Source organism: Anolis sagrei, chromosome 2 (genome assembly GCF_037176765.1).
Source record: "Anolis sagrei isolate rAnoSag1 chromosome 2, rAnoSag1.mat, whole genome shotgun sequence".
Taxonomy (NCBI): Eukaryota; Metazoa; Chordata; class Lepidosauria; order Squamata; family Dactyloidae; genus Anolis; species Anolis sagrei.
In genome coordinates this window covers 21,149,211-21,221,299 of record NC_090022.1, presented here as the reverse complement: position 1 = coordinate 21,221,299, position 72,089 = coordinate 21,149,211, and the positions used below count along the sequence as shown (strand labels likewise).

The window sequence follows — 72,089 nt, the reverse complement described above, 5'->3', positions numbered from 1 at the left end:
ACTTGAGCATCCAAGGAGTTTGGTATCCACTGAGGCCCCTGGAATCAAACCCCAGTGGATACCAAGAACCAATTGTGTTAAAATCCATAGTAATCGACTGATATTGAAAGGTAGCATAATTGTGTCAAACACAGCTGGCCCAAACGCCCAACAAATAGATAAAAAGGAGATAGATATGGCTGCTAAATTGAATGGCTTTAAGTGGGGATTTGAGACATTCATGAAGAGTCAGGATATCAAGGACTACTAGCAAGAATAGATAGGGATGCTTTGAGTCCCTATATAAGGAGAGAGGCAGAATAAAAATAAAGTGAATACAAAATGAATAATGATAGCTATGTAGCATCTACAACGCAACGTGTTTATCTGTTGCATTGTCCTGCAGACAGGCTTTACATGGGAGCAACTGGTTGTTTTCTGTGTGAACAGAATGCTGGACCATAGAATCATAGAATTGGAAAAGACCACAAAGAGCATCCAATCCAACCCCATTCTGTCTTGCCGGGACACAAAACCCAAACACTCCTGACAGATGGTCTTCCAGACTCTCTTTAAAAAATTCCATAGGAGACCCCCACACTCTGAGGCAGCCAAACAGCTCTTACAATCAGGAATATCTTCCTAATGTTTAGGTAGAATCTCTTTTCTTAAATCTCTTTCTCATCTACTGTTTTCAAGCCAAGTGTTACTCATTCAGTTTTGGCTCTGCCTTTTCCTCTCCTCTGCTTTGGTTCACCCTGTTTGTAGGTTTTCCCAATAGTGTAGATACCTTCCTTTGTAGTAGTTTTTGGGTGGAGCATAAAAACCCTCTAGAGGCCAGCCTTAGTTGGTCTATTCCATTTGCCTGTATAGAGCTCTTTTGCTGAACTCCTCCCTTTTTCTTCAGCAGAGCTACAGTTAACAGAGTCTTGGGCATTGTCTGGTAATCCTAGGCCCAAGCAATCCAAAACAGGCATCTTTGCAGTATTCTTATACCAACAGTCCCAGAGACAGCAGAAGCTTTTGACCAGCTTAAGCTTCACAAGAAAGAAGATTGAGACAGCTTATAAGCATCAGCTTGTAAAATCATCGCTTTGCTCCAGAGGCAGAAGACTCCAGAGAGATGACTGCAACCAGCAAAATCTCCTTTTGTAATGTATTGTTTTAAGTAACCTTATAATAGTTCCGGGTGGAGTTAACCCTTTCTTCATCTCATTTTCAGTAAAATCATTTGGTTATCTTTTCACCTTGCCTAAAGTGCCTCTGTGTGTTAAGGGTCTCAATCTTAGCAGAAGCTATACTGATAGCCCCCAAGTAAAGCCAGACACTATAGTTTTTTCCCAAAGGCTTGGCTGTGTCATCACAGATATGCTTTTGACTCAATCCACTTTGGCTCTTCCTATGTTGTTATTACCAAAAAGGAGCTTGACACACTAGGTCCCTATCTTCATTATTCACAAATCGTCCGGCTGCTGGCCTATATCACCAAACTAAATGCATGTAGGTCAGAACATCTGCAATGGGTCATGCCATCAATTAAAGAGCATCTCGACTCTGTTTCTTTCTCAGGCCTTTATTTCCCTGGGCGTGCTAAGTAGGCGTATAGGAGGCTGCCTGGTAATGAGTCAGACCATTGGTTCCCTTTGCCTATAGTATTTTCAACACAGATTGCCATGGCAGCATCTCTCAGTTGTTCGGAAAGATCGCAACCTTGTTTAGAGATGCCCAGCAGGCAAAGTGATTGCTTTCCCACTGAGTTGTGACCCTTTCCCAACATGTTTCCTTTTGGATGGAACTGTTGAACAATATTGGCATCGAGTACCAATTCCATCTTCACACTTGGATGCATCTCCACTGTAGAATTAATGCAGTTCAGCACCACTTTAACTCCCATGGTTCAATGCTATGGAATCCTGGGAGCTGTAGTGTTGTGAGGCACAGACCTCACAACCTCTGAAGATACCTGCCATAGATGCAGGCGAAACGTCAGGAGAGAATGCTTCTAGAACATGGCCATACAGCCCAAAAAACCTACAACAACCTAGTGATTCTGGCCATGAAAGCCTTCGACATTACATTGATGCACTATTATTACACTTTGACTGCCATAGAAATTTTCTTTGGAATTATGGGATTTGTAGTCTAGTGAGGCCTCAGAGGTTTCTGGCTGAGAATTCTAAAAGCTCTTCCCTAAACAACGAATCCATGTGATGTTGCCCTGGCAAATAATGTGGAATAATGGCACAATAACAGTGCAACGGGATAGGAATGCAGAGGAACTGGCTCCACAACTTAGCTGTGAGTCTCCATCATCTTCAAATTCTTATCAGTTTATTGTCCGAAGGCAAATTTCATCAGCTGCACGATTGATTTGCAAAGGTAATTGGGACGATGATTGGTAGCAACAACAATAACTGGTCTCAGGTTCAAAGTTTTGCAATATTATATTCCTGGCCCTTTGTGGGCTATTAGACACTGGAGGCACTAGAATTTGGAGGGGACAGCTTCAAGTATCTGGAAAGCCTTGTTTTGCAACATTTTCAGCTGAACATCTTGGATGTTCAAGTTTATACAGTAGGCCAGAACTTTCCAAACGTTTCATGTTGGTGACACGCTTTTTAGACGTGAATCCTTTCACAATACTGTAATTCAGTTTGACTAGCAAACCAGAGGTTAAACCAACCCTAGAAGAATTTCATGCAATAGATATTATATAATTGCATATACTATTTCACATAACCTTTCCTGTATACACGAGGTTTGGACATTTTTCCTTTAGACTTCTTAAGCACTACAGTTGATTCTTGTGTGGTTTCCTCTATAACCACTCCATGTGGTTCATCACAAATATTGGAGCTCCCATCATAGATGGCACAATGGGTTAAACCTTTGTGCTGGCGGGACTGAAGACTGACAGGTTAGAGGTTCGAATCCAGGGAGAATGTGGATGAGCTCCCTCTGTCAGCTCCAGCTCCTCATGCAGGGACATGAGAGAAGTCTCCCACAAGGATGCTAAAACATCAAAAACACCTGGGCATCCTCTGGGCAATGTTTTGCAAACAGCCAGTTCTCTCACACCAGAAGCAACTTGCAGTTTCTCTAGTCTCTCCTAACACGAAAAAAAAATCACAAACATTAGTCAACAATTCAGTCAACTGTGCAAATTACAAAAGTTATAACAGCACCTACACTTGAATAGTGGGAGCCCCCGGTGGCGCAGTGGGTTAAAGCACTGAGCTGCTAAGCTTGTTGATCGAAAGGTCACAGGTTCGATTCCGGGGAGCGGCGTGAGCTTCCACTGTCAGCCCTAGCTTCTGCCAACCTAGCAGTTCGAAAACATGCAATATGTGAGTAGATCAATAGGTACCGCTCCAGCAGTCATGCCGGCCACATGACCTTGGAGGTGTCTATGGACAACGCCGGCTCTTCGGCTTAGAAATGGAGATGAGCACCACACCCCAGAGTCAGACATGACTGGACTTAATGTCAGGGGACAACCTTTACCTTTACCTACACTTGAATAGTACCAATACCCCACTTCTGTTGTGATTAAACCTCTTCGGAAGTTTTTAATTGGAGGCTGGATGGCCATCTGTTGGGAGGGCTCTGACAGGGTCTTTCTTAATGGCAGAAGGAGGCTGGACTAAATGTCCTTTGGGGATCCCTTCCAACTCTAGTGAAATAATAAATACTAAAAACTTTATTTCTATTCTGCCCTATCTTCCTAAGAGGACTCAGGGCAGATTACAACAGTAAAAAAAACAAAGGGGCAAATATTCAGTGTCTCACCAGAAGTGCTAACATAAATACATTCACGACCCACCCAATCCCAAAACAACTCAACATCAAGCAATTAAATATTAAAATAACCCAGGATTACACAAACAGTTACATTATAAAATTATATCACATCATAAAAACATCGAATTATTTTGAACCTTACAAACATGAACCTCAGCTTGAAAAACACCCAAAGGTTCACTAAAATATTTTAAATTCCAAGTTAGCAATTGCTATAATATCCAATAGCACTGATCAGCCCACTAAGGCTAGAGAGCAATGATAATAATAGAAAATGAAATTGCTAAATGTCATTCCTAAATTCTCCTCCTCTCCATATGCTAAAGTGCACAATTAAGTTTTTAATTTTTTTGAAGGAGAGGAGGGGACCATCTTGAGAGTCCTTTGAATTTAGTTTTGCTGAAAGTCAAGAAAGCTAATGATGACTGGAGAAAGTGGGGAAGACGAAACAGAAACTGGGGTGTTTTGAAGCATCTGAAAAAGTAGGATAGATGATTAATTGGGACTGTCCCTGTCAAATGGGGACAACTGTAGGGTGTCTTGCCATTACACAACGGGAAACCCCATTGCACAACTGGACTCTGCATGAGATTACATAGCATTGAGCAGTGGCGGTTTAATGTAGTGTCAAACCACATTAGTTCTACAGTATGCAGATGCACCTGAAGAATCTCTTTTCTCCTCAAGAGGAGAGGAAGGAACGTCACTGCCTGCCGCAAAAATAAAATTCTCTGAAAAACATTAAGAAAGCTCAGCCTAGGGCTGATAAGAGAAGGTGGTATTTTATTTTACTTCATTGAAGTCACACATCCGGAGATCTGAGACCAAATCAAAATCATCTCTGTAGATTTCCAGTGTACCAGTATACCGCTATATATATATATATATATATATATATATATATATATATATATGCACACAGATGCACAATTATGGCCACCAACGCAGACATATTGACACATCCATCGGTGTTTATGAACCATACAATCTCCCTCCTACTCCATGCTGACGTCAACCTTCCCTTGCAGCTTTGCCATTGCTCATGCATACGTTGACAATGGCATGCAATTTTCCACACTCAATGATCCATAGCAGCGTTGGAACAAAGGGATGGAGATGGGACCGAGTATAAGGGAGTTCAGGCACTTTCTGTTTACACCGAGCAACATTTTAATGCAATAGCAGAAGGGTGAGGAAGGATGTGAGGTATGGGAACAACCCATATCTTAAGCAACCCAAGGAAGAGAGATATGGGTTTCCTAGTTCCAACAGACCTCACTACCTCTGAGGATGCTTGCCATAGATGCAGGCGAAACGTCAGGAGAGAATGCCACTAGACCATGGCCATATAGCCCAAAAAAACCCTACAACAACCCAGTGATTCCGGCCATGAAAGCCTACGACAATACATTGAAGAGAGATCTGCTTCAAAATCTCCATGTTTGGATTTCTACTTTCAAAATCGAGCACTGCAAAGCATTGTGTAAAGGTATCTGGGGAGTTGTGCTCAGCTTCAGACAGCCCCATTCAAAGTGGTATAAAACAAGGGGTTTTTTATTTTCCCATGCTATAGTGACGGGACAAGAATAGCAAAATATATATTTTATTTAGAGTTGCCACAGTAATAGCCCAGTATGCAGAATAATTTCAGCATCTGTTTCTTGCTCCTTGGTTGAACAGCCTTCAAACCTTTATCCTTTCCTAATAGACAATGACACCCCTATTAAAGCAGCTCTTGTTGATGGGAAGCTTCCCCACCGAAGTGGAAATCATCTATCGGACAGATGGAAAGCTATTTAAACTCAGCAGACTGAAAGCCAAAACCAAGGTTACAACAACATCTGTTACAGAACTCCAGTATGCTGATGACAACGTTGTCTGTGTGCATTCAGAACAAAATCTACAAGCCACTCTAAAAACTTTCGCAGAAGCATACACGAAGCTTGGCCTGTCATTGAACATCGAGAAAACCAAAGTGCTGTTCCAGCAGTCACCAGCCAACCCCTTTCCAATGCCAGAGATGCAGCTTAATGCTGTAACATTAGTAATGTTGACCATTTCCGCTACCTTGGCAGCCACCTCTCCACCAAAGTCAACATCGACACTGAAATACAACACTGCCTGAGCTCTGCGAGTGCAGCATTTTTCCGAATGAAGCAGAGAGTGTTTGAGGACCGGGACATCCATAGGGATACCAAGGTGCTTGTTTATAAAGCTATTGTCCTCCCAACCCTGCTAAATGTCTGCAAAACGGGACTGTCTACAGACATCACATGCAACACCTGGAACGATTCCATCAATGCTGCCTCCAGAAAATCCTGCAAATCTCCTGGGAAGACAAGCGGACAAATGTCAATATGCTGGAAGAAGCAAAAACCACAAGCATTGAAGTGATGGTCCTCCGCCATCAACTCCGCTGGACCAGCCACGTTGTCCGGATGCCCAACCACCGTCTCCCAAAGCAGTTGCTCTACTCCGAACTCAATAATGGAAAATCGAATGTTGGAGGGCAGGAAAAGAGATTTAAAGATGGGCTCAAAGCCAACCTCAAAATCTCTGGCATAGACACAGAGAACTGGGAAGCCCTGCCCCGTGAGTGCTCCAGCTGGAGGTCAGCTGTGACCAGCAGTGCTGCAGAATTTGAAGAGACACGAATGCAGGGCGAAAGAGAAAAACGTGCCAAGAGGAAGGCGCGTCAAGCCAACCCCGACTGGGACTGCCTTCCACCTGGAAACCAATGCCCTCACTGCTGGACACGATGCAGATCAAGAATAGGGCTCCACAGTCACCTATGGACCCACCCTGAAGGATTATCCTACTCGGACAAGGATGGATCGCCTAAGTAAGTAAGTACTGGCTGCCAATAAGTGTCCAGTCCCAATTCAAAGTGCAGGTTATGATCTATAAAGCCTTAAATGGTTCGGGTAACCCAGCAGCAGCGTAAACCAACACCAGTAGTCCAAAGTGATAAAAAGGACAAAGACACTCAGACCAATGTTATATCTTCCATAGGAGGCTTTTCTTCATAGCAAAATAATATGGTTGCACTATTTACAAGGACAAGGTTTCCATAGCACAAATAAAGTTCAACCTTCACACTGGAGGTTCACACACGAGGCCATCTCATAACGAGGCCTACCTCACACTCTGAGGCCTTTCTCCTATAGTGAGGCCTACTACCACTGAGACCTATTCTCCCACTGAGGTGTTCTCTCACACAGAGAGGCTTCTCTCAGACTGAGAGCTCTCTCAGACTGAGGCATTACTAAGCAACAGGCACACCTACTTATATAGAAGTATAGCTTTTGCTGAGTCATTGCATTCATTCAACCCTTTCAGTGCTTGGCTCACATTTTTGTAATTAAAAATACGAGGGGTATTTTTTAAGTAATGTCCGTTTTGTTGTAGACACTAGTAGTTCGCGCGCATACTGCAACGAGCGCGTGCATCGTGTACCGGCATGCCTCGGGAACAACTGTGCTCAGTTTCCGCTCTGTAGCTAACCTGTACGGTTCTGTTCTGTGCTTTTAAAATGTTTAAGACTATCAACTCACCCTCTGCATGTGAGGTTCGCTCAGTGATACGGTTTTTGTCAGCAAGGAACCTGCCTGCTGCAGAAATTTATTGACAGATTTGTGAAGTGTACGGTGATACCGTTATGAGTGAAAGCAAAGTGTGTAAGTGGGTATGACAATTCAAATTTTTTTATTATTGTTATTGTGAAGCGCCTATTCTCATGAATCCTCACTTCAACTGAAGCCACCAAATTATCTGTAATCAAAGAAGGGCGACCGGAGCGGTCCTCATCATGGACGTTGTCACGGCCATCTTTGAATTGTCGTACCCACTTACACACTTTGCTTTCACTCATAACAGTCTCACCGTACACTTCACAAATCTGTCGATGAATTTCTGCAGCAGGCAGGTTCCTTGCTGACAAAAAAACGTATCACTGAGCGAACCTCACATGCGGAGGGTGAGTTGATAGCCTTAAACATTTTTAAAGCACAGAACAGAACCGTACAGGTTAGCTACAGAGCAGAAACTGAGCATTTTTAATTTTTTGACAGCTTTATCTTCAACTGGTGAGATTTCTTGATTGGGGAACATTGGGTTATAGCTTCTTAGTCTCACCAGGCATGGATCCACAGTCGGCCTGCTGCCGGTACCTGTTACCCACTTAATGGATCTCGGTATCCACACACTGGGTTTCGCTATCTGCGATCCAGATCTCAATATCTGCCACCCCTTGAAATTGCTCAATTTCAAAACTGAATTCATTCTACAGTGCAGATGCACCTTTAGTCTACCTCCTCAGATGCTTACAAAAGCTTATGTTACCATTTGCTTTCTCAAAGTTCTGCAATATCCTTTTTACATACTGGCGTTCCACATCATAGTCATATTTCGGGATGCAAGAGATAAGGGCATTTCACGGCATCTATACATAAAACAAAGAGATAATTGCAGAGGGTGTCCATTCATTTAAATGCAGAAGGTGTCAACATTTTGGGGGATCTGAGCAATAGAATCAAGCTGGAGGACCTCAAGATTCCTATGTGGCTCTAATGTGTCAACTATCAGAGGATGCATTGGTGGATCCAAATGGCAGAGAGCCATTTTTGGCTTTCCTAAGGGAAATTCTCATTACACTTTTAGATCAGGCATGGGCAAACTTCGGCCCTCCAATGTGTTGGACTTCAACTCCCACAATTCTGGTAGGCTGTTAGGAATTGTAGAAGTTGAAGTCCAAAACACCTGGAGGGCCAGAGTTTGCCTATGCCTGATCTAAAGTGTAATGAGAATTTCCCTTAGGAAAGCCAAAAAATGGCTCTCTGCTGCCATCTGGTGCAGACAAGGAATTTTTTTAATGTTGGTTGTCCAAGGTTTTTTTACTCCCTCCATCCTTTTATTTTAATCAGGGGGATAAAAAAGCACCCTGGGATTTGTAGTTTGGTGAGGCACCAGTACTCATTGGAGAGAAGGAACTTGCAAAACCACAACTCCCACGACTCCATTGCATGGGGTCATGGGAGTTCAAGTGGAGTCGAACTGCAACAATGCTACAGTGTTGATAGTTACTTCTCTTGGAAAACTGCAACTCCATAGCATGGGGTCATGGCAGTTCAAGTGTGGTCAAACTGCATCAATCTATATAAATAAAAATGTAATGTTCGTTTGTGGGATTAGCATAACTCAAAAACCACTGAACGAATTGACACCAAATTTGGACACAAGACACCTAACAACCCAATGTATGTCCTTCACTCAAAAAAATTGATTTTGTCATTTGGGAGTTGTAGTTGCTGGGATTTATAGTTCACCTACAATCAAAGAGCATTCTGAACCCCACCAACGATGGAATTGAACCAAACTTGGCACACAGAACTCCCATGACAAAACAGCAAATACTGGAAGGGTTTGGTGGGCAGTGTCCTTTGGTTTTGGAGTTGCAGTTCACCTACATCCCGAGATCACTGTGGACTCAAGCAATAATGGATCTGGACCAAACTCTATACGAATACTCAATAGGACCAAACTCTATACGAATACTCAATATGTCCAAATGTGAACACTGGTAGAGTTTGGGGAAAATAGAATCTTGACATTTGGGAGTTGTAGTTGCTGGGATTTATAGTTCACCTACAATCACAGAGCATTCTGAATCCCACCAACAATAGAATTGGGCCAAATCTCCCACACAGAACCCCTATGTGGGCCACAGCAACGCGTGGCAGGGGACGGCTAGTGCTACAATATATATAGATACTTCTTTTGGAAAACTACAACTCCCACAACAATGCCATTGCTTTGAGTCATGGGAGTTCAAATGGGGTCAAACTGCATCCATGCTACAGTGTAGATAGACACGTGTCTTGGAAAACTACAACTCCCACAACTCCATTGCACTGAGTCATGGGAATTCAAGTGGGGTCAAACTGCATTAATGCCAAGTATACATCAATACTGTAGATAGATATTTTTTCTTGGGAAACTACAACTCCCACGACTCCACTGCACTGAGGCATGGCAGTTCAAATGGGGGGGGGGGGGAACCGCATCCATGCTACAGTTTAGAATAGATACTTCTCTTGGAAAGCTACAACTCCCACAACACCACTGTATTAACTCATGGGAGTTCAAGTGGGTTCAAACTGCATCCATGCTATAGTATAGACACGTGTCTTGGAAAACTACACCTCCCACAACTCCATTGCATTGAGTCATGGGAGTTCAAGTAGGGTCAAAGTGCATCCATGCTACAGTCTAGATAGACGCTTCTCTTGGAAAACTACAACTCACACCGCCCCATTGCATGGAGTCATGGCAGTTCAAGTGGGGTCAAACTGCATCCATGCTACAGTGAGTAGATACTGCTCTTGGAAAACTACAACTCCCACAGCCCCTTTGCATTGATTCATGGCAGTTCAAGTGGGGTCAAACTGCATCCATGCTACATATAGATAAACACTGCTCTTGGAAAACTACAACTCCCACAACTTCATTGCACTGAGTCATGGGAATTCAAGTGGGGTCAAAATGCATGAATGCTAAGTATACATCAATACTGTAGATAGATATTTTTTTTCTTGGGAAACTACAACTCCCACGACTCCATTGCACTGAGGCATGGCAGTGCAAGTGGAGTCGAAATGCATCCATGCTACAGTGTAGAATAGATACTTCTCTTGGAAAACTACAACTCCCACAACTCTATTGCATTGAGTCATGGGAATTCAAGTGGGGTCAAGCTGCATCCATGCTACAGTATAGATAGATACTTCTTTTGGAAAACTACAACTCCCACAACTCTATTGCATGAAGTCATGGGAGTTCAAGTGGGGTCAAACTGCATCAATGCTACAGTGAGTAGATACTGCTCTTGGAAAACTACAACTTCCCATTACACTGATTCAAGGCAGTTCAAGTGGGGTCCAACTGCATCCATGCAACAGTATAGATAATGCTCTTGGAAAACTACAACTCCCACAACTTCATTGCACTGAGTTATGGGAATTAATGTGGGGTCCAACTGCATCAATGCTACAGTGTAGATATATACTGCTCTTGGAAAACTTGCACTAAGTCATGGCAGTTCAAGCGGGGTCAAACCGCCTCAATGTTATAGTGTAGATAGATACTTCTCTTGGAAAACTACAACTCCCAGGGTTCCATACCATTGAGCCAAGGCATTCAAAGTGGCGTCAAATTGCATTCATTGTATAATGTAGATTCACCCCAAAGAAAAGTGAAGCCGCTTCCCTTTTAAATGCCGTGTTAATTAATCAGCCGGCCCCTTTAAGATATGGAACAATCAAGGGAAGAATTAGGCCGCGGCTCCTTTAAGAAGGCAGCCCGGTTCCCTTTCCTGCTTCACGCGAAGGCAGCGCTTCCGTTTGCTTCGTCTCCTGAGCGTTCGCAGAGGCTCTCACCGCGCATGCGCAGCCCGGGAAGTTCTTTCTGGTCCAGGGGCTTCGATCCACGCGGGTTCTGTGCGGCGGGAGTTGCCGGCGGCTGTTATGGTGAGTCTGTGACGTCACAGTGCTGGCCATTCCATCAAGCACCCTCTCCTCCCCCCGGGAAAGTAAAAGCATTAATTCAATGGGGTGAAACTCCTCCATTGTTGTGATTGTTGGTCTCTTGTCTTTGGGGTCTTCTCTTAAGCAGGCACAGGACTCGTTTGCAATTCAGGAAGGGGAACCTGCTTGCAGGGGTGTCCATGCACTCGTGTCTAATAGGGGTGCATCTATACTGTAGAAGGAGTGCAGCTTGACATCACTTTAATTGCCATTGCTCAATGCTATTGAATCATGGGAGTTGTAGTTTGGCGAGGAAATGTTGATCATTTCCGCTACCTTGGCAGCCACCTCTCCACCAAAGTCAACATCGACACCGAAATACAACACCGCCTGAGCTCTGCAAGCGCAGCATTTTTCCGAAATGAAGCAGGGAGTGTTTGAGGACCGGGACATCCGTAGGGAGACCAAGGTGCTTGTCTATAAAGCTATTGTCCTCCCAACCCTGCTATATGCCTGTGAGACGTGGACTGTCTACAGACGTCACATGCAACTCCTGGAACAATTCCATCAGCGCTGCCTCCGGAAAATCCTGCAAATCTCTTGGGAAGACAGCGGATAAACGTCAGCGTGCTGGAAGAAGCAAAGACCACCAGCATTGAAGCGATGGTCCTCCGCCACCAACTCCGCTGGACCGGCCACGTTGTCCGGATGCCCGACCACCGTCTCCCAAAGCAGTTGCTCTACTCCGAACTCAAGAACGGAAAACGAAATGTTGGAGGACAGGAAAAGAGATTTAAAGATGGGCTCAAACCCAACCTTAAAAACTCTGGCATAGACACTGAGAACTGGGAAGCCCTGGCCCTTGAGCGCTCCAGCTGGAGGTCAGCTGTGACCAGCAGTGCTGCAGAATTTGAGGAGGCACGAGTGGAGGGCGAAAAAGAGAAGCGTGCCAAGAGGAAGGCGCGTCAAGCCAACCCCGACCAAGACCGCCTTCCACCAGGAAACCAATGCCCTCACTGCGGAAGAAGATGCAGAGCAAGAATAGGGCTCCACAGCCACATATGGACCCACAAGAATATTGGAAGGCAATCATCCTCGGAAAGCGAGGGATCGCCTAAGAAGAAGAAGAAGTTTGGCGAGGCACCAGCTGTTATTTGGCAGAGAAGGATAAAGACCTTGCAAAACTATAACTCCCATGTATCATTTTTGCTGGTGTCAAAATGGCTACATATGCCTTTAGCTTAGATCAGTGGTTCTCAACCTTCCTAATGCCGCGCCCCCTTAATACGGTTCCTCATGTTGTGGTGACCCCCAACCATAACCCTAACATTATGAATCGCCATGTAAATAGTGATCTGCAGGATGTATTTTCATTCACTGGAGCAAATTTGGCACAAATACCTGATATGCCCAAATTTGAATACTGGTGGGGTTGGCGGGGGGATTGAGTTTGTCATTTGGGAGTTGTAGTTGCTGGGATTTATAGTTAACATGTAAACAAAGAGCATTCTGAACCCCACCAACAATGGAATTGAACCAAAGTTAGCACAGAGAACTCCCATGATCAACAGAAAATACTGGAAGGGTTTGGTGGGCATTGACCTTGAGTTTGGGAGTTCTAGTTCGCCTACATCCAGAGAGCACTGTGGGCTCAAACAATGATGGATCTGGACCAAACTTGGCACGGATACTCAATATGCCCAAATGTGAACACTGATGGGCTTTGGGGAAAATAGACTTTGACATTTGGGAGTTGTAGATACTGGAATTTATAGTTCACCTACAATCAAGGAGCGTTCTGAACCCCACCAATGATAGAATTGGGCCAAACTTTCCACACAGAACCCCCATGACCAACAGAAAATACTGTGTTTTTTGATGGTCTTTGGCGACCCCTCTGACACCCCTTCGCGACCCCTTCAGGGGTCCTAACCCCCAGGTTGAGAAACACTGGCTTAGATAGATGGAGCCCCTGGTGGCACAATGGTCAGGACTGCTGACCAAAAGGTTGGTGGTTCAAAGCCAGGGAGTGGGGTGAGCTCTCCTCTGTCAGCTCCAGCTTCCCATGTGGGGGCATGAGAGATGCCTTCCACCAGATGGTAACACGTCTGGGCGTCCCCTGGGCAATGTCCTTGCAGATGACCAATTCTTTCACACCAGAAGCGACTTGCAGTTTCTCAAGTCGCTCCTGACACACACACACACACACACACACAAAAGAAGCTCAGATAAGTGATAATGCTGAAATATAACATTTACTGTGACACAATATTCTGTTTAGAGAGAAGAATGAAAGCAACACCTGGGAACTGTACCTCCTACAAACAGGGACACGAGCCAGCTGTACACTGCAAAATCAATGTAGTTTGATGCCCCTTGACCATCCATGGATCAATGCTATGGAGTCCTGGGAGTTGCAGTTTGGTGAGGACCAGTTCTCTTTGGAAGAGAAGGCCAAAGACCTTAGAATAGTAGAGTTGGAAGAGACCACATGGGTCATCCAGTCCAGTCTCCTGCCATGCAGGAAAACCACAATCAAAACATCCTCAACAAATGACCATTCAGTATTTTTTTTAAAGCCTCCAAAAAAGGAACTTTCATCACACTCCAAGGCAGAGAGTTCCACTGCTGAACAGCTCTTACAGTCAGGAAGTTCTTCCTAATGTTCAGGTGGAATCTCCTTTCCTGTCATTTGAACCCATTGCTCCATTGAGTCCCAGTGTCCAGAGCAGCGGAAAACAAGCCTGCTCCTTCTTCCTTATGAGAGTCTTCCAGATATTTATACAAAGCAATCATGTCATTCTCTTCTTCAGACTGAACTTTTCCAGCTCCTGAAGCCACTCCTCATAGGGATCATTTTAGTGGCTTTGTGAAACTACAACTCTCACGACCCCATAGCATTAAGCCACAGTGATGTCAAATTACATTAATTCTACACCCAGTGCTGCAGACAAGCAACTTTTCCAAGCCCTGCGAAGCACGTGGTGTTTCCTGCTGGGCAGTGCAAGGAGACTATGAGGTTTTTACTTTGTCTTTGAGTGCATTATCTTTTTTACTTCTTTGTTTACATTGTCCCTTCTTCCTGGCTACAGCTCTTCTACTCCTTCTTCAAGTCCCTGGTAGGGAAGGACGTAGTGGTTGAACTGAAGAATGACTTGAGGTAGGTCTCTTATTTGCAAAGGAAGTTTTGCTTTTTTGGGGTGGGAGCAAGATAATGAACTGTCAGTTCCTAACCCATTTTCTCTGCCTTTTCCATCTTCAAAGAAGCCACAATTTGCCTCCAGTAAGCACTAACTGAGTCAGTTGCTTCACTTTGCCTAATGACAGAACTGGCCTTGATTTAGATCAAACTTAAAGAACCCATGTAATAATAATAATAATAATAATAATAATAATAATAATAATAATTTATTTGTACCCCACTACCATCTCCCCAAGGGACTCGGTGCGGCTTACATGAGGCCCAGCCCACAATACATCAGCAAAAACAACAACAGCAATACAAAACAATAAAATGAAACTCATAAACAAAAAACAAGCAGTAAACATTAACAATAGCACAACAACGCTTAAAAACCTATGTCTGGGCCAAATGTAATAATTAATTTTTTTTTAAATAATTCTGAGCATGACCAGGTGAAATATATAACAAGGATAGAATTTCGGAGAGGAAAGGGCATGCAAACAATCCTAGATCATTGATAAAGTGCATTTAGGGACATATTGCTCGGAGTTTCCTTATTCTGTATCCTTTCTAATGTTCAATAATGTCTTTGCTTTCTTTTTCCTCCCTTAAATACAGCATATGTGGGACCCTGCACTCCGTGGATCAGGTACGATTGAGCCAATTCTTCTTCCCTTCTGGAGAATGCATGTGGCTTTGTTGGGTTTACACATTTATTTTATTTATGATATTTATAGCCTGCCTTTCTCAGCCATACAGCAACTCAAGGCGGGATACAGATTGGCACAATTCAATGTCAGGCATTCATAAAAGTGCCATTAAAAACAAACAACATTACAATATAAAACACAAATAAAAACAGTTAAAACATATAATCATCTGTGTCATCTTGTTAAAAATGTAATCAAGTAACATCATCTGGTCATTCCATGTTTATCATTCATAGTTCCATGTTATCTATTCCGCTGCTTTGCCTGTTTTGAGTGTCAAGTGGTGGCTTGCATCTGTGAAAAAAACATTGCAGAAAGGGGTTTATTATGTCCTTATATACACTTCTCTTTCCTTTTCTTGAAATACAGTACCTGAATATCAAGCTCACAGACATCAGTGTAACAGATCCAGAAAAATACCCTCATATGGTGAGTCTTACACCTAGGCTGATGGGAGTTGTGGTTGCTTCTGAGGCTAACAGCGGGAGCTCACCCCACTCCCCAGATTTGAACCGCCGATTTTTTTTTGGTTAACAAGTTTAGCAGCTTGGTGGTTTAACCCGCTATACCACCGGGGTCTCCTTTTTTTAAAGTAACCTAGTGATTTTTCCTGGCTCTGGATATTTGAATCCTGTGGTACATCCAGGCATGGGCAAACTTGAGCCCTCCAGGTGTTTTGGACTTCAGCTCCCACAGTTCCAAACAGTGAGTAGGCTGTTAGGAATTGGAGGAGTTGAAGTCCAAAATACATAGAGGGCTCAAATTTGCTCATGCCTGATCTATACTGTAGAATGAATACAGTTTGATCCCACTTTGTTATGGCTGAATGCTATAGAATCATAGGATTTGTTGTTTTGTAAAATCTTTAGCCTTCTTTGTTAAAGAGTGCCGGCACCTCACCAAATTGCAGTTCCGATAGCATTGAACCATTGCAATTAAAGTGGGGTCAAGTTGCATTAATTCTACAGGGTAGCATCCTAATCTAGCACTCAAACCACTATGCAAGCTCATGTAGATCTCTGTGTGCTACCTTTCAGGGCAAGACATAAAAATGAAGACATTATTTAAAGGTAGTTTCACTGTTCTGAACAAACAAAAAATATCACAATAACAAACAAAATGCATCTTTTCTTCCTCCGACCAGCTGTCTGTCAAGAACTGCTTCATCCGTGGCTCTGTTGTTCGCTATGTTCAGCTTCCAGCTGATGAAGTCGACACCCAACTTCTGCAGGATGCCGCACGAAAGGAGGCCCTCCAGCAGAAGCAGTGACAGTTTCCTTCTTTTTACTCCCTTCCCACCCTAATTTCCACCCAGAAGTGCTGGAGGAAAGCTAGACCAGCTTCTTTATGGGAGGGAACCAGCAGTGTATGTGTATATGCGTGTGTATGTGGGTACATTCAAGTGTACTGTTGGGTGAGAAAATCCTTGTGAATATTTTCCATTTCTTTTGTCCCTCCCAGAGGCAACTCTAGTGGGGGAATATTGTTTTCTGTTTCCACTACATGGATGAGACCCATTACTGGGATAATACCAGTGCTTTTTGTTTTTCTAAGCTCCTATTGCCAGTAGCTCAATTTTTGTTTTTCTACCGAACTCTCCCTCCGTCCCATTCAGCATTTCATTTCTGTAGCACTGTTTGCTGCTGAAAAAGTATCTCCCAGCAAAGGTCTGTTTCCATATTAATATATAAAAGAAATGCATGCAGACATTTCTGGAATACATCCTCCCAGTTGTCCTCCAGGAATGTTGGGATACAATTGCAACACTCCTTTGAGCTAAAATGGAGAATGTTGTGAATGTTGTAGCTCAACACATCTGAAGGAGCCTTAGTTGGAGGAGATTGCTTTAGTCTTCCTCTTCTATACAATGGTCACAAAGGATGGCTAAAAGCTAGACTGTTTTTTGGCTACAAGCTCTTTCCAGCTTTCTCTTGTCTAACCTCAAAAAGGTAATTTTGGGAAGTGTTTGAAGTCATTAGAGATTTTGTCAGTGGATATACCACCCTTTTTGTTGATAATTTCAAAACGTGCTGAAGGACTCTTGCAGAACCTTTGGTGCCAACATCATTTCGGTCCCATAACCTTATTTTATTCCATCCAATGTACACCTGTAATCTCTTAATAAGAGTGATACATTCAAATATTTTTGTCTTTTGGGGCTCTAGAGGATACTAGAAACCTAGATCCACAATCTTTCTGAAGCAAGAGAAGTTTGCTTCTTCATTGGTTTTGTTCCTGCAAAAAGAGTGAAACAACCCATATTCATGCTTCTGAAGTTTTGTTATCCTAGTGATTTCCATCCAGGGGTGTGTGGGATGACTTTTTTGTATTTACAAGGGATGTTTTGAAAAAGAAATATGTAACATTTAAACTATGGAAGAATAAAATGTTGAATTTGAAAGACTAGTTGCTCTGAGTATCAAAGATAGGCACAATATCATATAAACAATGGATATAAATAGATGTTGCAGACACTTATTGTTTTCTGAGAGAATACTTCCTAGAAATGCCTAGGCCCTCTAATTGAATGATTAACGGTAAGACACGACTAATCAAATCTGCAAATGCTCACCTTCAAATATAGAGAATTATGGATATGTATAGAACACACATTTTTCCTTTGCTTATTTATTTACAGTATTTATATTCCACCTTTCTCATCCCAAAGGGGACACAGGGTGGATAAGAGAACACATATTCGGTAAATATTCAATGTCGATTATACAATGACAAGACAGGCAACAGATAGTAGTATTATATCAGCTTTTCCCTATCTTTTCGGCATCTTTGGAGGCTGTGCTCAGTTCCGGCCACAGGGGGATGTTGTCGCTCCATCTCCTTGCTGAAGAGCATTCTTCGTTGGTAAACTTTTTTCTTCTTTTTTCTCTGATTGAAAAACTGTGCTTAAAATACCTCCCTACTTTAATGCAGTTCCTGTTTATCTACTATTTGCTGTTTTTGATCTGCTCGTTGGGCGGGTAGTTGGGCTGAAGGTCAGGAGCTCACCCTGACCCAGCTTTGAACTGTCAACCTTTTGGTTGGCAACCAAGATTTATTGCAGCTATAGCTGGCGATTAACCTGCTGTGCTAAAGCCAGCTTATGTAGTTTGAGGCAGCTCTCCCTAGAAGCCAGGATGACAAAACAGAGAGTGCTGCACTTTCAGCATATCATATGGAGTCCCCGGTGGCGCAGTGGGTTAAACACCTGTGCCGGCAGGACTGAAAACCGACAGGTTGCAGGTTTGAATCTGGAGAGAGGCGTATGAGTTCCCTCTATCATCTCCAGCTCCTCATACGGGGACATGAGAGAAGCCTCCCACAAGGATGATAAAAGCATCAAATCATCTGGGCGTCCCCTGGGCAACGTCCTTGCAGACAGCCAATTCTCTCACACCAGAAGCGACTTGCAGTTTCTCAAGTCACTCCTGATATGACAAAAAAACAAAAAGCATATCATAAGAAGGATTGACTTGCTAGAAAATACAACACTATGCAACATGATTTTTGGTCCTGGGTTATAAATGTCATTTCCTAATTGGTTTGATCTTAAAAACAAGGAAAATGATTATTAAACTTCAAAAAATTGTTTTTGCAAGACATCCTGCAGCACATTTTGCTATAGTTTTTCAATGAATATCTCGAGTCTCAATCAATTCACCTTACTTTGTGGCAGTCACAAAAATGAAGTTTCTGGACTATAACAACAATTTTCAAAGTAAGTACCACATACTTAAACAGGAAATAACTTTTTCAAACCAGGAATACATTTTTTTCATGCGGTTTCTCAAGTCACTCTTGACACGAAAAAAAAATCACTTTGCCATTGGTCTTGTTTAGCTGGGGAACATGGGAAACAAAAAGAGTGGGCCAAACCATATTATTCTATGATTGCACACCACAGTATTTTTAAAAAGCCCTGCTAATCACGCATAGTGTTTATTACTTACTTAGGCAATCCCTTGTAGTCCGAGTAGGATTGTCATCCAAGATCGATGTACTGGCGGTGGGTCCGTAGGTGACTGTGGAGCCCTATTCTTGATCTGCATCTTCTGAAGTGAGAGCATTGGTTTCCAGGTGGAAGGCGGTCCCGGTCGGGATTGGCTTGACGTGTCTTCCTCTTGGAACATTTCTCTCTGTCTCCCTCCATTTGTGCCTCTTCAAATTCTACAGCATTGCTGGTCACATCTGACCTCTAGCTGGAGGGCTCAAGGGCCAGGGCTTCCCAGTTCTCCGTGTCTTATGCCAGAGTTTTTGAGGTTGGCTTTGAGCCCATCTTTAAATCTCTTTTCCTGCCCACCAACATTCCGTTTTCCATTCTTGAGTTTGGAGTAGAGCAACTGCTTTGGGAGACGGTGGTCGGGCATCCGGACAACGTGGCCGGTCCAGCGGAGTTGATGGCAGAGGACCATCGCTTCAATGCTGGTGGTCTTGCTTCTTCCTGCACACTGACATTTGTCTGCTTGTCTTACCAAGAGATTTGCAGGATTTTCTGGAGGCAACACTGATGGAATCGTACCAGGAGTTGCATGTGATGTCTGTAACAACAAACACAAATCCACTACAAGTCGTAGTACATAATTCACAAAGGTAAATGTTTTTTTCCAGCTTATATAATGCAATATTAAACTTATAACCAACTTATATGATATCATATAAGTTGATTATAAGTTTAATATTGCATTATATAAGCTGAAAAAAAATTACCTTTGTGGTTTATGTACTATGACTTGTAGTGGATTTGTGTTTGTTGTGATTGTGGAAATCCATTGTCTTATGTGACGTCTGTAGACAGGCCACGTCTCGCAGGTGTATAGCAGGGTTGGGTGGACAATGGCTTGATAAACAAGCCCCTTGGTATCCCTACAGATGTCCAGGTCCTCAAACACTGTGCTTCATTCGGAAAAATGCTGCACTTGCAGAGCTCAGGCGGTGTTGTATTTAAGTGTCGAATGTGGAGAGGTGGCTGCCAAGGTAGCGGAAATGGTCAACATTTTCTAATGTTTCACCATTAAGCTGTATTTTTGGCATTGGAGAGGGATTGGCTGATGACTGCTGCAAGAGCACTTTGGTTTTCTCGATATTCAGTGACAGGCTGAGCTTCTTGTATGCTTCTGCGAAGGTGTTTAGAGTGGCTTATTTATTTATTTATTTATTTATTTATTTATTATATACCATCCAGTCTCAACCTCCGCAGAGGGACTCAGGACGGCTAACAAAACGGCACCCCATGGTGCCCATACCAGAAACATAAAAATACAATTTAACAGCAATATGGCAATAAAACTGTATAAAACAATCCAGCAGTCAGCAGTTTGAATCATCATCCAAGGGGCAATCAGTCAGTTCTATAAAAGTCGTCATATCAGCAACTCAACCTAATCTAGCCAGGATTTCACTTGTTTCCGGAAGGTCAAGAGGGATGCAGAAGATCTAATTTCACTTGGGAGGGAGTTCCATAGCTGAGGGGCCACCACAGAGAAGGAACCAGGCTTTTGGCTAATGGATATAACAGCACCTGAACAGTGAATTGGACTAGACGGTTGTTATAATGGAACTGCCTTTATGATTGGATAACTAACATTGTTTTAATGTATTATATTGTATGATTTTATTTTGCTATTATAATTGTAATTATTGTGGCATCGAATCGTTGCCATTGTTAGCTACTCTGACTTCCCATGAGGAGGTGAGAAGAGCGGGGTAGAAATGCTGTAAATAAATAAATAAAATATCCCTTGTCACAACCAGACGTGATTGCGACAATGGGGGGACAATGAGCAGGGTCTCCCTGGATGATTTTAGGGCCGTAGGTGGATCGTAGCGGGAGATACGTTCGTACAGGTAAACTGGACCAGAACCATTTAGGTCAGTGATGGGCAACCTTTTGAGCTTGGTGTGTCAACATTTGCCAAAAACCTGAGCATAACTTGGGTGGGGTGTCAACTTCAAGAAAAAAACAACATAATTTTGCAATATTTATAGTTTAAATAAGAAAAATGTATATTCCATGCTGAGTTATGGAGTGAACAATGCTCAAACGTGCAAATGTTAAATTTGTAGAGCCTTTTACAAATTTAAGGATGGAATTAGATTGGCTGTTATAAGGTGTACTTCTCTGTCTGTGGCCGCATGTGGCCACGTGTCATCAAAAATAGCGATGCGTGTCAGTGCTGACACACGTGTCATAGGTTGACCATCATGGATTTAGGTCTTCTTCTGAATGCGCACAGATGACGTTGTCATCAGCATACTGGAGTTCTATAACACATGTTGTAACCTTGGTTTTGGCTTTCAGTCTGCTGAGGTTAAATAGCTTGCCATCTGTCTGATAGATGATTTCCACTCTGGTGAGAAGCTTCCCATCAACAAGATGAAGAATCATAGCTATTTTCCATAGTGTTTATCACAGAGATATCAATGTTGAGAAATCTCACTATATACATTTATGGGCTAATAGTCTCCTAATAAGAGAACTTTGCCCGGAAGTTCTGCATCTGTATCACTCTAACTGTTTTTCTCTGTGGTCAGTTTTAGACTTTTTGTCACTCCTACCAATAAGAAGAGGACCCTGCGAAGGGCTGTCTAAGCAACTGCCTTTGTGAAAAAAAATAAATCCCCATTCACTCGAATGTGCATGATGCAACTGGTTTGTAATCATTAGGAGTGAAGGCTCTCCTTCCTTCTAGGAGAGGAAGCGGTATTCAATTGCATTACTTCTACAGTGTAAATTTACTCAAAGGCACAGGGTTATTACAGTGCTGTTTCCTTAACTTTGCGCACCTAGTATTCCTCCTGCTTGTAGATACATGAGACAGGCATTGCTGTAGACGCCTACAGAAGGGGTCCTTCCTCCAAAAGAAAAAGCAGCACGTGGGGGAGAGGCTGGGACCGGCTGGCAGTGCAGGTAAGAAGGAAGCCCTTCCTGTCCCCATTCCCTGCTGGGACCCTCCCAACTATTCAATAAGTACTTCCCCTTCTTTAGCCTGTGCTGTCAACTCTTTTCTCTACTTCCAAGAGACTTGGATTTCCTGCTTCTTCCCTTTGCAGTTCATTGCAGCTCTGAGTGCATCTACACAGTGGAATTAATGCAATTTGATACCACTTGAACTGCCAAGACTCAGTGCTATGGAATCCTGGGAGTTGCAGTTTGTAAGGTCTTTAGTTATTCCTTCCCCACCAAAGTACAACGCCCAGGATTCCATACCATTGAGAGATGGCACTCAAAGTGGTGTCAAACTGCATTAAATATGCAGTGTAGACATTAATTCCCAGTTGTCACTTTAAAGAATCCAGATCTTGTCAGATCTTTGAAACTAGAATCCTAGAGTTGGAAGAGACCTTATGGGCCATCCAGTCCAACCCCCTGCCAAGAAGCAGGAAATTTGTATTCAAAGCATCCCCGATAGATGGCCATCCAGCCTCTGTTTAAAAGCTTCCAAAGAAGGAGACTCCACCACACTCCGGGGCAGAGAGTTCCACTGCTGAACAGCTCTCACAGTCAGGAGGTTCTTCCTAATGTTTAGATGGAATCTCCTTTCATAGAATCATAGAGTTGGAAGAGACCTCATGGGCCATGCAGTCCAACCCCCTGCCAAGAAACAGGAAAAATGCACTCAAAGCACCCCCGACAGATGGCCATCCAGCCTCTGTTTAAAAGCTTCCAAAAGAAGGAGCCTTTACCACGCTCCGCGGCAGAGAGTTCCACTGCTGAACGGCTCTCACAGTCAGGAAGTTCCTCCTAATGTTCAGATGGAATCTCCTTTCATAGAATCCTAGAGTTGGAAGAGACCTCATGGGCCATCCAGTCCAACTCCCTGCCAAGAAGCAGGAAAATTGCATTCTAAACACCCCTGACAGATGGCCATCCAGCCTCTGTTTAAAAGTTTCCAATGAAGGAGACTCCACCACACTCCGGGGCAGAGAGTTTCACTGCTGAATGGCGCTCACAGTCAGGAAGTTCTTTCTAATGTTCAGATGGAATCTCCTTTCCTGCTTCGTGTCCTAGTCTCCAGGACAGCAGAAAGCAAGTTTGCTCCCTCCTCCCTATGATTTCCTCTCCCACATTTATACATGGCCCTCATCATACCTCCTCTCAGCCTTCTCTTCTTCAGGCTAAACATGCCCAGGTCTTTAAGCCGCTCCTCATAGGGCTTGTTCTCCGGGCCCTTGATCATTTTTGTTGCCCTCTTCTGGACACATTCCAGCTTGTCAATATCTCTCTTCAATTGTGGTGCCCAGAATTAGACACAGTATTCCAGGTGTGGTCTAACCAAAGCAGAATAGAGGGGTAGCATGACTTCCCTGGATCTAGGCACTATACTCCTATTGATGCAGGTCACAATCCCACTGGCTTTTTTTTTTTGCCGTCGCATCACATTGTTGGGTCATGTTTGACTTGTTGTCCACGAGGACTCTAAGATCTTTTTCACACGTACTGCTCTCGAGACACGCCTCCCCCATTCTGTATCTTTGCATTTCTTTTTTTCTGCCTAAGTGGAGTATCTTGCAACTAAGCAGGGTCAGCTCTATTTCGCCCTTGCAAGGATGCTGTAGTGCAGGCATGGGTTGTTAGGAATTGTGGGAGTTGAAGTCCAAAACACCTGGAGGGCCAAAGCTTGACCATGCCTGCTGTAGTGTGTTTCAAAAGAAGGAACGGGCAAAACCACATCTTGAATATTCCTTGCCTGAGAAAAACTTACAAAATTAATAGTTAGTGATGAGTCCACAGTCAGACTTGAAAGGACACATACAAATATAGGCAATCCCCAAGTTACAGACATCTGACTTATAGTTAAGAACGGGGGTGAGACAACAAGAACTGAGAGAAATCGACTTATAGGAAGGGAATTTTATTCCTGGGGGAGTTATCATGGGGAAAAGGTATCTCCATTGAAGCTTTCTCACCCATCCTTGTTTCCACAACAAGTCATAATATTCAAATTCCACACCTGGAATACTGTGTCCAATTCTGGGCATTGCAATTCAAGGGAGATGTTGACAAGCTGGAATGTGTCAAGAGGAGGGTCTGGAGAAAAAGCCCTATGAGGAGCGGCTTAAAGAGCTGGGCATGTTTAGCTGCAGTAGAGAAGATTGAGAAGAGACGTGATGAGAGCCATTTATAAACATGTGTGTGTGGGGGGGGGGACATCATAGGGAGGCGGGAGCAAGCTTGTTATGGGATGACTGTATATAAAAAAAACTGGGAATATTTTATCCTTCATAGAATACTCCTTGGGACCTCTATCCTAATGCCTGAAGATCTAAGGGTGCATTTATGCTATAGAATTAATGTAGATTTAACTCCACTTTAACTGCCTTGGCTCAATGCTATGGAATTTTGGGAGTTGTCGTTTTACAAGGTTTCAGTCTTCTTGCCAAAGGGAGATAGTGCTTCATCAAATAAAAAATCATGGATTCCCAAACATTGAACCATGGTATCAAATTGCAATTATTCAGCAGTTTTGATGCACTGTATTATAGAAAAGATACCCGAGTCCTAGAGCCATCTGGATAGCATCTCAAGCATAAAAATAATGATTTAGAACAAATTTAGGAGAGTTCCTGAAAAATTAGATTCCTTTCTTTCCTGGATTCAGATAGTTGAGGTAATAACATTTCCTCCTCCTATCTCTTGGGACACCGTCTTTTCCCCATATGGCACTGCAGAAGTATTTTCACTAACTCTCTTCTCTCAGCATAATATAACTATCATGCACAGTGTTTATATTTATTCTCTACACAGACATATAGCATGCATTCAGGAAAGGTGGAGAAAACACTGGCTTTTGTTCCTCTTGAGTCATTGAGTTCCTCTTTTCACCTTAAAAAAAAGAAACGGATGCATCACTGAAAGATATGCTGAATATTGCATCTTCCTAGGCCCTTCTATACTGCCATATAATACAGATTATCAAAGGAGATAATTCACATTATCTGCTTTGACCTGGATTATATGAGCCTACACTGCCATATAATCCAACTCAAAGCAGATAATCTGGATTTTATATATCAGGGTGGATGTGTTGGGGATTCCTCGTCGGAAGAGGAAGGGGAGCAGGGAGGTGCTCAAGTCTTGGAGGGAGAGGAAGAAGAATCCGACAATGAGGTTTTGCAGGTGCCTACTTTTGTAGAAAGACAGAGGGAGTCAGAGAACAGGCTGCGGTCAGCTGCTAAAAGATTGATGAGCTAATTGGGTGACACCGTAAGCCCTCCTGTGTGGAGTATAAATCAGAAGCAGGAGAACTTAGCTTTTTGCTGCTAACAGCAACTCTGTTACTGTCGTAACCTGCTTTGTGTTGAAGACTTTGTGATCTGTGCCTTATTGTCTGCTGATTTTGCTGGGAATTTTTCAAAAGACTTTCATTGGTGTCTGTAGTAAGACTTCCTTGTTTTCTTTTTCAATTGCATTTGCTTATTTTGTTTGCTGGTGTAAAGCATTTTTCTTTTACTTTCAATTTTGTATTGAGGCTGTTTTTTTAAGAGCAAAACAGGACAGGATGGGAGCTAAGTGACAGTTTGATCCCTCTTGAAATTATTGCTCACAGGACGACTTAAAAATCAACTATTTATTTATTTTATTTACAGCATTTATATTCCGCCCTTCTCACCCCGCAAGGGACTCAGGGCAGATTACAGTGTAGACATATATGGCAAACATTCAATGCCAAAGACATACAACAGATATAGACAGTCAGAGGCTATTTAACTTTTCTGGCCGCCAGGGGAGCTGTCGCTTTCATCGTCCATCTGCGACTGATGAAGTATTTCTGCATTCCCCGCATGCTTTTTTGCTGGAGTGCTTTGCTGAAATCTTTTTTATGGCCTCATAAATTAGTTAAATTAGCCTCCCTACACATAGGTGGTACCTAATTTTCCTACTTGACAGATGCTACTGTCTTTCGGGTTGCAAAGGTCGACAACAAACTACACTATTGGTTGGAAGCTCACTCCCACCCGGGCTCACTTTGAACTCATGACCTTTTGGTCAGAAGTGATCTTAATGGAGCTGACACTCAGACAGCTGCGTCACAGTCCCGGTGCAACTATGGGAAATCTAAAGTTCTGGTTTTTTTTTAAATTTCCCCATGCCGATGGTCACTCAATGGGCATAATTTAGAACAGGCTAGAAACTTCCAATACCTGGGGTTGACTTTCTGTCACATAATGTCCTGGACCTCTCATATATCTGCTACTTCTCAGAAAGCTCAAGTAAGCAGATTAGCCATCTTGCACTTTAGTCTAACCAAATGAGGTTAGTATATACCATCTGCTGTTAAAGTTTTTAGAGCTAAGACAGCCTCCCAGCTGTTGTATGCTTCCAATATTTGGATTGAGGGCTTAACATCTCAGCTAAACAAGCAACAATTAATTTTCTTGACGGCTCTCTTTCAGTTCTCCAGTTGTGTTCCAACTTGCATCTTGCTGCTAGAATTTGGAAGCTTGGTGGTTGGCTCTTAAATACTGACTCAAGATTAGTGTTTTTGGTTTGTGTCCAGGTCAAATTTACCATCTATCTCAGGATGAGTATACAGGTTGATGGTCTAGGGTTATTTTTTTTAAATGCCTCTTCCATTAGCCTTTCTGCATTAATTTTAACTCGCCTAGGTTTTGACTTGGCACTTAAACCAAGCGAAAACTGTGGGACATTGCCTTCTGTAAGTTGTAATCCAACTCATATGTTTCTTGTTCCCCTAGTACCATGATGGTGAATCTATGACACGCGTGTCAGCACTGACACGCATGGCTATTTTTGATGACACGCAGACACATGTGGCCACATACAGAGAAATACACCTTATAAGAGCCAATCTAATTCCATCTTTAAATTTGTAAAAGGCTCTCAAATTTAACAACTGCACATTTGAGCATAGTTCACTCCATAACTCAGCATGGATTATACATTTTTCTTATTTAAACTATAAATATTGCAAAATTATGGGGTTTTTTTTCTCAAAGTGACACTCCACCCAAATTATGCTCAGGTTTTTGGCAAATTTTGACACACCAAGCTCAAAAGGTTGCCCATCACTGCCCTAGTATGTTGTGTATACACTACACAGGACCACTCCACAGAGCCAATTTTCTGTTCCTGGTTTGTAAGTCTTATTTCCTGTTTAATTGTGCAGTACTTAATTTGAAGGTAGTTGTTATACTCCAGAAACTTCATTTTTGTGGTTGCCACAAACTATGTTGAAATGGTCACAACTCTGTGAGATGCTCATTGAAAAACTATAGCATAATGTACTGCAGGATGTCCTGCAAAAACAAAGTTTTTGCAGTTTAAGAAATCTTTCCCATGTTTTCATGATAGAACCAATTTGGAAATGACATTTATAACCCAGGAACAAAACGTGTGTTACATAGTGTTATCTAAAGAATCTGACTATTGCCAAATACTGCCTATTTACCAAAGCAAGATGTCACATATTCCCCTCAGGAATGCTTTGAGGCAGGTTTGCAAGTGTTCTATATCATACAAGAAGGAAGTAGAATGTGTGAAACACACATGATTGTCCCGAAGCTTTTGCAAGCAGGCTCAACAACATATTATTAACCCATTGCCGTGCAACCTACCTGGTAGGTCAGCTGAATTCTATGTCAAGTTTTTACTGGAAGATAATCTTCCTCGTGTGCCTTTGGACATTACCAAGTTTCTCTCAGGGGTAGCCAGGATAATAAATCTTGCTGCTCTAGACTCAAGCTGAAACTAGCCTTTGCATTAATCCATATGTACCTTGTATTTTCTTGTGTTTTAACCAGTGTATTAATCTGTATGCACTTGAATATCTTCGATGTTCGAGCTGCCTGGGTCTGTAATAAAGCTTGTGGTTGTCATAATTTAAGTATTCCCTATTGGACCAAACCAGATTGGGGTGCCTCTGGCTTGCCAGATATACTATATGTATAAGGATCTGTGTCTCAAGGGCTGATCCTTCATCTCTAACTCTTCCTTGTTCTTTGTTTGCAGGACACACTGTCTCCTCGCCATGCCAACCCTATATCTTTCCCCACATCCTGACAACTTCCAGAATCTTTGTGTGCTTGTTGCAGCCCGTTATGGCCATCACGAGCCCAAGGTGGTCAATCTGCCCCCTGACACGGAGCTGGAGAACCCTTCCATCTCCATCCCCAAGCTCCCAGCTCTGGAGATGCAAGCTGGCATCTATGTGTCTGGGCCTGCGGCTGTCTCTTTCCTCCTCTCCTCAGATGCCTTGAGAGGGCAAGGTCCTGAAGCCAGTGCCTTGATCCGGCAGTGGATCAGCTTCGCCAACTTGGAAGTGGCTCCTGCTGCTTGTGCAGCGGCTTTTTCAGTGTTGGGGGTCTCCAAGCAAAATAAACAGGTAAGCACTGGGAGATGTGCGTCTTGCTGATGTAGTGCACTGCAGTTACTCAATGAATATTTTTGGAAAATGGCATTCATAATCATTTGAAGATCATAACCTTTTGGAAAAGCATGACCTTTTAGAGAAGAGCCAGAAACCCATTTGAGAAGAATCTCCTCACAAGTGGTACATGACCAGATGTAATTATTCAAGGCAATTTACCTTTCAGTTGTTAGACTGATAACCTGTTGTGTCTGATCTGTTAGGAAACAGAGGATATGCCTGCACAAAATAGCAGTGCTTCAGAAGTGTTTTTCAGTTGCCCAAAAATACGTCTACTCTCCTATAAAACAACTTGTTTTATGGGTTGTTGTGAGGTTTTTTGGGCTATATGGCCATGTTCTAGAAGCATTAGAAACATAAAGCAAAGGAAAGATAGCTGCATATCAGAACATATGTACAATAAGTAAGCAGCAGGATTATATACAAACAAATTACTAGGGGAGGCTTGAAGAAGTCTATAATTTTCAATAGAATTTCACAGTTGAAAGAAAAAGTGTGATACAAATATAATGAAATAAGAACCACTGCTGTATAATCCAAAGATATTGCTGTGTTAGACTAGAATATCAGTTTGCAAAGGAATCTTGTAGCATCTTTGAGATTGAGAGAGATGTTTTTGTCAGCTAGGTCTACTTCATAAGATGTACTCTACACTGTTGTGTAAAGATTAAAGTGATGACTGGTCTTTTGCTCCCCACTGAGTCATGAAGCTTGTTGGCTCACCTTAATCAATGTTGTCCCTTTTCACACTAAAGCACCATCTATGCTGCCATATAATGCACTTTGAGACTGTGTTGTATGGTGAGTGTAGGCTTGTCATGTAGTTTAATTGCATTGAACTGCCTTATATGAGTCTACGCCAGGCTATTAGGAATTGTGGGAGTTGAAGTCCAGAACACATGGAAGGCCAAAGTTTGCCCATGCCTGGTCTACACTGACCATAAAATGCAGTTTCAGACTGCATGATATGCCAGTGTAGATGCCTTGCAGAGTTGTGAGGAAGTAGAGGGGAGAAACAGAGTCATGTCTGCTGCTTTGAGCTCATTAGAAGAAAGATGAATGAATCAAGCAAGTGAATATCATAAATAGTTTGAGAGGGGGAACACAATTTAAGCATTGATACCAGTGAAGGCTGTGTTCTGTATATAAATCCTGTTTCACTCTCTCCTCCTGCACAGGTGACTGATCGTGCTCTGGCAGAACTGCGAAATCTCCTTGGGGTGCTGGACGGTCACCTGAAACTCCGGACATACCTGGTGGGGGAAGCTGTGACGCTGGCTGACGTGACAGTTGCTTGTGCTCTGCTACTGCCGTATAAATACGTGAGTTTCCTTGCTCTTTCATGTCCTCAGTAGGGAGTCTCAATGTACACTAGGCCTGTAGATTATCCAAGAGATCCATTCTTGGACCTGCTATGTTATATGATTGTCTGAAACTCTATTTTTCTTTCCTAAAATGAACAATAACTAGTGCTTCCAGCTTTGAAGCTCACTATAAAATTTCTCCAGAAGACCTAAGGATGCCTACAGAAGTGATTTTTCTAACCTTCCTGCCCAGTTCTATAGTCAACATCCACTTTTCTAGGCCTTGCTAGGCCTTCCAGAGTGATTGTATGGTATTTAAAACTCAGTGTTTGTAAATGGAACCACATTCAACAAGCCCATGGAAAAGCAGGACTATTATTTAAACTACTGATGCCTCAATTAATATTATTCGTATAGATTTTTATTTTGAAATTTGCCAATAGCTGCTGCATTTCCATCCTTGGCTTACACTCAAGTCAATATGTTTTCCCAGTTTTTTGTGGTAAAACTAGGTGCCTCGGCTTAAGTTTAGGTCGGCTTATACTCAAGTATATTGTAACTATTTAGAGTTCTGTAGGACAAAGAGTAAATCAATGAGAAATGCCCTTGTGTTCTGTCTGCATTCTTTGGACAGGAGGAAAGCCTCATTTCTTAGGTTTATAGTTTGATGAGGCACCAGCACTCTTTGGCAGAGAAGGTTAAAGCCCTTATAAAACTGGAAGTCCCATGATTCTGTAGCATTTTGAACCATAGCAGTTAAAATTAATTACTAGGTCACCTTTAGTTATGTGAAATGTTATTCATAACTTAAAAAATATTTCATGTAGTAATAACCCCCACTCCCCAGTTCATCTTATTTATCATGGTATCTTGCTACATAATCAGTTTGCAAATTGTTATAATTGTTTTTATCATTTACTAGCCATCCCCTGCCATGCGTTGCTGTGGTCCAGTCTGATGATATGGAAAATAAAGTAATTAGAAAGTGTTGGTTTCTAATATATGTATTTTTTTATGCTTGTGGATAAACAGTATTTCTTGCTGTTTCTTTGTCAGTGTTGTCTAGTTTGCCTACTCTGGAACATGGAACATGTCCTTCTTTAGGGGTCTATTTCAAATCTATGATACTATATCTGTGTGTCTGTGAATCATATCGATATTACTATATCTATGGGTGGGTGGCTCTTTGTCAGGAGGGCTTTGGTTACGTTTTCCTGCCCTGGTGAAGGGAGTTGGACTGGATGGCCATAAGTATATTCTGTTGGGTCATGGGGGTTCTGTGTTGGAAGTTTGTCCCAATTCTGATGTTAGTGGGGCTCAGAATGCTCTTTGATTGTAGAAGAAATATAAATCCCAATATCTACAACTCCCAAACGTCAATGTCTATTTTCCCCAAACTCCATCTGTGTTCATATTTGGGCATATAGAATATTCGTGCCAAGTTTGGACCAGATCCAACATTGTTTGAGTCCACGGTGCTCTCTGGATGTAGGTGAACTACAACTCCCAAACTCAAGGTCAATGCTCACCAAACCCTTCTAGTGTTTTCTGTTGGTCATGGGAGTCCTGTGTGACACGTTTGGTTCAATTCCATCACTGGTGTAATTCAGAATGCTCTTTGATTGTAAGTAAACTATAAATCCCAGCAACTACAACTCCCAAATGACAAAATCAATTTTTTGAGTGAAGGACATACATTGGGTTGTTAAGTGTCTTGTGTCCAAATTTGGTGTCAATTTGTCCATTGGTTTTTGAGTTCTGTTAATCCCACAAACGAACATTACATTTTTATTTATATAGATTACTGTTGTTGGCATTGAATGAATGCCTGTTGTGAAGCCACCCCGAGTCCCCCTCTGGGGGGTGAAAAGGATAGGATACAAATATGTGAAATAAATAAATAAATAAATAAAATACTTGTATCCTTTGTTTCCTAGGTCCTAGACCAAGCTCTTCGCTCTTCTTACACCAATGTCACCCGTTGGTTCCTCACCTGCATCAACCAGCCAGAATTCCAAGCTGTTCTGGGTCCAGTGAAGCTGTGTGAGCAGGCGCTTGGAGCCGATCCCTCAAAACAGAATCTCAGAGGTAAGGCTTTTTATGAATTTACAGGGTGTTTCAAAGCGATGGACCCAATTTCAAAGCAGCCTATTTCATTATGGCAACCTATTACGACTACACAAAAAGTTATGAAACAGTTTAATGAGTTATCAAGGTTTACTAACCATTTTTATCCAGAAACAAATAGAAAAAAATAATTCCAAAATGGAGAATATCTTATTAGGCATTCTGTTGCATTTTTAAATAACCAATCAGAATGAGATCAGAGAGAGAGAGAGGGAGCGCAAATAGTTACATTCCAATTGTCATTCAGGAGACATGATGGAAGGGAAACTCTTAGTCTATACCGGCATTTCTCAATCTGGGGTGGTCATGAGGGGGTGTCAGAGGGGTCGCCAAAGACCATCAGAAAACACAGTATTTTCTGTTGGTCACGGGGGTTCTGTGTGAGAAGTTTGGCCCAATTCTATCATTGGTGGGGTTAAGAATGCTCTTTGATTGTAGGTGAACTATAAATCCCAGCAACTGCAACTCCCAAATGTCAAGGTTTATTTTCTCCAAGCTCCGCCAGTGTTCACATTTGGGCATATTGAGTATCCATGCCAAGTTTGGTTCAGATCCATCATTGTTTGAGTCCACAGTGCTCTCTGGATGTAGATGAACTACAACTCCAAAACTCAAGGTCAATGCCCACCAAACATTTCCAGTATTTTCTCTTGGTCATGGGAGTTCTGTGTGCCAAGTTTGGTTCAATTCCATCATTGGTGGAGTTCAGAATGCTCTTTGATTGTAGGTGAACTATAAATCCCAGTAATTACAACTCCCAAATATCAAGATTTGTTTTCTCCAAACTCCACCAGTGTTCACATTTGGGTGTTTTGAGTATTTGTGCCAAGTTTGGTCCAGATCCATCATTGTTTGAGTCCACAGTGCTCTCTGGATGTAAGTGAACTACAATTCCAAAACTCAAGCTCAGTGCCCACCAAACTTTTCCAATATTTTCTCTTGGTCATGGGAGTTCTGAGTGCCAAGATTGGTTCAATTCCATCATTGGTGGAGTTCAGAATGCTATTTGATTGTAGGTGAATTATAAATCTCAGCAACTACAACTCCCAAATGACAAAATCAACCTCCCCTTTGAACCACACCAGTATTCAAATTTGAGCGTATCGGGTATTTGTACCAAATTTAGTCCAGTGAATGAAAAGACATCCCACATATCAGATATTTACATTACAATTTGTAAGAGCAGCAACATTAGTTATGAAGTAGCAATGAAAATAATGTTATGGTTGGGGGTCATCACAACATGGGGAGCTGTATTAAGGGGCCATGGCATTAGGAAGGTTGAGAACCACTGGTCCTTACTAAAGTAACTAAACTGTTCCTCTTTGAGGAAACTTGGCCAGGGTGGGGTTGAATCCCAACAGGTAGGTCTACAATTCCCATCATCCATGCACCTGTTCAGTATGCCCACCTAGTGGACAGAGCATACTTCTCTTCTGTGCAGCCATGAAAGTGATTGTCTGGTTATGGTTAAAGTTTGTTAACAATGGCGAATAAACTCATTTGGTTCGTCTCCTTGCCCCAAAGAATCAGCCACAGGCTCTGAAACTCAGTTGCCAGAGCAGAAGGACTTAACAGAGCCACCCCCTAAAAGCGCATCTCAACTAAAGAAAGAAGCAAAGAAGAAAGAAAAACTGGAAAAGTTTCAACAAAAGAAAGAAAAAAGCCAACAGCAGCAGCAAGGCGAAGTAAGAAATCTTGAGCAGAATTATGTGTAAATATGCTAGCAAAATAGGAAGTGGGACTCCACCATTGGTGGATGATTGTGGAGAGTGTTACACACCCAACCCAGAAAAATAGTTATGCATATAATTGGCTTTTCTACAGGGATAGATTACGCTATCTAACATGATTGTTGTTCCTGAGTTATTTATATATCACTAGCTGTGCCCTGCCACGCGTTGCTGTGGCCTATAGGAAAACTTATCAAAGTTGAGGTAGATATCTGGACTATTATGAAAGAGAGGTCCCTACCTATTCCTTCCCCCTTTTCCTCCCCCTTTCTCTCCTTTCTTCCTTCTCTACCTCTTTCTTTCTTTCACTACTTGGTTTCATCCTTCTCTCTTTCCTTCATTCCCTCCCCCTTTCTTCCTTTGCCTTTCTTCCCTCCCTGTTTGCTTCCTTCTTTCACTTTTTATTTCCTTTTATTTTACCACCATCATAACAATAACAATAATGCAATGCATTGTCTCTGGGACCTGACACCTCTCCCATTCCTCCAGGGTCTCATAGGAACAATAGCATAATAATAATAATAATAATAATAATAATAATAATAATAATAATAGAAATAACAACCTTTACCCGCCACGTGTTGCTGTAGCCAATCTTCCCTCTTTCTCTCCTTCTTTCCCTCCTTCCTTCCTTCCTTCCTTCCTTCCCTCCCTCCCTCCCTCCCTCCCTCCCTCCCATCTTTCCTTCTCCTCTTCTTTCTCTATCTCTTTCCTTCCTTCCCCCTTTTTCTTTCTTTTCTGCTGTCTCTCTTTTCTTTCCTTCCATCTTTCCTTTTCTTTCCTTTTCTTCTTCCTTCTTTCTCTAACTTTTCTTCCTTCCCCCTTTTTCTTTACCTCCTTTCTCTTTCTTCCTTCTTTCCTTCCTTCCTGTCTTTCCTAGATTTTGACAGGGTGGGAAGGGGCGGGGCGGGGTTTGGAGGGGGCGTGAAGTAAAAGGAGGTAAGATTGGGGTGGGGGAGTGATGGAGCGTGGGGTTGCGTGTGTGTGTGCAGCGGCGGGGGGAGTGATGGAGCGTGGGGTTGCGTGTGTGTGTGCGGCGGCGGGGGGGAGTGATGGAGCGTGGGGTTGTGTGTGTGTGCGGCGGCGGGGGGAGTGGGGTTGCGTGTGTGCGTGCGGCGGCGGGGGAGTGATGGAGCATGGGGTTGTGTGTGTGTGTGCGGTGGCGGGGGGAGTGGGGTTGCGTGTGTGCGTGCGGCAGCGGGGGAAGTGATGGAGTGTGGGGTTGCGTGTGTGTGTGCGGCGGCGGGGGGAGTGGGGTTGCGTGTGTGTGTGCGGCGGCGGGGGGAGTGATGGAGTGTGGGGTTGTGTGTGTGTGTGCGGCAGGGGTGTGTGTGTGTGCGGGAAGCGGCGCGGCGGGGCTTGGAGTGGGCATGGTTTCCGCAGAGGGAACGTTGGCCAGAAGGGCATGTGCGCGCGCCAGGGAACTTGCGGATGGGCGCCAATGCGCATGCTCAGTTGTTTTGCCGTTTTGTGAGTGTGCTGTTGTGTTGTTTTTCATTTTGAGTAGATACGTTTGTACCTTGTGGGTTGTGTTATGGGCATGGGAATTTTGGTTAAGTGTCGTTGGGGTTTTTTTGAGTTTTGTTTTTTTGCCGTTTTGAGTGTGTTGTTGTGTTGTTTTTCATTTTGAGTAATATGTTTGTAGCTTGTGGGTTGTGTTATGAGCATGGGAATTTTGGTTAAGTTTCGTTGTTTTTTTTACTGTTTTATCCTTTTGCCGTTTTGTGAGTGTGTTGTTGTGTTGTTTTTCATTTTGAGTAGATATGTTTGTACCTTGTGGGTTGTGTTATGGGCATGGGAATTTTGGTTAAGTTTCGTTGGGGGATTGTTGAGTTTTGTTGTTTTGTCGTTTTGTGAGTGTGTTGTTGTGTTGTTTTTCATTTTGAGTAGATATGTTTGTACCTTGTGGGTTGTGTTATGGGCATGGGAAATTTGGTTAAGTTTCGTTGGGGGATTTTTGTGTTTTGTTGTTTTGCCGTTTTGTGAGTGTGTTGTTGTGTTGTTTTTCATTTTGAGTAGATATGTTTGTACCTTGTGGGTTGTGTTATGGGCATGGGAATTTTGGTTAAGTTTCGTTGGGGGATTTTGAGTTTTGTTGTTTTGTCGTTTTGTGAGTGTGTTGTTGTGTTGTTTTTCATTTTGAGTAGATATGTTTGTACCTTGTGGGTTGTGTTATGGGCATGGGAATTTTGGTTAAGTTTCGTTGGGGGGTTTTTGAGTTTTGTTTCCTCGTTGGATGCCCCTAACAAATTTATATATATAGATTTCCTAATTGGTTCTGTCATTAAAAACATGGAAAAACTGCAAAAACTTTCTTTTTGTGGGACATCCTGGAGGACATTTTGCTATAGTTTTTCAGTGAAGATCTCATTGAGTCTCAACCAATTCAATATAGTTTGTGGCAGGCAGAAAAACAATGTTTCCGGAGTATAACAACTACTTTAAAAGTAAATAACAACTAAACAGGAAATATCACTTTCTAACCAGGAACAGAAATCTTTTCAAATGTGGTTACATAGTGTTATAGTCACACCATTTGTGGTTCTTTGCAGAAGAAGCCGAAAGCAGAGAAGAAGGAGAAGAAAGATCTTGGGATCATAACCTATAACATCTCAACTAAACAAGGGGAGAAAAAAGGTACTGTGACGGTGGGCACTGGTGCATGCAGAGTAATGATAAGGGGGGTTGTTGTATTGAATATACCCGGATAGCGTGGATCCTCATATCAGCAGAATAGTGGCACCTATGCAAGACGGGATTACAGTGGTCAGGGGATGCCAAGATTTGGTGCCTATTTTTGCTCACTTGCCTAAGCAAATATCAGAGGAGATGTTTTTGTTAATCACTCATTCGCTTTGTAGGTAAACGTGCACAGGTTCCTAGCCTGCCTTAAAAAAGAAAGAAAGCAACCTTGAGTCTGGGTGATGAAATCTCAGTGGATAAAGAAGGACTGAATTGCTTTATGTCTCCTATAATAGCCTTTTGCATTTTTATACCAGGCAAAAAGGGAGAATAGAGGCCTCGCAGTGTCTTCCCCTGAATCCTAGTTAGTTTCCAAGTTGTTTGAGGAAAGTGGTCTTTCTTTCTGTTGTCAAAAGATATCATGGCTGGAATCACTTTGTTGGTGTGAGTCTTCCGGGCTGTAGGGCCATGTTCCAGAAGCATTCTCTCCTGACGCTTTGCCCACATCTATGGCAGGCATCCTCAGAGGTTTCCAACAGACTTCACAACCTCTGAGGATACCTGCCGTTGATGTGGGCGAAATGTCAGGAGAGAATGCTTCTGGAACATGGCTACACAGCCTGGAAAACTCACAGCAATCCACTGGTCTTTCTTTTTTCTCACACTCACATCCTTTCTGCTTTCTCCTTTCTTCCAGATGTGACTGCCTCAATGCCTGATTCCTACAGCCCTCAATATGTCGAAGCTGCTTGGTATCCATGGTGGGAGAGCCAGGGCTTTTTCAAACCAGAGTATGGGGTGAGTGTGAACTTTTTGTGTTGCCAAAGGAAGAAAGCTCCATGTCCGTTTAGATAATATTGCAAGTTGGTTTGTTTGTGAAGGAATGGGTGGTTTACATCTATCACAACAGTAGTACACACTCTTGTTACATCCCAAATAGACTACTGCAGTGCGCTCTACGTGGGTTTGCCCTTGAAGACTGTTCAGAAGCTGCAAATGGTCTAACGGGCAGCAGCCAGATTGCTCACCAGAGTGGTGTACTCATACAAACTCCCTGTTGCGTCAGCTCCATTGGCTGCCAGTCTGCTACTAAGCACAATTCAAAGGGCTGGCTTTAGCCTATAGATCCCTAAACAGTTCTGGTCCGTCTTACCTGTCCGAATGCATCTCCCTTTATGAGCCACTTAGAGCACTAAAATTGGCTGAGAAGGTCCTCTCTCAGTCCCACCGCCTTTGCAGGTGTGATTGGTGGTGGCCCCTTATCGGTGGTGGCCCCTCAGCTGTGGAAATCCCTCCCGAGTGAGATCACATCAGCCCCCTCCTTCCTGGCATTTAGAAAACAACTTAAATCTTGGCTATTCAAGAAAGCATTCGGGGAGTGATAGCAATATTGAAGTAGTTAAATGACAACCTCGGGATCTGTGGAGTGTTTAAAATGTTTTAAAATGTTATGTGTTTGCCCATGTCTGATGTTTTTATAGTTTTATAGTTTTACTCTATGGTTATATGTTACTGATTTAAATATGTGGTGTATTTTTAATATATATGAGGCATTGAATCTTGCCATTTATTATGTTGTACACCACTTCAAGTCCCCACAAGGGTGAGAAAAGCAGTATAGAAATACAATAAATAAATAAATAAACAATGCGGGATCAGTGACTTAAGCTTCTTTTGGCTTTCCTCTTGAACTTAAACATTAACCATTTTTGTACCTTGTATTATTATGAAAATGGGGCTCCAGCAGTTCACACTCTATCCTATAATGAATCCTGTGAAGCAAACTTGAAATTATTTCTGTTTTTGTAGATTTTCAGCAGACATGAAAAAATAGCCTGTGATATTTTTCATTCAATCAATCTGACAATTGGATAAATGTGTCTGAATCCCATTTATAGTTGTCCCTCCATGTCTATGGATCTGTATCTATGTTTTGAACCATCCACAGCTTGAAAATAGTGTCCCTTCCCTCCCCAAAACTAATCCAAAGAACATTAATTTTATCATTTATATAAGGGACACTACTGTAAATAATGGGGTTTGAGCATCCACAGATTTTGGCATCCTTGGGGTCCTGGAATCAAATCCCAGAAAATACCCTGTAGTTCATTTTCTTACCCATCTTATTCTTACAGCATGAATTATAACGAATTGCAGCTCAAAACCTTTTGAGAAGATACGCACCTCCGATAACAGTTGGGCTTCTTCTTTCTCACAAAATCTGTTTTCCTTTGTTAGCGTCGCTGTGTCTCTGAGCCAAACCCCAGAGGGATCTTTATGATGTGTATCCCACCACCCAATGTCACGGGATCGCTCCATCTTGGTCATGCACTCACCAACGCCATCCAGGACTCCTTGACTCGATGGTGAGGCTTCTATAAGAACCCTTTGTTTCTTCTGCTCTGTCACTGAATCAGGCAGCTTTTTTTTTGTTAGAAAGGGTACCGTAGCTGGGGAAAGAGTTTCATTTTTCTAGTAAAGAGATCCTGTACTGTCATTCCATTGCTGGGAAAGTTCAGTATGTCCAAAACTGGAACTCTTTTTCAAAACCGTAAAACTATAGGACAAGGAGTGTTTCGCTATCAACTGATGCTCAGGAAGGTCTCTCTCCCCCACCATCTTATAGGCACAGGATGAAAGGGGAGACCACCCTTTGGAACCCAGGCTGTGACCATGCTGGCATCGCTACCCAAGTGGTAGTAGAGAAGAAGCTTTGGAAAGAGCAAGGGAAGACACGGCATGACCTTGGGCGGGAGCTGTTCATTAAGGAGGTCTGGAAGTGGAAAAATGAGTGAGTTTTATGTTGATCTGTCTACCTGAGAATCTTGTAAGTGTTGATGTGCTATGTCTTCCCTCTAATACAAGTGTGTTAATTGCGATATACCAGGGGTTCTCAAACTAAGGCCTGGGGGCCGGATGCAGCCCTCCAAGGTCATTTACCTGGCCCTTGTTCAGGGTCAACCTAAGTCTAAAATGGCTCGAAAGCACACAACAACAACAACAACAACAACAATCCTATCTCGTCAGCCAAAAGCTGACCCACACTTCCCATTGAAATACTAATAAGTTTATATCTGTTAAAATTGTTCTTCATTTTAATTATTGTATTGTTTTTAAGTGTTTTTGCACTACAAATAAGATATGTGCAGTGTGCATAGGAATTCATTCATGTCTTTTTCAAATTATGATCCGGCCCTCCAACAGTTTGAGTGACTGTGACCTGGCCCTCTGTTTAAAAAGATTGAGGACCCCTGCGATATACTTTAGATATTGCTGGTCTGTAATGCCCGTCAGCTCTGGCTGGCATAGTAAATGGTGAGGAGTGCTGATGGTTAAGTTAAGAAAAATCTGGATGTTTTAAGCTCATAATGCTTTTTATGTCTCCTTTCTTGCAGGAAAGGGGATCGGATTTATCACCAGCTGAAGAAGCTGGGTTCCTCAATGGACTGGGACAGAGCCTGTTTTACCATGGATCCTGTAAGATCTGTTCCAGGGGAGATTTGTATGTTTCTCTGTGTGTGTGTGTTTCTTGACCTTCAGCATCCTTGTCACAATCGCTCCATTGGTGCAGATCAGTTTCCAGGTGTTGTTGTTGTTGTTATCTTTATTTTTATACTGCCTTTCTCCACATAGGGACTCATGGTAGCTAACAATAACATGATACAACACAACACAGTAAAATTTAGAAACAAAAACAAAACAAAACATACTGCATATACTCGAATATAAGCTGAGTTTTTCAGCCCTTTTTTAGGCTGAAAAAGCCCCCCTTGGCTAATACTCAAGACAAAGTGATTTATTATTTTACTCTGTTGTTGTTATTATTATTATTATTATTACATTTATTATTTTATTCTATTTATTATTATTATTAAATTCACATTATTCTACTCTATTATTATTTTATTATATTTATTATTTTACTCTATTATTATTACATTTATTATTTCACTCTATTATTATTATTACATCTACATTATTTTACCCTATTATTATTTTTATTACATTTATTTTTTGCTCTATTAATATTATTATGATTACATTTATTATTTTACTGTCTTTATTACTATTGGAAGCATATGCAAGCACATTTACATTGAAGAAGGTTAGAATAATGGTTTAATCAGAGTTGGGCAATCTTATTTTACATTACACTTTTATGTAAGTATTCAAAAACATTGAACCTACTGATGCCTCAATTAATGTGATTTTATTGATATTTATTTTTATTTTGAAATTTACCAGCAGTAGCTGCATTCCCCACCCTCAGCTTAAACTTGAGTCAATAAGTTTTCCCAATTTTTTTATGGTAAAATTAAGTGCTTTGGCTTATATCCGGGTTGGCTTATACTTGAGTATATACGGTACATATGAACACATTTTTTAAAAAACCCAAAATATTTGTGTCATGAATACAAAAGTTAAAATACAATAAATGAAATTACATTTAAGAACTAAACACCCCCCAAAGGTCCCATCCATTTAAAGTGCTAGTTTTGACCAACAAAGCCCTATCCTGCTTAGATCTGAGTTATTTAAAGGGACATATTCGCCCTTGTGAACCTGTCCACATTTTGAGATCTCCCAGGAAGGACCTTTTCCCCCCCTCCCTTCCTCACAAGCACATCTGTTGTGGACACAGGAGAGGGCCTTGTTGGTGGCTGCTCCTAGGTTGTTCAAAGAACTATCTTTCCAAACAAGTTCCACAGGCATGCTCAGCTCCCTTTCTGTAAACATGCAAATCATTTTTCTATTTCACCAAGCATTTGATTCTTTAGGTGGGACAGGCCATGCACTGTTATGCTGTTGTGTGGTTTTATCATTTATTGCAAAAGCAGTGATCCAGTATTTATGTAGTATGAAAAAAAAAAACATTTCCAGTTGAGTAAATGGAATTATGCCAATATTTATTGGAGGATGGAAAAGACTAAATGGAGATTACTTCTTGCTCTTGATTTGCCAACAGAAACTGTCTCGTGCTGTTGAAGAAGCGTTTATCCGATTGCATGAAGAAGGGGTCATCTATCGCAGCAAACGTCTGGTCAACTGGTCATGCACCCTGAACTCAGCCATCTCCGACATAGAGGTGATTGGGATGTGGGAGGGGAGAGTGTATGAAGGGTACAACTTATTTGTTGTAGCAGTGTTATGCCCAGATGAACAAATCCTAATGAATTCTGATACCTTCCTTTTCTCAGGTGGATAAGAAGGAGTTAACAGGCCGAACTCTCTTGCCTGTGCCTGGCTACAAGGAGAAAGTTGAATTTGGGGTGCTGGTCTCCTTCGCCTACAAGATCGAGGGCTCAGGTTAGTAAGGCATCCAGGTTGATACTTTGGCTGGGAACATGATCTGGTGGACCATTTTTTTTTCTCTTCCAGAAGTTGTCAAATCTCTGTCTACTTCTGCCAGTGATAAGGAATGCTAGACATTGCCTTCTGTCAACATCTAGAAGACCAGAGGAGGCTTACTTGTAATTTGGAGCCTTTCTTTTTGACTCTTTCACCCATGGTTTTCTTCTTAGATGATGAAGTGGTGGTGGCCACAACCCGTATTGAGACCATGCTGGGGGACACAGCAGTTGCAGTTCATCCTCAGGATCCCCGGTACAAGGTGAGAAACCCTACAAGTAAAGATACAGAGGGACCACTTATGGTGGGATGGCAATAACTCGTAATAACAATAATAAACTTTATTTATATCTCGCCACCATCTCCCCAAAGGGGACTCGGGGCAGCTTACATGAGGCCAAGCCCAGTAGTGTATTACAACAAAATAAAACCAAAAACACAAACCAAACATCGCAATAAAGTAAATAAAACATAAGAATACAATAAAACAATGCAAAAATACAGTCACAATGTGCGGGCCACATGAACAAGATAAAATGATAAAAACTCAGGAAGTGTTAGAAATGGAACAGGAAATATTTGTGTGGGAGAGAATAATTGGAAACAGAATGCTGGATACAGGCCTTTGAACTGGCAGGGGAGAATACAGTATGGGGACAAACATTTTAGGGGAGTGGACAAAGGAGATGTAAGGTCACTCTCCAAAGGCGCAACGGAAAAGCCAGGTTATGAGATCCTTTGTAGTCTTCCAGAAGTTGGTAGAACTTCTACTACCTTCAATTTACCATTGATTATGCTTGGCAAGAACACTGGTAGTTGGAGTCCAATAACATCTGGGGAGTCACAAGTGTTAGGGAAAACTACCCTAAAATATAGCAGAACATCCAAAATACAAACAGGACACTTAAAGTTGAGCATCAGCTTACAGCATGTGAAGCGTGAAGTGCCATGTAATGTGGCTGTAAAGGATTTAGAGCTTAGGAGGCAAACATGCAGAGTTCTGTCTTTGAACATCATAAAAAGTTTATTTACAATAATAAAGAATGGGATTTCTCGATAGCTGAAGAACTGGATCTGAGCTACTTTAACATCCATCTCTTCTATGGTTTTAAAGAGAGGGGGGGAAACCAATTACTACATCTCTCTGACACACATGCAGAGAGAGATCTCAAAGCACACAGCACATACTATGATGTAAGAAACAGAAGTCAGATTTAAAATGGCTTGCAGTAGAAAAGTATCCATTATACACAACCAATCAGAATGAGAGCAGAAACAGAGAGAACAACATATTTATTTTATTTTGTTTTGTTTACAGCATTTATATCCTTCTCACCCCTTAGGGGACTCATGGCAGATCACAATGCACATATACATGGCAAACATTCAATGCTGTTTTTGACATACAAGACATACAGACAGATAGAGGTCATTCAGCAGTTATTCCACTTAGGATCCTGGAGGTTGCTCAATTCCAGTCACGGGGGAGCTGTCACTTAATCCACTATGATGCAGAGCCTTTTGATTGTAGTATTTCATCCTTGCTCTCTGGCATTTTTATGGTGTCATAAATTAACCTCCCCGCTTTAAGTGGTCTTTAATTTCTCTACTCACAGCACAGCTGTTTTCAGACTGCTTAGGTGAACAGTTTAGCTGGCCTGTTTAACAGCCGGGAGCTCAACCCCAACATGGGCTTGCTACCTTTCGATTGGCAGTGATTTATTGTCGCTAGTGAGTAACCAGCTGTCATTCAGGAGACATAGGGGAAGGGAAACACTCAGACTATTCTAAACTAACTAAACTGTTCCTCATGGACGACTGCAGACTTGAGCAGTGTGGGTTGAATTCCCCAGCCCTAGGTTTTTTTTATATTGTGAGTAGAGGATCAGCTACAAGTTCAATGATATTTCTGGTCTTAGGCAAATGAATAGCAGTCTTTCACTCATGGCTGACCTCTTCTCTCCTGCCTTCCCAGATGCATTTAGTAAGCCCTGACCGGTTCTTTGCCCAAGAATGGGTGCATGGGTCAGCTACTAAAATCACTTTCGTGGAACAGGGCAAGAAATAAAGAGTGTATTTTCCCCAAATTGAATATAAAAAGGGCATTTGAAGTAGCAGGATAAATGGTGGCAGAAGAAAACTAGGCCATGAGTTCAAATACTGGCCAGGCTGAGATAGAAAAGAGTGATGAGCTGAAAGGAGGACTATCATATTTCATTGCATAATAGTCACACTTTTTCTCTCCATTTTTGTGAAAACCTATAATGTGGTGGAAGAAATTGTGCCTTTTGTCTGACAGATTCTTGTTTTTTTATTATTTATTACCTTATTTATTTACTATATGTATCCCCTGCCCTTCTCACCCTGAAGTGAACTCAGAGTGGCTTACAAGTAGGCAACAATTCAATGCCACAAACAGACATACAAATAAAAGCATATACATTAAAAACCAAAAAGTTAAAAAAACACATCTAAACATTAAAACCAAAAATCAAAACCACAAAATCCAAAATCATAGTCCAGGAGCTATTCCAGGCGTAATTGTACTTGTTCTGTTATCCACTTAATTCATTAAATTATTGTTCAAATGCTTGGTCCCACAGCCATGTTTTTAATTTCTTTCTAAAGCTCAGGAGAGAGGGAGCCAATCTGATTTCGCTGGAGAGGGAGTTCCACAATTAAAAAAAACAACACTGTCTTATTCCCGAGACAGAGCTTTTTCTCAGTTTTGTAAACACCTGTAATTCTGTGTTTAGAAAGGAAACAAAAACCATTTTAGGACCCTCAAAATGGGGGTGTGACTATTATGTAATTGAAATGCTGACTTTTTTTAAAGCATTGTTTCTTCAAATGGTTTGGGTTAACTTCAGTAAGCCTTTTTTTCTTCTTCTAGCACCTTCATGGGCGGAGTGTTGTGCACCCCTTCACCAAACGACTTTTGCCTATTTTGTGCGATGACTTTGTAGACATGGAGTTTGGAACTGGTATGTCTGGGGTTAGTGGCGGGTAGACACAGCTGTGTGCATCCTGATTTTAAAACTTAACAACTCTGTTGGGTGTGGACTGCTTCCATATTTTAGGAGGATTGTGTTGAAATGATTCCACACAAAGAGCATCCTGTGAGTGTTCACACATGCATGTGGGTATATATACTGGGATGGTTTTAAATGGTGTATTTTAATATTTTGATAAATGTTTTTAATGTTTATGTATGTATATAAGAATTTGTGTCCCGGCATTGAATGTTTGCTGTATATATGCTGTGTTCTGGCCTGAGGCGCCTTCGGGGTGAGAAGGGCGGAATATAAATGTTTTAAATAAATAAATAAATAATATACGTATTCATAAGTATAAAAGGTAAAGGTTTCCCCTTGACATTAAGTCTAGTCATGTCCGACTCTGGAGGGTGGTGCTCATCTCCATTTCTAAGCCAAAGAGCTGGTGTTGTCCATAGACGCCTCCAAGGTCATGTGGCCGACATGACTGTACGGAGCACCATTACCTTCCCGCCGGAGCAGTGCCTATTAATCTACTCACATTTGCATGTTTTCCAACTTTTAGGTTGGCAGAAGCTGGGGCTCACAGCGGGAGCTCACCCTGCTCCCCAGATTCGAACTGCCAACCTTTCGGTCAGCAAATTCAGCAGCTCAGCGATTTAAAAAACATGTACTTGGGAAAAAGTGAGATTTGATGTGAAGCCTCTCCTCTCTAGAAATCTCTTTGTCTTCCAGCATGACTGGAGGACCTAAAGATTTCTGGAGGGAATATCTTAAATCAAATCCGAAAAAGTGAAAATTATAAATGTGGAGAGAACAATTGTACAACTGTGAAGATGAGGGTTTTATTACCTGCTCGGCCATAGAAACCCACTGGGTGACTTTGGGCATGTTGTATGCTCTGAATCCCAGAAAACCCATTGATCGGTTAGAGTCATTATAAGTTGTAAACAACAAATTAGTTCTGCAGCATTACTGCAGTGGAACAGCTGAGTACCTGGGTAGCTCCTGTGGACCACAAATTGTGTGATATCCCTGCTTTAAAGAGAGAGAGGTATGATCAGGAGCGAAACTGTGGAAGTGTAATAAAATGGGGATAATGTATTGTCGAAGGCTTTCATGGCCGGAATCACTGGGTTGTTGTTGGTTTTTTCGGGTTATATGGCCATGTTCTGGAGGCAATTTTTCTCCTGACGTTTCGCCTGCATCTATGGCAAGCATCCTCAGAGGTAGTCAGTTGAAACATTCATATCTAGCTCCAACAGACAAGAGTTCTTTGTCCTACCCTGGTCATTCCACAGATATATAAAATCTAGTTCCAACAGACCTCACTACCTCTGAGAATGCTTGCCATAGATGCAGGCGAAACATCAGGAGAGAATGCCTCTAGAACATGGCCATATAGTCCAAAAAAAACTACAACAACCCAAAATTGGGATAGTTTGAATGAATGAACGGTTTCTGTTGGTAACAGAAGAGAAGATTCCAAAGAAAAGCCGGACATGGTATTAATTTGGAAGAGCCTTCCAGTGGGAGGGTGGCAGGGAGCATCTTGGAAACTTTGTGTCTTCATTTGTTTAGATCAGTGGTTCCCAACCTTTTTTTGACCAGGGACCACTTTGACCAGGGACGACTCTCCAACATTAGCACCAAAAGGGTTACAAATTAGTTTTTGGTCAACTTTAGATTCGGTTTGGTTATTTGGGGTGCTGATTCAGAAAACTGCATTGGATAGCCCACATCAGCTCTAGTTTCTGATAAAGAACATATGCCATTCAGTAGTTGCCAACTGCTTCCCCACAGAAAACCATATTGAAGAAGCCTCAGCACTATAAGAGGATTTTGCAAGACCAGTCACTCTCATTGCAATGGTGTCGTAACTGTGAGGCCATGGACCATATTTTAGTTCTTGTGGACCACTGGTGGTCCATGGACCACAGGTTGGGGACCACTGGTTTAGACAAATTGGGGAACAACTCCAGAGACCTTATACCTGGTCCGAAATAGAGATGCTTCCTTGATAGGCAATGTGGATTAAAATGACCCTCTTCTTTTGTCACTTTCAGGCGCAGTGAAAATCACACCAGCCCATGACCAGAATGACTACGAGGTCGGCTTGCGCCACGGGCTCGATTTCATCACCATTTTTGATGAGGATGGTTTTCTCATCAACGTGCCCCCTCCCTTCTTGGTATGCATCTGGGCTGGTGATAGAGGAGCTCTTGATTTTTTTCATTATGGGTTGAAATGAGATTCCCTCAGTTAAGAGTTCTTGGCACATTAGAATCAATATTTCATCCATTATATGGGTTCTTCAGTGGTTTACAGCCTGTGGTTGTTTTGGAGTTCAGCTCCCATAATCTCTGACCATGGACCATGCTGGCTAGGGCATCTTGGAGCTGAAGGCCAAAAGTGGCAAAAGCTTAGGTGATTCACAGATGTCTTCCATCCATATGTGTACCTAATTATTTCCTCTTTTTTTCATCCAGGGAATGAAGCGGTTTGATGCTCGTCGAGCCGTCCTGGAAGCTTTGAAAGAAAAGGGGCTGTTCAAGGAGGTGAAGGACAACCCCATGGTGGTCCCAGTCTGCAGGTGAGGAGAACTTGGATTAGAACCATCAACATGTGTTCTTGATGCGTAGTCCTCTTCTCTGGACACCAAACGGGTGATATTACCATGTTTGGAATGAACATTTCCTGGATGAGTAAGCCACACAAAGTACTCCGTGTTATTTAGCTACAAAGACTTCACAGTGCTGCAGTGCTTGCACACAGTGACACACACACAAAAGTCACTTGTTGGCCTAATAGGTGTCTTGTGTCCAAATTTGGTGTCAATTCATCCAGTGGTTTTTGAGTTATGTTAATCCCTCAAATGAACATTACATTTTTATTTATATACTAGCCATCCCCTGCCACACGTTGCTGCAGCCCTATCTGTGTATGTGAGTTTTGTGTGTGTATGTATGTGTATATGTGCAGTTTTGCACATGTGTTATGTCATTTTTTGCTTTTTAAGTCTTGTCTGCTGTGTTTTTCAATGTTTTTATGAGTGGTTGTCACTTGTTGGCCTGATAGGTGTCTTGTGTCCAAATTTGGTGTCAATTCGTCCAGTGGTTTTTGAGTTATGTTAATCCCACAAACGAACATTACACTTTTATTTATATACTAGCCATCCCCTGCCACATGTTGCTGTGGCCCTGTCTGTGTATATGAGTTTTGTATGTGTATGTATGTGTATATGTGTGGTTTTGCACATGTCTTATAATGGGTTTTTTTGCTTTTTAAGCCTCTTCTGCTGTGTTTTTCAGTGTTTTTATGAGTGATGGTCTCTCGTTGGCCTGATAGGTGTCTTGTGTCCAAATTTGGTGTCAATTCGTTCAGTGGTTTTTGAGTTATGCTAATCCCACAAACTAACATTACATTTTTATTTATATAGATTATTGTAAATAAACCTTTTGTGATTTTTAAAGATTGGACTCTGTATATTTGCCTCCTAAGCTCTGAATTATTTACAGCCACATCACACGGTACTTTACACTCTGTTTGCTATTGAGCTGATGCTCAGCTTTTTGTATCCTGTTTGTTTTTGGATGCTCTGCTGTTTATTTCAGGGTAGTTTCCCCTAACAGATACCACTCCAATCTTTGGAATTCTGTGGTTTCCAGTATGTGAAGTAGAAAGAGTATCTCTGCCAAACTAAAACCCCAGAATTGTATCAGTTGCACCCATATGTTTACACGCGAAGGGAATTCTGTGTGAATAGAAAGAGGAATAAACATATGAACGGTAGAACAGTATCTTATGTTGGAAGAGGGAAGGCAGGATTGCAGTTCAAAAGTCGTCATACACAAAAAGGATTACTCTCATGTTCCAGCAGTACTGGCTACATTTCTTGGCCTGAGCTAATGCTGCTGTCTGTTTTCCTTCTGGATGCCTTTAGCCGCTCTAAAGATGTGGTGGAGCCCCTGCTGAAGCCCCAGTGGTACGTGCGTTGTGATACGATGGCCCGAGGAGCAGCCGAGGCAGTGCGCCGAGGTGACCTGCGCATTGTGCCAGACTTCCACCTTAAAACCTGGTTCAATTGGATGGACAATATTCGGTAAGATTCTCTTGTAGAGCTTGCAGTTTACATGATGTTATGTTGGATAGAAGAGGATAGGAATACACGTTTGGAGTGGGGAGGCACAATGAAGGAGGAGACGAAGCAGAGAAGAAGGGATTTATGCAATATTTATGCTGAAAGCAAGAGTGGTGGCAAAGGCAGGGAAATGAAACAAAATGTTGTGGTATGAATGGTGCCCTGTCCACAATGCTAGCTAGCAACTCTTTCTTCCAAGCGCCCCATTTTCTGACCCTATTGCTGTTCATATTTTGAATGCATTCTATGTTAGTTCAGTCTCCCACCCTCCCATTTTTAACAACACTTTGCAAAGTTTGGGGGGGGGTGTGCATATTTATACTCCTTTTTGGATCCCAGTTAACTTATTTTGGCTAGATCTTAGGATTTGACATCTGTGTTTACTATTAAGACTGATAAACTGAAATGAACATTTAATGATAAGAACCAGCAGTGTAGCAGCCAATTAACACTGTAATCCAACATACAGTGATGAGATAAAACAACAGCCAAAATATATGAAAATTGCAGGGTATGAATTCAAACCACAAATTATATCATTTCATCTTGTTCTGGCTTAGAAATGTGTGACATCCATTTCAGATGTTGATTAAAATGTGTTCTGTGTTTTGTTTGCTTCTCCAATTTGTTTTTATTCGTTTGTTGTATTTACAGAGCTAAAGAACATATTCATTGCCAGTTTTGTTTGTTTGTTTCACATATTTGTATCCTGCCCTTCTCACCCTGAAAGGGGACACAGGGCAGCCTTACTGCAGGCAGTGATTCGATACCAATACCTATAAATATAAAAATAAACAAATGCAATTAAAACTTTCACTATTAAAACATCAATTAAAATCACGTAATCCAGATCGTAGTCCAAGGACTGTCCAATTGTCATTTCCATTAGTCGGTTATCCTTATTCTACACTATTTACTGGTTGAATGCTTCGTCCCACGCCTTAAGCTTCTTCCTGAAAGAGGGGGGGGGGGAGCTGACTTGATTTCATTGTGGAGGGAGTTCCATAGACGAGGGGCCACCACTGAGAAGGCCCTGTCTCTCGTCCTCAACAATTGTTCTTGCAAAGGTGGTGGGATCAAACTCAGGGCCTCCCCAGATGATCTTAACTCCTGAGGTGGGTCATAGAGGGAGATACGTTTGGACAGGTAAGCTGGGCCGGAACCATTTAAGGCTTGTTCCTCACACTTCATAACTGTACTTTAGGTTTACCATACTTTTTTAACTGTGGGAGTGATGATTGGACTATTCTCATGTGATAGATTTTTCGGAGCTAAAATTTATGGTGATAATTACCTTGTTGGACTGCAGTTCCCAGCATTCCTGACCATGGGCTGGGCTTTCCAGCACTACTGAGACTTCCAGTCAACAAACAGTCTGTTTATTTATTTGTAGAGCACAGTCCCTGTACATGGCCCATTACAACAGAAGGAACAAATCAAACCATTCTCTGCCTCTTCTTTTCTCCCTTTCTGACTTTTTCTCCTCCCCTAGGGACTGGTGCATCTCTCGGCAGCTGTGGTGGGGCCATCGCATCCCAGCCTATTTTGTGACTGTCAATGACCCTTCTGTGCCACCGGGAGAGGTAGGAGCAGAGGACCTCTGGGAGTTGCTGGTTGTGGAAGGGGCCAGATGGCCAGGAAAACGAAACAATGGAAACTGAGATCTAGAGTGAGAAACACATCCAGCACCATGTGCTTGTTGAGCACAATGACCAAGGATGGGGAGGGTGACAGAGCTGTGCTTGTAGTCCCATCAAGGTGCTTGTGGTGACATCTGAAACCCTAAATGACTTGGGAACTTGGTACTTGATTGACCATGAGTGCACCTAATACAGTTTGTCTCCACTTTAACTATTACAATGCAATGCTGTGACATCCTGAGATTTGTAGTTTGGTGAGGCACCTGCTGTCTTTGGCAGATAAGTCTAAGGACTTATCAAACTACAGCTGCCATGATTCCATAGCATTGCTCTATAGCAGCTCAAATGGAGTCAAACAGTATAGAGATGCACCTCATGCCTCACTCTATCCTTGCTTGATGTTTGAGGTCTGCTGTGGAGGTCCCAACAGTGGAGTCAATACTCTGTATGAAGGCTCAAAAGAGGGTCTTCTTAGCCATGGCACCCCAATTGTGGAATGCTGGATTGGTGCCAACACTTATTTAATTTAGGCACCAAGTGAGACCCTAACCTTAAGAAATGGGGTTGCAAAGTGGAGGCCACAACATGCGACTGTGGAGAAGAGCCAACCACAGACCGCCTACTACAATGCAACCTGAGCCTTGCCGCATGCACAATGGAGGACCTTCTTATAGCAACACCAGAGGCACTCCAAGTGGCCAGCTTCTGGACAAAGTACATTCAGAATAATGCAAAGTTTTAAACTTTATTTGTGGTTTTTCTACACATTATAATGGTATTCTCAATTTGCTTCTGTCACAATAAAGAAATAAATCACAAAAATAATTGACAACAGATTCTCTTATTTTAAATTAGAAACTTATCCATTTTAGTGGCAATTACTCCAACGCAGTCAACAAATGGTGCAAATGATAAAAGTTATAGCCTCACCTACACCTGAAAAGCACTAGCACTCCACTTCTATAGTGATTAAACCTCTCTGGGGGTTTTTAGATCGAGGCTAGATGTCCATCTGTTAGGAGGGCTTTGAGTGTGTCTTCCTTAATGGCAGTAGGGGATTGGATTAGATGCCCTTCCAACTCTAGTGAAATTATTAATTGTAGAAACAAGTAAAGTAATACAAATCTCGAAAATGAATTTCCACATATTGATGATCTAGTTCTCCAAGTCATTTTTGTCAGTCAGTAGCAGGCAAGCTCTTTTAATATTGTTTGTGGACTTCTCCACAGGATATGGATGGCAAATACTGGGTAAGTGGCAGAAGTGAGCAGGAAGCCAAAGAGAAAGCTGCTAAAGTCTTCAAGGTGACTGCAGATAAAATCTCCCTTCGTCAAGGTACAGTCAATGGGGATTAAGAAGGGGAATTAACAAGGAGGTTGGGAAGCAGAAGTTGTCATCCCTAGAAGTTGGCAGCTCTCCCTAGAAGCCAAGATGACAAAATAAGAAGGCATGATTCACTAGAAAAGACTGTAACACTATGTAACATGATTTTTGTTCCTGGCTTCTAAATGTTATTTCTTAATTGGTTCTATCATAAAAACATGGAAGATGTTTATTAAACTGCAAAAACTTTGTTTTGGCTGGACATCCTGCAGCACATTTTGTTAATAGATTTTCAGTAAATATCCCACAAGAGTCTCAACTAATTCAACATAGTTTATGGCGGCCACAAAAACAATGTTTCTGGGGTGTAACAGCTACTTTCAAAGTAAGTACCACACAATTTATCATGAACAGAACATTTTATCAAATTTTGTTACATAGTGTAATACTTGGTATAGTGGAAGGCAACAGAATAATTGGCAGACTACATTGTAGATGGTGTGCTTCAATCAGGGAAGCCACAGCTTCGATTTTGCAGTTGGCGATAAGGCGCTCTTATTCATAGAATTGCAAAAAGTTATAATAAAATAAAATACTGCACCTAAAAAGAATAAAAATAAAATAAAATACTGCACCTAAAAAGAAAAAAATGCTGACAAAAACCAGCAATGCAAATAAATTTACAAAAATAGTTGCACTTTAAAAATATAATACTAGAAGGATAACACTATTTAACAAAAATTTTAAAATGTTCTGTTCCTGGTTTGAAAATATTATTTCTGTCTAATTGTGTGGTACTTGTCAGGATATGGTTAGCAGACTGTGGAATATCTCAGCCTCTTTTACTTTTAGTGTGATGAAAAACAAAAACAAAAATACACATGGATCTGTTGCTTTAAGTAGAAAAGAAAATATAGTTCAATTCACTGTAGTTCAATAACACAAAGCAAACATATCTCCTTCTTCTTTAAATGATGACATGCAAACACATAGCAAATATTTCAGTCTCCCTACTTTGTTATCAGTAGAACGCCCTTATCTTGCCATAAATAAGCAGTCTTCCTTGGTACTCCAAATGGATTCAGTCTTCAGTTCCAGGACGCTGCATAACCACTCCCAGCAACAGCCAACTGTTTCTTCAACTCTTACAAGCCATCAAGACAAGCCAAATGCAAAACTCTAAGCTCACAAACCTAGTGCCTTGTTATATGCAGAAGCTGATAACACACCCAATTAACTTGTAGCAGCTGTAACAGAAATGGTTCTGATCCTTACCGTTTCTTATAAAAACCCTATTGTAAACCACTAGTAGCAACAGTACTTACTTTGAAAGTAGTTGTTATACCCAGAAACCTATTTTTTTTTTGTGGCTGCCACAAACTATGCTAAATTGATTGAGATTCTGGGATATATTCTTTAAAAGATTATATTAAAATGTTTTTGCAGTTTAATAAACTTTTTCTATGTTTTTAATGATGGAACCAATTAGGAAATGACATTTATAACCCAGGAACAAAAATCGTGTTATATATCTTTTGTGAAAAGAAGCTGATGAAAATGAAAGTAACAAAAATATGTACAAGTTCAAGATTAGGCAGCCTGGTATCTTCCCAGTGCTTCAGAATACTGGTGCAACCACCATGTTTAGTGAGACATTATTAACCTCAAGCCCAGGACACTTTGCCAACCTTTGTCCTGTTCTCTCTGCTCTAATTATTGGTCCTCTTGTGTTTCTTGTACCTTATTTCCAGATGAGGACGTCCTGGACACCTGGTTCTCCTCTGGGCTGTTTCCTTTCTCCATTTTTGGGTGGCCGAATCCTGTAAGTATGATCACTTCAGAGCTGGGCTGTGAGGATGGGTGAACTGGTGTTCATTGGCAATTGTTCTACTCCAGATCTCACCCTCCTTTTCTGATTCTGATTTTAAGAATGAAGACCTCCATGTTTTTTATCCTGGGACGCTCCTGGAGACTGGACATGACATTCTCTTCTTCTGGGTGGCCCGTATGGTTATGTTGGGCCTAAAGCTTACAGGGAAGCTGCCCTTCAGAGAGGTGAGAATGAGCCTTCATTGTTTCTTTCCCTGGATCTCCTGACAGTATTTCCTCCTCAAGCCTTTTTTAACCATCATAGCTGTCGCTGGTCAGCAAAGTCTGTAAGAGGGTTGAATGAAAAGTAATGCTTCCACCTTCATTGCTTGGGTTTGGATGGGAATATTTTAATAAATCAAACGCAGAAATAATCCCTCGAATGTGCTCTTGAACTACCACTATTCACTTTTTCACATAATCACCAGACAATTGGATACGTTTCTGCCAACAATAAACAAGTTTTCTGAAGCTGTGACAGAAGAAGTTGACACTCTGTTTTCACAACCAGCGTCTCACAGTTCTCTCAACATACAGTTCTTTCAGAGGCGACTCAAGGCAATGATTCAGTGCCATAACAATGATCAAAATACAGTTAAAACAATTATAAAAACAATTCAACATTTAAAATGTAATATAAAAGAAATAATGTCTATAAAAACAAAATCCTTGGCATCTCCTTACTAAAATCATTGTCCAATTGCATCGTCGCTCGTTCCATATATTCGTTTCCATCTAATTATGCTCCAGTAGTAAAAGCTTGCTCAAAGAGCCAGGTCTTAATCATTTTGCGGAATGTTAGAAGGGAGAGAGCCGATCTTATATCCCTGGGAAGGGAGTTCCATAGCCGGGGGGCCACCACTGAGAGGGCCTATCTCTCGTCCCTGCTAAGCGCATCTGCGAGGAAGGCGAGATTGAGAGCAGGGCCTCCTCAGACCATCTTAAAGTCCTAGATGGTTCATAAGGAGAGATACTTTCGGATAGGTAAGCCGGACCGGATCCGTTTAGGGCTAAAGCCAGCACTTTGAATTGTGCCCAGTAGCAGAGTGGCAGCCAGTGGAGCTGGCGCAACAGAGGAGTTGTGTGCTCCCTGAGTGCTGCTCCTGTTAGTAAACTAGCTGCCGCTCATTGGACCATTTGAAACTTCTGGCCAGTCTTCAAAGGCAGCCCCACGTAGAGAGCATTGCAGTAGTCTATACAAGATGTAACCAGAGCATGCACTACCATGGCCAAGTCAGACTTCCCAAGGTACGGGTGCAGCTGGCGCACAAGTTTTAACTGTGCAAATTCTCCCCTGGTCACATTTGCATGATTTCGAACTGCTAGGTTGGCAAAAGCTGGGGCTAACAGCAAGAGTTCACCCTGCTCCCTGGATTCGAACCACCAACGTTTCAGTCAGCAAGTTCAGCAGCTCAGTGCTTTAACCCACTGCACCACCAGAGGGCCCGAAATAGAAGATGACAAAAAAAAAAAAATAGCAGGAGAGAAACAGTGATCTGCCATGCAGTTAATGGCTTAAGTCACAAACTTTCCTTTATTGTGATGTGTGGTCTTGTCGGTTGCCTATTCCTAGCATTTCTCTTACTTTTCACGTTTTTTTTTCAAGGTTTACCTTCATGCTGTTGTTCGGGATGCTCATGGCAGGAAGATGAGCAAATCCCTGGGAAATGTGATCGATCCGTTGGATGTTATCACTGGCATCACCCTGGAGGTGACCTATCATGTTTTCAGCACGTGAGGCCAAGTGTTTATTTGGCAGGGTTGCAGTAGACTTCAGTGATGTAATGCATCATTACGATAGGCTTGTTGTTATGCAGGATCACTGAATGAGGTATCAGTTTTATGTGAATAGCTTTCAATACCTGTCCTGAGTTGCCCTTCAGAAAGTGCCTTAATACAATGTTGAAAGTAAAAGAAAAATGCTTTACTTCAGCAGGCACAAAGGATAAGCAAGTGCAATTGAAAAGTGCAAAAGAAAGCAAGGAAGTCTTAATCCAGACACAAATTAAAGTCTCTTACAAAGTCCCAAAAGAAACAGCAGTCTTCCATCAGACAACGGGCAGTGATCACTAAGTCCTTAGCAGCAGACACAAAGCAGGTTCCATTGGAGTTGAAAACATCAGTATCAGGATTGTTGTTACCAGCGAAAGCTGACTGCTCCTGCTTCTGATTTATAGCCCTGAATTCCCTGCACAGGAGGTGCTAGGGTGTCTCCCAATTAGCTCAGCGTTTTTAGCAGCTATTCTAGCTGAACGATGTCTGTGCTCTGTCTCTTTTCGTCTCTAGAAATGTGGGCACTTTCAAAACCTCATTGTCTGATTCTTCTCGCTCCCAATTCCTGAGCACTTCCCTGCTCCCCTTCCTCTTCCGAAGATGAGCAATCCCTAACAGTACCATAGATTTGCTCTGGTGGACTTAGTATGACAATTGACCATCGAATTGCACTGAAAGCCTATGCATCACTAGCTCCTCCAGCCCTGAGCTGGAGAAAGGGAAATGCACTAAGATTTTGCTTTGTTGAGCCACCTTCAGTTCCACATTCTGGTTGTTACACCTTACAAAAGACCAGCTTTTTTTCCTTTTTTCATTTCTATAGGGCTTGCATGCTCAGTTGCTAGATAGCAATTTGGACCCGGCGGAAATTGAGCGAGCAAAACAAGGGCAGGTACGGTTTATTTTCTCTTGCTGATTTTTGTCTAATGCTGGACATGGTGCAGTCAACAGGCTCGGATTTGTGTGGAATAAGGCAGAGACATATTATATAATGCAGTCGAACCTTTATATTTGCAGGTTTTACTTGAGCAAATTTGATTACATTATTTATTATTTTATTACTTTATTTACAGGTTTTATATTCCGCCCTTCTCACCTCGCAGGGGACTCAGGGCAGATTACAGTGTACACATATATGGCAAACATTCAATGCCATTTTTGACATACAAACATATACAGACATACACAGAGGCTATTTAACTTTTTCTGGCTGCCAGGGGAGCTGTCGCTTTCATCGTCCATCTGCGACGCTGATGAAGCACTTTCGCATTCCCCGCATGCTTCCCCGCTAGAATGCTTTGCTGGAGCCTTTTTTATGGCCTCATAAATCAGTTAATTTAGCCTCCCCACACTTTTTTTAAAGGTGATACCTAATTTTCCTACTTGACAGATGCAACTGTCTTTCGGGTTGCAAAGGTCGACAACTGGCTACACACAATTGGTTGGAAACCCACTCCAACCCGGGCTGGCTTCGAACTCATGACCTTTTGGTCAGAGTGATCTTAATGCAGCTGACACTCAGCCAGCTGCGCCACAATCCTGGTGAAACATTTGAAACATTTTCTGCTGCTGTTGTGAAAGTGTTGGGGAATCTGAGCTGTTAGGCTCCAAATAACCCTCGTTTGGGGTGATTCCACCATAAATATAGTAAAGTATCAGAAGTAAAGTTCATAACCAGCAGAAACTTACATGTGGTGAAACTGGGATAGCCTTCTATATCTTAGGATGGATCAAGATTGCAGAGTCAGAACTTTAGGTTCAAAAATATTTATTGAAATAAAATAAATACATTCTTGATAGAAAAGGTCTTGGAGATAACTAGCTTACTAATCTCATCTTCTAAAGGAGGTAAAAGTTTTTTAAAAGTCCATGCAGCTACATTTTGCCTAAAGAGAGGCAAAATACGTCCCTACTGGCAGGAAGAAAAGACAGAAAATACTGAAAATGGCGAAGACCACATGGTCAGCCCAAGTTGGTTTAAACTTAAAGAGGAAGTACCCTCAAAGAATTCCATTACTACGTCATCAAAGGGGGAGGAGACAGTGGTAAGCAGGACGTGTAAAGACAAAGTCCTTTTTGGGAAAACATAGGAATGTGGTGGGGAGGAATCCTTCAGCCTGGCCCTGTCTGTAGCCTAGCTACTCATTGAGGTCTGGAAACTTGATAAGAAACTTGTGCAGTTCAGGGATGAAACCCAATGGAAAGTGTCATTTCATGTTTAATTATGTGGTACTTACTTTGAAAGTAGCTGTTATACTCCAGAAACTTCATTTTTGTGACTGCCTCAAAGTATGTTGAACCGGTTGCGATTCTACAAGATACTCATTGAAAACTGTAGCAAAATGTCATGCAGGATGCAATGCATTTCCAGAGTTGGAAATGAAAGGAGAAACCTTTGCCTTTGCCTGCATATTTGTGTCTCATTGTATTTCATTGTAACAAGGCATTGAATATTTGCCTGTGTCTGTTTATATGCTGTTGTAATCCACTCTGAGTCCCCCTGGGTAGAAGGGCGGAATATAAATACATTATTATTATTATTATTATTATTATTATTATTATTGAACCACAACAAGTTTAGTACACAGCAAACAGGATCACTATGCTGGCTGTTGTATTGCATCACACGTCGGACACTTCCCAAGTGTCTAGGACTGTGTGATGTATCGGCGAATAATGCGTGCAGATCCCAGTAAGATGACCTTTATGCAGCTGACAGATGGTAATTTTGTCAGCGCCAGTTGTGTTTAAGTGTAACCCAATGTCTTTAGGCACTGCATCCAGTGTGCCGATCACTACTGGGACCACCTTTACTGGTTTGTGCCAAAGTCTTTGCAGTTGTTGTTGTTGTTGTTGTTGTTGTTGTTGTTAGTCTTTGCAGTTGTTGTTGTTGTTGTTGTTGTTATGTCCCACAAAAACAAAGTTGTGTTTAATAAACTTTTCCCATGTTTTTATGATAAAACAAATTAGGAAATGACATTTTTAACCCAGGAACAAAAATTGTGTTACATAGAGTTTGATTAATGCGTTGCCTCTAAGAGACTCCAATTGCCGAAAATAACTCTATGGTAATTTTCTGCTAGAAGTTGCCCATAAAGCTAAAGAATTTAGAGATTCCTAAAGATGTAGTCCAGGGGTCCTCAAACTAAGGCCCGGGGGCCGGATGCGGCCCTCCAAGGTCATTTCCTGGCCCTTGCTCAGGGTCAATCTAAGTCTGAAACGACTTGAAAGCACACAACAACAACAACCATCCTATCTCATCAGCCAAAATCAGGCCCACACTTCCCATTGAAATACTAATAAGTTTCTATTTGTTAAAATTGTTCTTCATTTTAATTATTGTATTGTTTTAAAGTGTCTTTTGCACTACAAATAAGATATGTTCAAATTATAATTCAGCCGTCCAACAGTTTGAGGGACTGTGACCTGGCCCTCTGTTTAAAAAGTTTGAGGACCCCTGATGTAGTCTTTCAGGGGATTTTTTTTTCAATTTTTTTTCAACATTCATATGGTATATATGGCATGTCATACGGTATTTAGAATGGTAAACGGTATCTGTCCTATTTCTGTACACACACACACACACACACATATAATAGAATAAAATATGTTCCACCTATGTGTGTGTGAATTACAGTATCTATTTTTCTCTTTTGTATTCTATTATGTGCTTAATTATCAATAGTTTTTGGGTAATTGAACTTTAGGATCACTAGTAGGTCCTTACCATTTTGGCATCTTGAATGACAATATTATGTATCAGAGGATAATCTTAGAAGATTAGGATAGCAGATTATTTGAAAACAAAGTTTGTAATACATATCTTTGCCTGCTTTACAGAAATCTGATTACCCCAATGGGATCCCTGAATGTGGGACAGATGCCCTCCGCTTTGCTCTTTGCGCATATACATCTCAAGGTAATAGTTCTTCCTCTACCTTGGAGAGGCACCCACCACCTCTCTCACACTTTTGGTCTATTTTTTTCCTACCTTTGTTGATCTCGGTTTTTCCGTGCTTCCTTCAGGTCGGGACATTAACTTGGATGTGAACCGGATTCTGGGTTATCGACACTTCTGCAACAAACTCTGGAACGCAACCAAATTTGCCATACGTGGCCTTGGGGAGGGATTCCAGCCTCAGCCCAGGCCTCAGGTAAGGAATTGGCTGAGGAACTACCTATCTTCCCCAATTAAATAATGGAAAGGTTTTTTAGAAATCATAAGAGTTGGAAAGAGACCACAAGGCCATCCAATCCAACCCACTTCCAAGCAGAAAAACACAATCAAAACACTCCAGATAGATGGCCATGCAGCCTCTGGTTAAAAACCTCAATAGAAGGAGACTCCGCCACATTCCCAGGCAACATATTCTACTGCTGAACAGCTCTGACCATCAGGAAGTACTTCCTAATGTTTAGGTGGAATGTATTGTTGAAGGCTTTCATGGCCAGGATCACTGGGTTGTTGTAGGTTTTTTCGGGCTATATGGCCATGTTCTAGAGGCATTTTCTCTTGACGTTTCGCCTACATCTGTGGCAAGCATCCTCAGAGGTAGTGAGGTCTGTTGGAACTAGGAAAATGGATTTATATATCTGTGGAATGACCAGGGTGGGACAAAGGACTCTTGTCTGTTGAAGCTAGGTGTGACTGTTTCAACTGTTTTTAGGTGGAATCTCTTTTCCTGCAAGTTGAAACCATTGTTCTGTGTCTTAATCTCCAGAGCAGAAAACAAGCTCTTCCTCAATGTGACATACTTTCAGATATTTAGGCATGGCTATCATCTCCCCTTTCAGCCTCCTTTTCTCCAAACTAAACAATCCAGCTTCCTCAGACATTCCTCATAAGGCTTGACTTCCAGTTGCCAAGATCTCCCACCCGGTAATTCAAAAGATAATTCTGCAAATGGTACTGTCAGCCCTTCAGCAAATTTCAGCCTTATTTATTATTTATTTATTTATTTTCCATATTTATATACTGCCTTTCTCAGCCTGAAGGCGACTCAAGGCAGTTTACAGTCGGCAGTCAATGCCCCCAACAACATAAAATACAATTAAAAACATTAACATATAATCTTGACCATATAAAAACAGTAGAAACAATAAAAACAATAAAACACTAGTCCTCAGCATCTCATTACTAAAATCATATTTCCATGGCATTGTCCAGTCATTCTGTGGATCTAAAATAGTCTGTTACACTGCATTTATTTATTTATTAATTATTTTATTTACAGCTTTTATATTCCGCCCTTCTCACCCCGCAGGGGACTCAGGGCGGATTACAGTGTACACATATAAGGCAAACATTCAATGCCAATTTTTGACATACAAACATATACAGACACACACAGAGGCTATTTAACTTTTTCTGGCTGCCAGGGGAGCTGTCGCTTTCATCGTCCATCTGCGACGCTGATGAAGCACTTCCACATTCCCCGCATGCTTCCCCCTCTGGAATGCTTTGCTGGAGTCTTCTTTATGGCCTCATAAATCAGTTAATTTAGCCTCCCCACACTTTAAGGTGGTATCTAATTTTCCTACTTGACAGATGCAACTGTCTTTCGGGTTGCAATGGTCGACAACAGGCTACACACAATTGGTTGGAAACCCACTCCAACCCGGGCTGGCTTCGAACTCATGACCTTTTGGTCAGAGTGATCTTAATGCAGCTGACACTCAGCCAGCTGCGCCACAATCCCGGTTTGCAAATTCTTGGTCAATAAGGCAGGTTTTAACTCTTTTTCAAAATGTTAGGAGGGAGGGGGCTGATCTGATATCCCTAGGGTGGGTGTTCCATAGCCAAGGGGCCACTGCTGAGAAGGCCCTGTCTCTCGTTCCCACCAATCGCATCTGCGAAGGAGGCAGGACCAAGAGCAGGGCCTCCCCAGATGATCTTAAGCTCCTAGCTGGCTCATAGTCTTGAGGAGGAAGGATCTTGTCCTCACACTAGCAGCACCAGAAGTACTTCATTCTTAATAAGTAACATTTCTTTTGCAGCCCAGTGGTTCTGAGAGCCTCATTGACCAGTGGATCTTGAGTCGCCTGAGCCACGCCGTGGAATTGTGTGATACCGGGTTCAAAGCGTACGACTTCCCTGGCATCACCACAGCCATCTATAATTTCTGGCTCTATGAGCTTTGCGATGTTTACTTGGTAAGTAGAATCTATGAAGCATTTTTTTTTTGTTTCCTTCTTTTGGGAGGAACGAAGACCATCTCTGCTCATGTTTGTTTAACTTTATTTTACAAAAAGAAGACCCTCATATATACACTCATGTATACGTCTGTTTTGGATTTGGCAGTCTTGAAGTGCAACTAAGGTAAAGGTAAAGGTTTTTCCCTGACATTCAGTCCAGTCGTGTCCGACTCTGGGGTGTGGTGCTCATCTCCATTTCTAAGCCGAAGAGCCAGCGTTGTCCGTAGACACCTCCAAGTTCATGTGGCCAGCATGACTTCATGGAGCACTGCTGCCTTCCCACCAGAGCAGTACCTATTGATTTACTCACATTTGCATGTTTTTGAATTGCTAGGTTAGCAGAAGCTGGGGCTAACAGTGGGAGCTCACGTCACTCCTTGGATTCGAACCTGCAACCTTTCAGTCAGCAAGTTCAGCAGCTCAGCACTTCAACCCACTGCGCCACTGGGGGCTCCTTGAGGTGCAACTACATAGTAGAATGAAGTCAACTCGATACCAGTCAGTTAGCATAATTGCTATGCTCAATGCCATGGAATTATGGGAGTTGTAGTTTTCCAACTTTAGCCTTCTCTACCAAATAATGCTAGGGTCTCACCAAACTATTAGCTCCTAGGATCCCATGGCAGTTAAAGTGATGTCAAACTACATTAATTGAAGCAGACCTAGAGTCAAAATTCATGATCAGCAGCAAATTGTATCACAGAATACTTCTGTTTGCTTCTTTTGGTCTTTAATCCTCTTTGTTCCACTGAGCTCAAGGCAGTCTGTGAGAGTTTCTCCTATTTACTTTACCTTCACATCAACCTTGTCAGCCAAGGGACCTTGTAGCACTTTAGAGCCAAACTGAGAGAACGCAGTTTGGCTCTACACTGTGGACAAAGGCCTTTTGCAGGCTAATACCTTTGTCCACAGTGTAGAATTACAGCACATTAATTGCCCTGACTCGATGCTTTGGAATCTTGAGGTTTGTAATTTGGAGTCATATTTACCATTTACTGTCGGAGGTCTCTGCTACAGCGCAACAAACTACAAATCCCAGGATTCCATAGGATAGAATCATAGAATCAAAGAGTTGGAAGAGACCTCATGGGCCATTCAGTCTAACCACCTGCCAAGAAGCAGGAATATTGCATTCAGATCACCCCTGACAGATGGCCATCCAGCCTCTGTTTAAAAGCTTCCAAAGAAGAAGGCTCCGTCACACTCCAGGGCAGAGAGTTCCACTGCTGAACGGCTCTCACAGTCAGGAAGTTCTTCCTCATGTTCAGATAGAATCTCCTTTCTTGTAGTTTGATGGAGCTATGGTAGTTGAAGCGGCGTCAAACTGCTATAATTTTGCGGTGTTAGCGGTCTCTGTGGATGAATAGATAGATAGATAGATAGATAGATAGATAGATAGATAGGTAGAGTGTTCTCCGTGGATAGATCATGCATGGGCAAACTTCGGCCCTCCAGATGTTTTGAACTTCAGCTCCTACCAGCTCTCAGGAATTGTGGAAGCTGAAATCCAATACACCTGCAGGGCCAAAGTTTGCCAATGCCTGGGATAGATGGAAGGATGGAGATAGGTGGTTGGTTAGATGGACGGACAGATAGAATCACATTGCGAATAACTAGCTTTGTAGTTTTCTTTACAAGGTTGCATTGGGCCCACTGGTGGCACAGCAGGTTAAACTGCTGAGCTGTGGAACTTGCTGACTGAGAGGTTGGCGGTTTGGATTCAGGGAGTGGGGTGAGCTCCCACTGTTAGCCCCAGCTTTTGCCAACCTAGCAGTTCGAAAACATGCAAGTGTGAGTAGATCAATAGCTACCTCTTCTGCAGGAAGGTAACGGTGCTCCATGCAGTCATGCCTGCCATATGACCTTGGAGGCGTCTACAGATAACGCTGGCTCTTTGGTTTGGAAATGGAGATGAGCACCACCCCCCAGAGTCGGATATGACTGGACTTAATGTCAGGGGAAACCTTTACCTTTTTTACAAGGTTGCATGGAGACAGAGGATACATCTTTTTGAACTCTTCACTTAGGAGTGCTTAAAACCCGTGTTTGCTGGTCAAGATGAGGCTGCCATTCAGACGTCCCGCAATGCTCTCTACACCTGCTTGGATGCCGGCCTTCGTCTTCTCAGCCCGTTCATGCCGTTTGTCACAGAGGAACTATTCCAGCGGCTGCCCCGCCGGTGTCCCTCCTCGGACCCTCCCAGCATCTGCGTCACCTCTTACCCCAGCACCGAAGAGGTAAATGTGGTAACAGACTTGTATCCAGACTCATTGCAGAGTACAGTAGAGAGATTTCAGGTCACACTATGGGAGGCACCCTCCTAGGTGAATGCAAAATAGATTTGGAGACCTAATTTACAGTATAAGCCACAAACAGAAAATGGCAATGACTTTTCCTCATCCACACATTTATTTTATTCAAGATTGTTTAATCAATTAAATAATAAAAGCTAGACTTTTATTATTTACAAGAAAATAGGTCCTGATGGTGACAGTTGCCTAGTTTGTTTGGAAAACTGTTGGGAATCTGAGCTGTTAGGTTCAAAATAATCCTCATTTGGGGTGTTTCCACCAGAAATACAGCAGCGTACCAGAAGTAAACTTCATAACCAGCAGAAACTTACGCATGGTGAGACTGTGATAAGTTTCTCTTTTTAGGATGGCTTAGGGTTGCAGAATCAGAACTTTAGGATCAAAAATATTTATTGAAGTAAAAGAAATACATTCTAGATAGAAAAGGTCTTGGAACTAACTAGCTTACTAAATCTCATCTTTTAAAGAGGTAAAAGGGACAAAAAAAATCAAAATTCCATGCAGCTACATTTTGCCTAAAGAGCGAGGCAAAATGCGCCCTCACTGGAAGGAAGAAAAGGCAGACGAGAATAATGGCAGAGACCACATGGTCAACCCAGGGCAAAACTTAAAGAGGAAGTTCCCCCACAGAATTCCATTCCAACATCTTCAAATGGGGAGGAGACAGTGGCTAGCAGGAAGAGTAAAGACAAAGCCCTTTCTGGGGAAAACATACAAACAGAAAATAGCAATAAACATTAACAATAACACAGCAATGTTTAAAAACCTATGGCAGGGCCAATGTACTAATTAAAATTTTAAAAAATAATGCTGGGCGTGACCAGGTGACATATAAACAGGATAGAAATTTTGGAGAGGGATAGAGCATGTAGATCCCTATCCGACCGCATCTCGACCTACGAGCCCACCAGGACTTTGAGATCTTCTGGGGAGGCCCTGCTCTCGGTCCCGCCTGCTTCACAAGCACGGCCTTCTCGGTGGTGGCTCCTCGGCTGTGGAACACCCTTCTCGTGGACATTAGACTGGCTCCTTCCCTGATGATATTCCGCAGGAAATTAAAGACTTGGTTGTTCAAGAAGACGTTCGAACAAGAAATGCAATGATTGGTAATGATTATAGGAATGGAACAACGGAAAATGATACTGGATTGTGGTTTGGACGATGAGACGACGCGGAATGGTTTTCGTAGTAATGACGATGTTTTTTTGTATAATGCTGGATTGTGAATTATTTTATACTGTGTCTTGAATTGTGTTCTTCCTATGTTGTACACCGCTGTGAGTCACCCCCGGGCTGAGAACAGCGGTATATAAGCTAAATAAATAAATAAATAAATACATCACTAAAAAGTGCATTTAGGGACATATTGCTGGGAGTTTCCTTATTCTGGGAAGGCACACTGGAACAACCCGTTTTCAGGCTCCTCCTAAAGACTGCCAGCGTTGGGGCATGCCTGATTTCCTTGGGGAGTGAGTTCCAGAGTTGAGGGGCCACCACTGAGAAGCCCCTGTCCCTCGTCCCCACCAGTCGCTCTTGCGATGTAGACGAGAGCGCGAGCAGGGCCTTTCCAGATGATCGAAGAGATTGTGTGGGTTCGTGTGGGATCCTTCTGTTTTGTTGAGATCAGACTTAAACTGAGGCAATCAATGTATCATAAACCAAAATGTTGTTTCATCTTTTCCTTTTTTGCCCCCTCAGTACCGTTGGAGAAATGAAGGCCTGGACAACACAGTGGACTTTGTGTTGAACATTATTAAGGCTGTGCGTTCACTTCGGGCAGACTACAATCTCACCAAGACCAAAGCTGACTGTGAGTAGTAAGTGGAGTAGTAAGAAGGGACATATATCCACTGATAAAAGGACAGCAGGAAAAAGAACAAGGGACAATACTCTCTCAAGTGCCAACTTAAAAACTAAATGTTGCCCCATCTAGTTCTGGGAGTGAAACGTTGTTCATTTGAATAGAAGAAATCAGAGTGGTGGTCAAGCTAAGTTGGTGCATTCTAGGATATCAAAAGTCCAAAAAAGTACATTTTTGAAGCTTAGTGGAGTTGGATCCTTTTCATCTATATAAATAAAAAATGTAATGTTCATTTGTGGGATTAACATAACTCAAAAACCACTGGACGAATTGACACCAAATTTGGACACAATACACCTATCAGGTCATCGAGTGACCATCACTCTTGAAAACACTGAAAAACACGGCAGAAGAGATTTAAAAAGCCAAAAAACAAAAATTACATTACAATGCATTTGCAAAACTACATATATATGCAAATATACAGCAACGCGTGGCAGGGGCAGCTAGTAGACTATAAATCTTCAGTTACTTTAGTTATGTATGTGTGTTTTCAAATGTGTTTCTATGTGTTTCTATGTATTTTCAAGATGGAGTCTACTGTGTATTAGAAATGCTATGCTGAATGTTTATTACTGAGGCTGTGACTATGTAACCTTGAGAGAAATGAGATAATGTGTGTTCTGGCTGGGAACATTAGGGAGTCAACCATCTCAGCCAGAGTGAAGAGAGATAAGCAGGTGTGCAGAGAGACTTTCAGTTTTCCACCTAGTTCCTGTTTGTAGCTCGCTGTGTTAAGACGTGTGTTTGATGTACTTAGTAAAACTTAGTTTCTTTTGTAACTGAAAGCCTGCAGAGTCCTGATTTTACATCACAGTGTCTGCTGATCTAGCAAACCTTCTCCTGCGCACCCCCCAAACTCTGACAATATACTCAAGTATAAGCCAAGTTTTTCAGCCATTTTTTAGGCTGAAAGAGCACCCCTTGGCTTATACTCAAGTCAAAGTTATTTATTATTTTACTGGGTGATAAATATTATTTTATTATATTTATTATTTTACTCTATTTACTGTTAGTATAGCAGGCTTTTCCCTGTGTTTGCTGCAAGAATAGAATGAAATATTTGAAAGTATTCCCATCAAATGCAATAAAGCATTTCCCTACCTGCTCACATTTTTTAAGATTCAAGTCAGTCTTTAGATCTCTGTTGAAAACACACACTCCTATCTTGTTTCATGATAATTTGTGCATAGCAAGCAGTTGTACAAATCTATAGCAAATTAAGACCAAGAGGGATTTGTATACTCTGGAAGGGCAGATGAAAATTCTTCACCAAGATTAATCAAGAAAAGAGCATGAACTCTGCAAGTTGGATGATATGAATAAAGACTTGTTTTCTCCTCCTCTTTCTGCCTGAATTGTAATTTTGTTACATAGTGGTTTCACATTTGGTTACATAGTGTTTTCTTTGACTCTGATCACCTCTTCCTCCATTTCGCAGGTTATTTGCAGTGTCTGGACGCAGAGACTGCGGCGGCTGTCGCTCATTGCTCTGAATACATCCGCACTCTTTCTTCCTCCAAGCAAGTGTTCATTTTGGAGCCTGGAAAAGCAGCTCCTTCTGGCTGCGCAGTGGCCATCGCCTCTGATAAATGCACAGTCCACCTTTTGCTGAAGGTAAGAGAACATGCCCAACCTTTATCTCAAGGACAACAGCATTCTAACTGACCAAATATAAAATCAAATATTTTTAAAGAGCAATTGAAAGGCAAGACAGATTAAAGGCTCATCAAAAACCCAACAGTTAAAACTCCTCTTGCAAGATATCAGTATAGATATTTTTTTCCTGACAGTGAAAGGACAACAGGATATCAAATCCAACTCATATCTCATCAGAGTAAGGCCCCTTCTACACTGCCATATAATCCAGATTATCAAAGCAGATAATCCACATTTTCTGCTTTGAATTGGATTATATGAGTTTACACTGCCATATAATCCAGTTCAAAGCAGATAATCTGGATTGGTGTATGACCATGTTCCAGACAACAGGATATCAAATCCAACTCATTTCTCATCAGAGTAAGGCCCCTTTTACACTGCCATATAATCCAGATTATCAAAGCAGATAATCCACATTTTCTGCTTTGAACTGGATTATATGAGTCTACACTGCCATATAATCCAGTTCAAAGCAGATAATCTGGGTTGGTGTAAGTTTATCGGGCTGTATGACCATGTTCCAGAAGCGTTTTCTCCATATAGCCCAAAAAACTTTCAACAACCCAGTGATTCCGTCCATGAAAACCTTTAACAGTACAGATAATCTGGATTTCATTTGGCAGTGTAGAAAGGGCCTCAGTTCTACAGGGCTGGGACTTCCACTGAAAAACCTGTATTTCTTTCATATTATACACTTTAATACCATTTTAACAGCCATGACCACATCCTGTGGAATTCTGGGATTAGTAGTTTGATGAAGCAGTAGTTCTGTCTTGCAGAGAAAACCTTACAAAACTACAAATTCCAGGATTCTATTGCACTTTTCTTAAACGGTAGGTCCCAACCCCAAATGGGGATCCTCTTAGCATAGTGTTTGGGTCCTGAAGAAAAAAAATGGCAATAACAAATAATTATGAATGCCACCTAGTGACTGTTTTAGACATTTACACCAATTGGTTATGCAGTGTTTACAGCAGACTTTGCAGAAGATGGTTCAGCTGTGCTTAATAAAAAAGAAAATAACCTGTTTAGTGCTGATTTGTTATGTAAATGTTTTATTTTTATACCTATTTTGTATACCTATAAACCCAGTCATATAAAAAAGGCAGAAAAGGGTTGAAAATGGAAAAGTTTTAAATGTACGGGATGGAGTCATTGTATCAAAGTGCTATGAATATTGGTGTGCATCTACACGGTAGTATTCATACAGTTTGGAACCACTTTAACTGCTATGGCCCAGCGCTTTGGAATCATGGGAGCTGCCAAAGAGGACTGGTGTCTTATTCAACTACAACTCCCAGAATTCCACAACAATGAGGCGTGGTAATTAAAGTGATGCCAAATTACATTCATTCTGCAATTTAGATTTATTTATGTATTTATTTATTTACACTATTTATATCCCGTCCATATCAGCCCGAAGGTGACTCAGGGCGGGATAGAATGCACTCTGAAACCTGCATGCTGAAGTTTGAAAGCATAGACTTGTGCGGAAGGCACATGGGAATATGTTACACTAATATTAGACCTCAGCATGGCTCCATGTTTACCTGTTAATATGCGCTTGGTGTTTTCTGTATCTTTCCCGATGCCAGGGATTGATCGACGCCGAGAAAGAGATCTCCAAACTGACCAGCAAAAAGGCAGAGCTGCAGAAACAAATCCTACGGCTGCGTGAGCGCATGGAGAGCCCTGACTATGCTGCTAAAGTGCCCGCCAAAGTCCAGGAGGCAGATGCAGCCAAGGTAACAAAGGCCATCATTAGAACATGTTTGAACTTATCCTTAGGGCAGGCATGAGCAAACTTTGGCCCTCCAGGTGTTTTGGACTTCAGCTCCTACAATTCCCACAACTGTGGTGGCGCAGCGGGTTAAACTGCTGAACTGATGAACTTGCTGACTGGAAGGTTGGCGGTTTGAATCTATGGGATGGGGTGAACTCCCGGTGTTAGCCTCAGCTTCTGCCAACCTAGCAGATTGAAAACACGCAGATGTGATTAGATCAATAAGTACTGCTTTAGCAGGAAGGTAAACTGTGCTCCATGAAGTCATTCCAGCCACATTACCTAGAAGGTGTCTGCAGGCAAAGCTGGCTCTTTGGCTTAGAAATTGAGATGATCACCATACCCAGAGCTGGAGATGAGCACCACACCTCAGAGCCAGAAGGGGAAGCCTTTATCTTTATCTGTTTTGTTGTTTCTAGGCATTGAATGTTTGCCTTCGTGTTTGTGTATGCTGGAATCCGCCCTGAGTCCCCTTGGAGAGATAAGGCAGAACACCAATATATTATTATTTTACTGACACAGTATGGCACAGCAAATGAGATATATATGCTGCATTTTGTATCACAAAATCACAAGTCAAACACTTCCCAAGAGTTTAGGACTGTGTGGTATATTTTCAAATAATGTGTGCAGATCTGAGTTAGGTGGAAGGAATGGGGGGAGGGTTTTTTTGGGGGCGATACATAATTAAGGAACGTATAGAATGTCATTTAAGGAAAATTTACTTTTGGAATAATGTTTATTGAAATAAGTCCTGTATGGCAAAGTTTTTGTTGATTGTTGGGATGTATAAAAAAAAGGTGTTCTTTGGCAGCTGACAGATTGTGATTTTGTTAATGTTTATTTATTATTATTATTATTATTATTATTATTATTATTATTTGAAACACAACAAGATGAGTCCACAGCAGACAAGATCACTCTGCTGGCTGTTGTATTGGATCACACGTCAGACAATTCCCAAGTGTCTAGTACTGTGCAATGTATTGGTGAATAATGCATGCAGATCCCAGTAGGTTGGCCTTCTGCAACTGGCAGATGGTAATTTTGTCAGTGCCGATTGTGTTTAAGTGCAGGACAAGGTCTTGAGGCACTGCACTCAGTGTGCCGATCACCACTGGGACCACCTTGACTGGCTTGTGCCAGAGTCTTTGCAATTCGATCTTTAAATCCTCCTATCGTTGTTATTGTTGTTATTATTATCATCATTATTATCCCAAACTGATATTTCAAATAGAGGAATGGAGAGCATACAGGTATACCATTGATTAATACTTTTTGCTTATCTTTTCTCAGCTGAAGCAAAGCGAGACTGAGTTGCAGAAGTCAGAAGAAGCCATTGAGAACTTCAAGAAGATGCTCTGAAAATGGCGGAAGAGAAGCCCCTGTGTTGGAATTCAAAGCTGATCTTGAGGGCGGCAGTGAGCAGAGCAACCGTTTCAAGCAAACTCCTTTCCATTGAGAAAGGAGGACCCGTTACTTCTGTTTGGCTATTCTTAGTTTATTCTATTTTCTTCAGAGACATTAAAATATTTTGCTGACTTAGAAGACTAATGGTCATCAATATGTAGGCAAGTGAATGGTGATAGCCATTGGAGGGTCCAAAATAATTTGGCTCGGCAGACTGATTGGCATGTGGGTGTTTATTTATCATTTACTGGCTGTGTCATTGAGTGATGATCCCCGTGTTTGAATAGGGCTGTCACAGTTATTTCAGGTCAGCTCAAAATGCAAAACTTTTCAGCATATGTGTTGTCCAAGGCTTTCAAGGCCAGAATCACTGGATTGCTGTGAATTTTCCGGGCTGTATGGCCATGTTCCAGAAGCATTCTCTCCTGACGTTTCACCCACATCTATGGCAGTCATCCTCAGAGGTTGAGGGATCTGATGGAAACTAGGCAAGTGGAGTTGCCTAGTTTCCATATATCTGGAATGTCCAGGGTGGGAGAAAGTACTCTTGTCTGCTTGAGGCAAGTGTGAATGTTGCAATTGACCACCTTGATTAGCATTTAATGGCCTTGCAGCTCCAAAGCCTGGCTGGTTGCTGCCTGAAGGAATCTTTTGTACAGCATAATCTGTGCATAAAATGAACTATGAGTCATGAAATATGGCATAACCAAATACTGAGACATGAAATGAAGGAATCTATAATCTGATCCTATTAGTTGAGAGTTGGCACAGTACTTTTCTTAAGATGACATTAGGCATTCTATACTCTTACTGAGAACATAATTTGTAAAAGGGAGCTTCTTTGTCAGGAGCTATATTCTTTACACATATGGTGTTTCTGCTCATGAGAAAGGACCAAATCAAGAAATCGCTGGTCCCCTCCCCATAGAATCATAGAGTCATAGAATTGGAAGAGACATCATGGGCCATCCAGTCCAACCCCCTGCCAGGAAGCAAGAAAATCGCATTCAAAGCACAATGAGATGGGCATCGCATGTGTCCTTGAGTTATGAGCCCATCTTAATATCATCTCTGCAGATAAACTACAAGAAAGGAGATTCCATCTGAACATGAGGAAGAACTTCCTGACTGTGAGAGCCATTCAGCAGTGGAATTCTCTGCCTCAGAGTATGATTCTATGAAAGGACTGCTAGAGTCACTCAGGGCCCTTCCACACAGTCATATAACCCACAATAGTAAAGGTAAAGGTTTTCCTCTGACATTAAGTCCAGTAGTGTCAGACTCTGTGGGTTGATGCTCATCTCCATTTCTAAGCTGAAGAGCCGGCATTTTCTGTAGACATCTCCAGGG

At 41.9% G+C, this 72,089-nt stretch overlaps 2 protein-coding genes across 2 annotated transcripts; both read left to right on the top strand.

The window, feature by feature from the left end:
• The first annotated feature begins 11,141 nt into the window (after positions 1 to 11,141).
• Positions 11,142 to 17,595, top strand: LSM2 (LSM2 homolog, U6 small nuclear RNA and mRNA degradation associated). The gene is made up of 5 exons (XM_060759407.2): positions 11,142 to 11,303; positions 14,393 to 14,460; positions 15,103 to 15,133; positions 15,564 to 15,623; positions 16,339 to 17,595. The coding sequence occupies exons 1-5, from the start codon at positions 11,301 to 11,303 to the stop codon at positions 16,462 to 16,464; spliced, it is 288 nt and encodes a 95-aa protein (XP_060615390.1). The 5' UTR covers positions 11,142 to 11,300; the 3' UTR covers positions 16,465 to 17,595.
• A 4,394-nt stretch (positions 17,596 to 21,989) lies between these two features.
• On the top strand, positions 21,990 to 70,877 carry VARS1 (valyl-tRNA synthetase 1). Its single transcript, XM_067463332.1, has 31 exons — positions 21,990 to 22,098; positions 28,162 to 28,534; positions 29,758 to 29,901; positions 31,821 to 31,971; positions 33,538 to 33,698; positions 36,296 to 36,380; positions 37,123 to 37,223; positions 38,664 to 38,791; positions 39,052 to 39,216; positions 39,821 to 39,902; positions 41,392 to 41,511; positions 41,624 to 41,732; positions 41,948 to 42,036; positions 44,668 to 44,758; positions 46,837 to 46,961; positions 47,260 to 47,363; positions 48,714 to 48,872; positions 50,404 to 50,494; positions 51,781 to 51,886; positions 53,626 to 53,696; positions 53,804 to 53,929; positions 55,350 to 55,454; positions 56,340 to 56,408; positions 59,357 to 59,435; positions 59,543 to 59,670; positions 61,514 to 61,669; positions 63,739 to 63,948; positions 65,722 to 65,833; positions 67,326 to 67,501; positions 69,142 to 69,291; positions 70,626 to 70,877. The coding sequence occupies exons 2-31, from the start codon at positions 28,181 to 28,183 to the stop codon at positions 70,692 to 70,694; spliced, it is 3,816 nt and encodes a 1,271-aa protein (XP_067319433.1). The 5' UTR covers positions 21,990 to 22,098; positions 28,162 to 28,180; the 3' UTR covers positions 70,695 to 70,877.
• Positions 70,878 to 72,089: the final 1,212 nt, after the last annotated feature.

Bases quoted from the DNA above. Each gene is read 5' to 3' on its own strand.
- LSM2 (XM_060759407.2), top strand. The intron at 14,461-15,102 runs GTAGGTCTCTTA...CCTTAAATACAG, and splicing joins GAACTGAAGAATGACTTGAG to CATATGTGGGACCCTGCACT. The intron at 15,624-16,338 runs GTGAGTCTTACA...TCCTCCGACCAG, and splicing joins CAGAAAAATACCCTCATATG to CTGTCTGTCAAGAACTGCTT.
- VARS1 (XM_067463332.1), top strand. From the start codon at position 28,181: ATGCCAACCCTATATCTTTCCCCACATCCTGACAACTTCCAGAATCTT. The intron at 50,495-51,780 runs GTAGGAGCAGAG...ACTTCTCCACAG, and splicing joins CTTCTGTGCCACCGGGAGAG to GATATGGATGGCAAATACTG. The intron at 53,930-55,349 runs GTGAGAATGAGC...TTTTTTTTCAAG, and splicing joins GGAAGCTGCCCTTCAGAGAG to GTTTACCTTCATGCTGTTGT.